The 64,492-nt window shown below is 39.5% G+C and overlaps 4 protein-coding genes across 4 annotated transcripts; 2 read left to right on the forward strand and 2 right to left on the reverse strand.

Moving 5' to 3' along the window:
- Positions 1–8,667: 8,667 nt before the first annotated feature.
- Positions 8,668–17,328, forward strand: thbs1a (thrombospondin 1a). The gene is made up of 22 exons (XM_079262170.1): positions 8,668–8,842; positions 8,924–9,006; positions 9,316–9,875; positions 10,001–10,079; positions 10,170–10,259; positions 10,346–10,455; positions 10,797–10,922; positions 11,356–11,452; positions 11,547–11,720; positions 11,807–11,983; positions 12,067–12,240; positions 12,331–12,611; positions 12,707–12,925; positions 13,031–13,138; positions 13,563–13,722; positions 13,834–13,952; positions 14,339–14,573; positions 14,679–14,906; positions 14,996–15,267; positions 15,356–15,453; positions 15,540–15,679; positions 15,771–17,328. The coding sequence occupies exons 2-22, from the start codon at positions 8,943–8,945 to the stop codon at positions 15,776–15,778; spliced, it is 3,519 nt and encodes a 1,172-aa protein (XP_079118296.1). The 5' UTR covers positions 8,668–8,842; positions 8,924–8,942; the 3' UTR covers positions 15,779–17,328.
- Positions 17,329–19,415: 2,087 nt separating this feature from the next.
- Positions 19,416–51,108, reverse strand: fsip1 (fibrous sheath interacting protein 1; the record flags this gene model as incomplete). The annotated part of the gene is given in 10 exon segments (XM_079261563.1): positions 19,416–19,458; positions 19,460–19,521; positions 28,609–28,761; positions 45,716–45,877; positions 49,252–49,371; positions 49,558–49,697; positions 50,198–50,287; positions 50,396–50,474; positions 50,567–50,725; positions 50,947–51,108. Coding segments are annotated over 10 exon segments (1,170 nt in total).
- Positions 51,109–51,318: 210 nt separating this feature from the next.
- LOC306772298 (sushi domain-containing protein 4-like) lies at positions 51,319–58,160 on the forward strand. Its single transcript, XM_079261720.1, has 11 exons — positions 51,319–51,484; positions 52,035–52,174; positions 53,404–53,595; positions 54,144–54,335; positions 54,588–54,779; positions 55,002–55,196; positions 55,422–55,613; positions 56,114–56,308; positions 56,399–56,531; positions 56,623–57,011; positions 57,118–58,160. Exons 2-11 carry the CDS (start codon positions 52,057–52,059, stop codon positions 57,141–57,143), a joined length of 1,824 nt encoding a protein of 607 aa, XP_079117846.1. The 5' UTR covers positions 51,319–51,484; positions 52,035–52,056; the 3' UTR covers positions 57,144–58,160.
- A 673-nt stretch (positions 58,161–58,833) lies between these two features.
- On the reverse strand, positions 58,834–60,694 carry LOC306772150 (hepatic sodium/bile acid cotransporter-like; the record flags this gene model as incomplete). The annotated part of the gene is made up of 4 exons (XM_079261564.1): positions 58,834–59,071; positions 59,404–59,582; positions 60,022–60,226; positions 60,306–60,694. 4 exons carry the CDS (start codon positions 60,692–60,694, stop codon positions 58,834–58,836), a joined length of 1,011 nt encoding a protein of 336 aa, XP_079117690.1.
- Positions 60,695–64,492: the final 3,798 nt, after the last annotated feature.

Genomic DNA, 64,492 nt, shown 5'->3' on the forward strand with positions numbered 1-64,492 from the left:
TGAACAACAGGTAATAACACCCTAAATCAGTGAAAACTAGATATTTTAATGCATAAACAGAGTGGTGTTTTTATATACATGTTTGGAACTCCCAGGATTGATCTACACATAACACTGCCTCTTATTACACTGCCTTAAAAAACAAGAAAAAAATATACAAAAATTAGGTAAATGTTGCGTAAAATAAGATAAATTATCTGCCAACAGAACAAGAAAATTTGGCTTGTCAAGACTTCCCAAAACAAGTAAAAATACTCTTAAAACAAGAGGAATTCTTTGGCATAAAAACTAAGAATTATCTTACCTTTAAAAAAATAAGCACATGTGTACTCAAGTTAAGATCTTACTTAGATTTCAGATTTTGCAGTGTACAACTTCAGATTTACATTTTCAGTCACTAATGTAGGCATTCATCCAACATCTTTGTTCACATTGAACAGTCAAGGGTCAGTCAGTTCAGTTTTTGCAAGCTCAGTGATCTTGTAAAGAGCCAAATAAAAGGCCCTGGAAGTGTTTAAAGTTGCTGCCTTGCAGCACATAGCAGCGCTTCTCCCTGAGGGTTCATACTGAGCTCAACTGGGTCATTTGGACCGAACTAAAGCCATCATTACATACTTATGATGTCATGGGAAAGATGCAAAGTGGCACACTGTACAGACTGCAAAGCAGAGTATATAAAAGACTTTACAACAATGTCTGAAGCAGTTTAGCGCAGCTTCAGGTTTAGCCTCACCCGGCTGCCAGCAACAAGGTTGTCTTGCTAGAAGTCTAATATCCTTCAGGGTTGACATGCCAAGAATATACTTCCTCAAATTGGTGCGAAGAGAGCCAAGAAAAGCATAGCAAACTGAAATGGAAGTGTGTGTTTGGGGGGGGGATGAAATAATGCTGTTAACATTCGGTTTGTTCTGTAAAGCCCAGTTCGCAAATATCATCAATGAGATTTTTTTTTCTTTTCTAAAGGAAGCTATTCAGCCATTTCCTGCTGAGGATCTGTGGGAGCTCTGGGCTCAGACGGTGCTCTCATTAAAAGGTTAGCCTGGGATCTCCTCTCTTGCTTCCATTCAATTGAAGCTTTATGAAAACTTTTGTAAGTTTGCATAAACTGAACAAACTGGGCAGAGCTTGGGCGAATAAAACTTGTATTTTAGCATCACAAATATTTTACATTTATTCTAATTATCAAAGTGGAAGTCACCTCCCAGTTTGATGAGGGATGCCTGCACCATGGTCCCCAAGACACAACAGCAAGTCATTTCTAAACAGGGGTTTGGACCTAAACTAATCATTTTCAGGACGAATGTCACCAGTCCTTCCATACAGGCACAGTGTCTCTTGTGTTTTCATTGTGGTAAAATTCCATGTTGCTGTAATAAAGAAATGACAATATCAACACATGTAAATGATAGGTTGGTCTGATGATGCTGTTGTGAAATCAGGATTTACTTTAGGCAAAGCAGCAGTATGACTATGTTTTAGAGAGCCTGCAAAGCATGTTGTCGAAATGAGCTTTGATTCAGTCACAGCTTCAGGCTTTTTTTAGTCTGACAGAAACAGAAAAATATGCAAGTTAGAGCAGCTTTATGAAGAATTTGCTGTCGGTGGTGCACAGCACAAAGAGAGAAGGAAAAGAAAACAGATGTTCAGGTCTGGAAAGCCAACAGGAATAAGGACTGAATGAAGGAAGAACAGATATTAGTGCTAAAGAAATAAATAAATATTGCGATATATATGTTTAGATAAAGCACTGCGATGGACCGGTGACATGCCCAGTGATTGCTTTGATAGATTCCAGCTTCCCTGCAACCCTTAGTTGGACCAAAGTGTTTAAGAAACAGAATGTATACATGAATGAATATGAATTTATTTGTTTGCTCATACGCTGTTTAGTTATAAATTTGGGCATTCCTGACCTGATTGTCAGGACTGGTCACTTGGATCCCTCCTATAGGAACAGCTACCTCAGCACCATACTGTAAAGAAATGCATAAATACATAACTGTAGACACAAGTCAGCAAGGAAAAATATAAATATATGCATTCATAAATAAATGTCCATCTCTGAAGTTATATTAAATTAAACTTTGCTACTGTTTGTAAAGAAACGTACTGTACGTTATGGTAGACGACACTGGCAACCGAATGCAAAAGTTTAACAAAGGAAAGTTAGCAGTTAGCAAAGTTATTTATTCCTCTACATCCTTCCCAGTAGTTAATGGAGAGAAAAGAAGATGAAACTATGTTATTCAAGGGAAACTTGGAGTTAGATAAACCTCTTATCTCTGTGTCTGCTGAAGGCGTAAAGCATTTATTATCCATTATCCGAACTGCTTAGTCCGATTAAGGCTCCAGCAGAGGAGCTGGAGCCCAGAGGCAGGGTACACCCTGGACAGGTCACCCGTCCATCGCAGGCATAAAGCACTTAATGCTCTGTAAACAAAATAACAACCAGCTAAACCATATTTGGACCCTTTTTGACATCAGGACTTATTTCATGCAGCGTGTGTTCATAGTGTTATTTTAAGATGGATTTTTTTCCCTGAAAATCAGGCTGAATCGTAGTACTTGTCATAAATGTTTGATTTGACCTGCCAAAACAGTTTTTTATCCACTTGTGTGGCCATCAGAAACTCCAGCCAGTTTCCTTACAAACCAAACACTCACTCTCTCATGCTTCTTTCAAAAGGCCTTTAACATTCCTGGCCATGGTTCTTCCATCTGAGTGGCGTGTGGTCTGTCTGTCAGATCATAAGTCAAAGGTGCATTTACCAGCAGAAAAGTCACACACACACCAGCGAGCATTTACCGCCATCCGTCACTAAACCTAAAGGGCTCTAAGCCTGAACAACAGGCGTGCAAAGATGACCACGGCTGACTTGGTGTCCGTAAACAGTAAAAGATACGTTTTCAGAGCGTCTGTCCAACATAACCAGACTGTGACATCACTTGCCGGAATCGACAGACACACTGCAACTAATTCATCATTTTTCTTCCGTGAATACACAGATGGATTAGTTTAAGTTTGGCACCAAAGAAAGAAATCTAACCGCTTTGGTTCTTAGTAGTGGTGATGTCTAAAAATCAATTAGTTTCTGAAGATGCTGCCAAAGGTTTAGTAGATTAGTACATAAGACTAAACGTGAGAAATATTGAGCAAAAACTTTGTTTTACCACAAGCAACAGGTTCATATGTTACAGAAAACTGCTTTTGCCAAACTATGCAAGCTCCAAAGCCACTGGTAATATCCCAATTCCCCTCTTTCATCCAGTGGTGGCCAAGCCTGGATTATATGTTCAGTGATTTACTATTTTCTGGCATGTGATTAAGACAAAACAGCTGAAAGATTTTCAGAAATATTTCTGCATTCCCTTGCAGCTCACTCAGCATCAGGATTCTTTTTTTTCATACCTGATATTTTCCACTCCAGAAAAATCCTGCTTTCCTTTTTATTAAATAGATTATTTGTTACATAATCGGCTGCATGCAAACTTCAGTTCATTCTTGACCAGAAAAGCTTGAAGGGTCAGCAATCACTTCAGCAGGAAGCAGATTTTCTAACTTTTTTGTGCATCGTGTTTGACTGTTTGGCATATGAGCCTCTTAGTCACACTTTCCACTTCCATTGTCCAGCCTTTAAAACATTTCTTACACAACCTTGCAGCCCTGGGCATGTCTTGTGACAATAAAATGGAGAACGATGCCTTCTATTGAAGCCCGGTTGCCAAAAAAAAAGCTGTTAATACATGCAAGGGCTTCACTCACACCTTCGTTTCAAAGAATAGAATAGAAAAAAAAAAAAGAAAGCTGCAGGGAACATCATAATGGAACCAGTCCAGGTGAAAGGTTGTTGACACAGTGAATGCTGTCAAATTTCAGCGTTTCAGAATGATAGCTGCAGTTTGCTGCGTCATACATTTCCAGATACCAAACTTATAAGCTGTCCGTCATCAGATGTTCAGCATGTTGTTGCCGTGCAATAAACACACACTAACGCCGCTTTTAAGATGGAAAAATTCCACTCTGAGCTTTTTTTTTTTTTAACTGACGTTAACAATCAAATGAGTCAAGATTTTATTGGATAAGAAAAATACACAAACATCTCCATACTTGTGTAAATTACTTCAGACAGCTGTTCTGTATCTTTCCTCTATCTGACTGCCGTCCCAGTTCCTGTCACGGCCCACGAATCGATGTTCCCATCACCACATATGACTGTAAGGATGCTGTTGTTTCATTCATTCATTCATTTTCCGAACCGCTTATTCCAATTCAGGGTCGCGGGGAAGCTGGAGCCTATCCCAGCTGGCTTTGGGCAACAAGCAGGGTACACCCTGGACAGCTTGCCAGTTGCCACACAACCACTCACGGGCAATTTTAGAGTGACCAACAAACCTAACATGCATGTCTTTGGATAGTGGGAGGAAGCCAGAGTACCTGGAGAGAACCCATGCATACACAGGGAGAACATGCAAACTCCACACAGAAAGGCCACTGACTGAACACCTCCCCAGCCAGGGATTGAACCAGTGACCTTCTTGCTGTGAGGCCACAGTGCTGATTTTCCTGCTGTTGTTTCATTTGTTTAGAGAAGTTTGCTTCAAACTTTTCAAACTTCATATAGGACCAATTGTTCAAGCTGATGGCTCCTGTAAACACTCATCTTCAAGAGTCACATCTGAATCTCAGTCATATTCTGGATGAAGGCGATAAAATATGATAAAATATTTCACCAAGTCTCGCTGTCCCGACAAGCCTCCAAACTTTTGCTGAAGCAATTTATTTTTCTTTTAGGCAAGTAAACAAAACACTCCATAACATGAGTTTTTGTTTTCTCTTTTTGAAGTATCATGCATGAAGAGTACACGAACTCAGTACATTTTACAGAAAGTGTGTCCTATAGAAGTTACTAAAGTGTGTTTTATTTTCTTCTGCATAACGTTGTGAGGAAATTACTAAAAGATGGTAAAGAGTGTATGAAGTAAAGTATGAATCAAATGTATTCATGTATTCAGTTTCCTTGCTAAAAACAGGAACACATAACTTTAATGTAGTTTTAAACTAGCTTTACATCCAGTGTGTAGAGCTGTCTTGGTCGTTTTCTGGTTGTTTCTATTAGACACACACATGCATTCAAAAACCGTTCAGATCTGACTGTCACAATGATGGTGACAGGACTTCTCATTTTGATCCCTCAGTTACATTGTCATAAATAATTGCCTTTGATGAATGACACACTTTTGCTGGTTATCCACTATGTAAGAGTGGCACTGACTATAAAGGCTCTTTTCTAGCTGTAGAGACCAATTGACACATGCTTCCAAATACCTCTGAAAGTCCATGGCTTATTCTGTGTTCTTTACTAAATATTTTCAGCGTTACAGGAAAGAGAAAAAAGGATATACAAAAAAAAGTACTCTTTATGAGTAAATACACTTAAACATGGTCAAAGACTAGTGTGCTCTCTGGGCTCCACAGCAAGAATTAACAGAAAAGAGAAACTTAAGCTTCATGGATGGCTTGTTAAACCAGAACCAATCAAAAGTCAGAGCTCAAAACAGCCCTAATTGTCTTCAGTTAAGCTTGTTAAAGCCCAAAACTTTCTCATAATTAAACAATTGAATATTTTACCAACAATATTAACTAAATAGCTCTAACACTAGGTTTGTAGTAATTGTTTTGAAAAATGAACTACGATGCGAATGTTGTGAGAAATACAACAAAACAGCTGAGAAAAGCTGAACAAAGTGAAGCTGTATGTAAGTCTTTAAACACTGCACTGGATGTTTCATTTAGTTTTCTTTTCTTTTTTTTTACACTTTTTTTTAAACTTTTTTATTTACTTTATGTTTACACAGGTGGCTGAATCAAGAGCTTTCAAGAAAATGTGTGAAAATAGAGACACAACTCGTAATACGTCTGCTGGTCTTGTTTATTTACCTGTTTTCAGTGCTGAACGTAGTTTTTCAAGTTATTTAAGTCCTTCTACTTGTTCTTACGGGTTTATGCTTCTGTTTCGGTACAATATAAAGCAGTGCTGAAGCTTCTTCTCCTCAAGTCAGGAAGCGATGTGATCCATTGTTCACTGTGACTCAAAAGAATTTGAAAAACTCTAACATTTATCATATTTGTCCCCTCAGCATGTTGGGGATGGTCCAAACAGAAATAGTCTGGAGTATTGTTGACAGTACTAAGCCATTTTATAGCTCAGCCAGGTGAGCTAGTCATACTACTTGTCTTATAAACAAACCAAACTGGCTCGTTTCAAGTGGGTTTGTCTGCTTAAGCAAAGACAGATCTTGGGATAGACCATTGTTTTAATACGATGGTTAAATCAGAAAATCTTCCTGACCTTTACATAATTTGAAACTTGCAAAATGCAACAAAAAGAAAAAAGCAGTTATTTGACTGCAGTGATGTTAAACATAGTCTGAGACATACAGTAGCTTATCCAGAAAGGTTAGAAAAAGCAGTCAAAACAGTATGAGGTTGTGTTATCTGGACACTCATACAGAAAAGACCAGACATCTCTTGTGATAAAAACACAACAGAACTCCCACCCACTGACACTGTTCCTCAGCTTTCCCAGTTGGAATAAAACCCAGGGAAACACACTCAGGGTAAACAGTTGCTATCTATGGGCTGTTTCCGTTTTGGCTCTGTGGAGTGGGTATTCATTAGTCCTTGGCAGGTCTACTCCCCTCCAACACAGTCTCATCCCACGCTGTAAGCTCACGAGCATGCCCACAGGGATGTGTACAGTCACACCTACATATGATATCTCCAAAATTCTTTTCCATGAAGCCATTCCACCTTGATCCCATTTCACAACCCTGGAGCCTTTTTCCACTTGGATAAGAGTCTGACCTGTAAAGCTTGGTTGCTGCCTCATCACTTCCTGTAGTCTTATATTTCACCAAGGTGAGTAGTACACGCTGTAAATCCCATATGTCAGAGAAAGACCAGCGGTCATAAAACGCACGCGTTCCTGCGAACGCTGGCTGAAGAACAGGTATCTACATGTTGTGTCTCATTACAATCAACCTATTTTTAGGCCCCTCTGTATTTGAGCTCTGGTCAGCCCAGCATGCAGGCGCCTCAGTGTTCCCTCATCTTTGCAGAAGACTTTCATCCCAGTCACACACTCCCATTTTTCTTCTGCATCCATAAGTCTGCACGCTGGTGTGATTCAAACCGTCAGCAAACACGGATTTTCACTGGGAGGAAGAAAAAAAAAAAAAAAAAAAAAAAGCAGAATGTATTTCTGGTGAAGAGTAAACTGAAAAGTCTCTGTCAAGAAGTCTGTCCTCACTCTGAGGTGGGAAAGCAGATGTAGAGAAAGGAGGTTAAAGGTTAAATGCTCAGCCACAAACTTCAACCTTTGGCAGAATGGGGAGGTCATGATTTCTAAGAAATCTGGATAAAGGTGAAAATGGCAATACGTTGATTAAAGCTGAGCTGATTAGTTGCTGTCAAAATGCACACATCACTTAAAACAATATGATTCTAAATTTTTCCTTTTAACCAGATATTTATTCATGAAATATTTTATATTATTCTGCCACATTCTTTAAGTAGACAGTTTACTGTTGTATAACCCCTTTTTTCAGGGAAAATAGTAAATTTGACAGACTGATGAACTTCTAAAAATGAAACAACCAACCAGTTAATTCAATTGTTTATCTCAGTCTTAAACATACAGCAGTGAAATGCAGGATGCATATTTATTACATATTACTAAACATTAAATGTTCCTTTACTTGCTACATAGATAGATAGATAGATAGATAGATAGATAGATAGATAGATAGATAGATAGATAGATAGATAGATGATAGATAGATAGATAGATAGATAGATAGATAGATAGATAGATAGATAGATAGATAGATAGATAGATAGATAGATAGATAGATAGATAGATAGATAGATGATGGTAAAGTTCAAATAAACACTTTAGCTCACAATACAGTTTCCATCTATTTTGTTATATAATTCCTTCCTTTCATTTTGTAAGACAAGCTTAAGATGTTCATGATTTCTATTACTTTTATTCACATTTTTGTAAAAGACACACGGACACATCATCCATCCTTCATTCCCCACGCGGACCAGTACACTCTGTTCTTCACTCGGTGAGCCCCCTAGTGGCAAAATATATTAATGACATGATGTGAAAGAGCTGTAACTTTCAGTCCAATAAATGTATTGAGGGGCGAATACACACGATGTTAAATAAAACTAAATATTAATCATTATTTTTAAATCGAGTTTTTTTTTTTTTTTATTCTTAGAGCTTTTCAGATAAACCGCTCTGGATTACCGTTTTATCAGTAAAATGATCAGAAAATGACTTATAAATTGAATTGAGACTATATAATTGAGACTAATAAAATGATAACTTTTATTTGACCGGAAACGACCAAGTCTCGGTTTCTGTGGGGATGAAATATTTATCCGATGATGGAAATTCTACTCAGGAATGTTTTTTTTCTCTCTCCCCCCTCTTGTGCGTCTCAGATTTGCTCTGACTGGCCGTGAGGTAAGAAAACAAGTCCGTCCCATTCTCCTGCTGACATCCCATTGGTCCAGACAAGAGCTCAGGAATGTCCTCAAATTATATAAATAGCACCTAAAACAGAAGCACAAGTCAGATGAATAAAGTGAGGCATCAGATTAGAGAAGAAACGCAGAGAAACTTTGCTTCCAGTCACTGAACTTCTGCAAGAGCGAAAGGTAGAGAGAGAGAGACACGGGATAAATAATCTGTGAAGCAAGGACTTTTTCTTTTTATTCCCTTTTCAAATCCTTTTTATTTTTTCAAAAGCAGTTTTCATTTAAAAGGTTTGTACACATCTTTCTGCGATATGTGACATTTCTGATACCCGGATTACATGTGCTCAGTAACTTCTTTGCTTGCAACAGGGTCCAGTGACATCTGGAGATGATGCTGTCTGGCATCTTTTTGCTGCTGATGCTTTGGAGCTGTGAGGGCGCAAGACTGGCAGGTAAGAATGGAAAACAACTATTTAGCCTTTAAACCTTTTTTTTAAAAAATCTGTTCAATCTTTCCAGTTTGTTGTATAAAAGACATTAACTGTTCTTGCAGGGGATTGTGTTGATTATAGTTTCTTTCTTCTTTTTTTTTTTTTGATCATTCTGGTTGCCCTTAGAGGAAATATGATTTTTGAAATGTTGCATTCATTTATTTTATTCTGGTATGATTTTATAGCCAGTGGTTTCTTTGTCTTTTTGTGCGCTCTGATACAGAAGTAACCGGCGCTTTTCTTCCCTTTTCCTTTTTTCTTTAACCACAGAGAGTCGAGATGATAACAGTGTGTATGACTTATTTGATCTGGCCCGGGTAAACAAAAGGCACCACGGAGTGAGTCTGGTCAAAGGCGAAGATCCCTACAGCCCAGCTTACAAGGTCCTGAACGCAGACTTGATCCCCGCCGTCCCAGACAGCTCCTTCAGGGACCTCCTGGACTCCATCCAAGCCGAGCGGGGCTTCCTCCTCCTGGTCAACCTGAAGCAGTTCAAAAAAACCAGAGGCAGTTTGCTGACCATTGAGAAAACCGATGGATCCGGACCGGTTTTTGAGATAATTTCCAACGGGAAGGCGAACACCCTGGATATGGTCTACACCACCATCAACCAGCAGCAGGTCGTGTCCATCGAGGATGCGGGTTTGGCCACAGGGCATTGGAAGAACATCACGCTGTTCGTGCAGGAGGACAGGGCGCAGCTTTTTGTGGGCTGTGAGGAAGTCAATGTGGCAGAGATGGATGTGCCAATCCAGACGGTGCTGGCCCGAGAGGTGGCAGACATGGCCAGGCTCAGGATTGGAAAGGGAGCTGTGAAGGACAAGTTCATGGTAAGAAATGGTTTGGTATAGATATCCAACTGGTTTTTGTTTTGTTTTGTTTGTCTTTTTTTTATAAATGAAGATGTAGGAAAAGAAAGTTTTAAAGCTTTAACACGTTCTTTATCTTTTTGAAGGGAGTGCTTCAGAATGTGCGCTTTGTATTTGGTACCACCTTGGATGCCATACTGAGAAACAAGGGGTGTCAAAGTGGAGGTAAGTCTTAAAACCAACTGTTGCAAAAAATAAGAAGTGCCTGATTGTGTTACTGCAAGCAATAATCAATCCACCCTTTCCACCATCCAGCAACCTTAACTGATGTCATGACCCTGGACAACCCAGTGAATGGCTCCAGCCCTGCTATTAGGACCGATTACACCGGCCACAAAGCCAAAGGTGAGACCTTTCCTCCCATTAGAGCTGTACCTCTTTTCCACTTAAATATGTAAGTTGAGCTCATTTATTGAACTCTTCCTGAGCAGATCTGCAGTCTGTCTGCGGCTTCTCCTGTGAGGACATCGCCAGCATGTTTAAAGAACTCAGGGGACTCAATGTCATTGTCAAAAAAGTGCTGAATGATCTCCAAAAAGTGGTAAGTTGAAAGGAACATCCGGGTCTGCTGTTTGTCATCTCTGACTCCCTCTTTTCCCCGTCTGCTAGTCTTTCAATCTGCTTTTAGTTAATTCATTCCTTGGTGCATGGCCACTTGTCACAGTAATGGCTGTCACTAGCCAAGTTCTTAATGAGACCCATGTGAATACACAAATACGTTTGGCCGTCGGTCACATTTGCACTGCTTCACTAGATTTCAGCAATGTCTTAATCATGGTGCCGGACGGTGATTCATTTGTATCGGAACCTTGGCAAAGTTGAAGTTTTCCATCTTTTGCCCTGAGCAGCCCCCTCCTCACTCTCACGTTCTCTTTCCCCCAGTCATCAGACAGCCAGCTCCTGAAAAACCAAATGAACATCCACAGTGGAGTCTGCATCCATAATGGCATTGTGCACAAGGACAAAGATGAGTGGACGGTGGATGGCTGCACCGAGTGCACCTGTCAGGTAAGTGTCATAACACCTACAGGAATGTAACCTTTAAACATGCCAGGGCTCAGCTGAGGAAGGACATAGTGCTACTTCCTCCTAATCTGCTGCGGTAAAGTGATAATAGTGTTTTTTATTAGCACCTTTCTTCGTAATTGCCATGCTCTTGTCCGAAAGGCATCGACACTCTGTCTGAAACGATCAACAAAGCAGCATGAGGCTCTTTTACTTCTGGCCTTTTAGTGGAAGCTGCTCATGTTCAATGTTATTATTTGGGTGTTAGTGGGAGAGTATTAGTGAGGATTACTGCAGGTTTTCTTCCACCACAGCAGGTGTTGGTTGGAAACCTTAGAAGACTGTTACTTTCTGAAATACAGCAATTAGGCTTGGAACAGGATTAGCAAAGTTACTCTTATTGCACTTTTTCTCATTAAACTGTTCCTCTGTGCAGAACTCTGCTACCGTGTGTCGTAAAATCTCTTGCCCTCTGATCCCATGTGCCAACGCCACAGTGCCTGATGGAGAGTGCTGTCCCCGCTGTGGAACACGTAAGCTTCTTCTTCTGTGAATTTCATGAACCGAGTTTTATTTTATCTCTTATCAAGTTAAGATTTATTCCCAAATGTGTTTGTCTCTGTACAGCCAGCGATTATGCAGAAGATGGTTGGTCCGCCTGGTCTGACTGGACCCATTGTTCGGTGACTTGCGGCCGTGGCATCCAACAGCGTGGACGTTCCTGTGACCGCATCAACAGCAAGTGTGAGGGTACATCTGTCCAGACCCGTGACTGCTACCCGCAAGAATGTGACAAGCGCTGTAAGTCTCTCAACATTTGCAACCCTGCTCATTTTTTTTTTCAGACTGAAATATTTGTGAATTAACTGTTCATGTGTTTGTCACAGTCAAACAGGATGGAGGTTGGAGCCACTGGTCACCCTGGTCTTCATGCTCTGTGACCTGTGGTGAGGGGGTCATGACACAAATCCGCCTCTGCAACTCCCCCACACCCCAGATGGGTGGAAGAGACTGCCAAGGAGAGGGACGTCACACCAAAGTCTGCCAGAAGTCACCATGTCCTGGTGAGTTAAACATCAGGAGCTAAATATGGAACAGCATCCATTCATCCATACCAGGATAATAAATGTTGATTTTTGCATTCAAGTCAATGGAGGTTGGGGACCCTGGTCACCATGGGACACCTGCTCTGTTACTTGTGGTGGTGGAATTCAAAGCCGAAAACGTCTTTGCACTGATCCTGCACCCAAATATGGTGGAAAGGATTGCATTGGAGATGCTACTATGATTCAAGTTTGTAACAAGGAAGACTGCCCTATTGGTACGTGTCTAAGCTTAGCAAACCATTAAAACACACTGCATCCTACACAACAGATTGCTTTGTTAAAGCACACATTCTTTCTGTCCTTAGATGGCTGTCTTTCAAACCCATGCTTCCCTGGCACAAAGTGCACCAGCTTCCCCGATGGGTCTTTCACATGTGGCAAGTGTCCACTTGGCTATACTGGTGATGGCATCACGTGCAAGGACATTGATGAATGCAAAGAGGTCCCAGATGCTTGCCATACTCATAATGGAGTCCATCGCTGTGAGAACACTGATCCAGGCTACAACTGTCTCCCCTGCCCCGCACGTTTCTCTGGTCCCCAGCCCTTTGGTAGAGGAGTGGAACAGGCTACAGCTAAAAAACAGGTTTGGATTGGTACTTATTTGCTGTCGTTATGGCTAGTATATCAGCAGCTAGCTTTTTTTTTCTGTTTTGCTCAACACTCTGTAATTTCTTTTAGGTTTGCACTCCCCGTAACCCTTGTCAGGACGGCAGCCACGACTGCCATAAAAATGCAAATTGCATCTACTTGGGCGTCTTCTCCGACTCCATGTTCCGCTGTGAGTGTAAGCCAGGCTATGCTGGGAATGGCCGGATTTGTGGGGAAGACACTGACCTGGACGGGTGGCCCAACACTGACCTGCTGTGTGTGGAAAATGCCACTTATCACTGCAAGAAGGTAGCCAGACCCCACATGGACAGACACCTCAGAAGCCACTATAATCCATCTGCACTCCATTATTGTGATAATTGCCTCCTTACACTGTCTTTTGTTCCTTTATAGGATAATTGCCCCAACCTCCCCAACTCTGGCCAGGAAGATCATGACAAAGATGGCTTGGGTGATGAATGTGACCATGATGATGACAATGATGGGATCCCCGATGATAGGGTGAGTAATCGTGAAGTTTTTTTAGACTCAAACTGTACTTTCCCCAGAGGCCACACATAGCAATCATCTGTAGCCATCCTTCCTTTGGGCAGTAGGAATGCAGATTGCTTAAGCTTGTGTGTTTTCACCAGAGAACTACAGTAGAAGTTGTTAGTTGTGCGGGAAAAGTAGTAAAATTTCCACATAAAGCCAAGAATTGAGGATGAGGTGGCTGGTTGCCCACAATTCTCAGTGTGGGTTTGGAAAGCTGGGCAAGAAAAATGCATGTGTACAGTTGCCAGTGGAATATTACATTCCAGCCAAAGTAAGACAGGAAAAAAATGTCCAAAAACACTGGAAAAACACAACTCTGTTCTTATAAATAAAACCTCCTTCTGCCATGACCCATTTCAGTTCTTTAATTGATATTTCTCTTTAAAATTAGGACAACTGCCCAAGAGTGTACAACCCCGCCCAGTATGATGCAGACAGGGATGATGTTGGTGACCGCTGTGACAACTGTGTGTTTGAAGCCAACACTGACCAAACCGACACCGACAACAACGGCGAGGGTGATGCATGCGCAATCGACATTGATGGCGATGGTAAGTAACCTCTCCAAAATTCTGATTTGAGCTTTGTCTGTGTTCATTCCTGAAGAGCGTGAGCACGTGCAGAGCTGTGAGGGCAAATGTAAAAATGTTTTTGTTGAACAGGCATTCTGAATGAGAACGACAACTGCCCATACGTTTACAACGTGGACCAGAGAGACACCGACAGGGATGGAGTGGGAGATCACTGTGACAACTGCCCTCTGGAACACAACCCAGATCAGGTAATGTTACATTTCACCTTTGCATTACAGCAACATGGTTGGAGCTTAACCTGACTGCTTCTGTTTCAATTAAAGCGAGCAACCTGACTAATTCATGGCAGGAGAATAATGCTCTTTCTCTTTTCGGCTCTTCTGACTTAAAAAAGAAAAATAATACAAATGAGTGATTTGCTGAGGTGCATGAACACTGAACACTTGTCTCGAGGGACATTGCTAGCATACCTGAAAACAAGGGGCTGCATTTACATCCAGGGTAGCACCTCTCATATTGAGGCTACTGAAAAGCAGCAGAAGGAGCAAATTGAAGAGAGGACAAGTGTCTCATAGTGTGCGGAGCCGTTCTTTGGGAAATCTCATCCTGAAGGAATTTTTCTGTTCCTCCTCAGATTGACTCAGACTCAGATCGCGTCGGAGACAAATGCGACAACAACCAGGACATTGACGAGGACGGTCACCAGAACAACATCGACAACTGCCCCTACATCCCCAACGCCAACCAGGCAGACCACGACAAGGACGGCAAAGGTGACGCCTGCGACCATGACGATGACAATGATGGCATCCCTGATGACAAAGACAACTGCCGATTGGCCTTTAACCCTGATCAAGTAGATTCTGATGGTGAGTCCTACAAAAGATTGGCGCAATTCCTCTAGATGTCCCTTTACAGCCTCTCATTTTAAGCATTTGCTCTTTTTTTACTCCATATCCATATGTTCCTTCCAGGTGATGGCCGTGGTGATGTGTGTAAAGACGATTTTGACCAAGATAATGTACTGGACATCTATGATGTGTGCCCCGAGAACTTTGCCATCAGTGAAACAGACTTCCGCAGGTTCCAGATGGTTCCTTTGGACCCTAAGGGTACCTCTCAGATTGACCCCAACTGGGTAGTGAGACATCAGGGCAAGGAGTTGGTGCAAACTGTTAACTGTGACCCTGGCATTGCTGTTGGTAAGCAGAATACAGGAAGAAAACCTTACTTTAAGAAAGCCATACTCCAAATAGTGGTGATTCTAAAACATCCCTCACTATTCTTTAAGGTTATGATGAGTTCAGCGCTGTGGACTTCAGTGGAACGTTCTTCATCAACACGGACAGAGATGACGATTATGCCGGGTTCGTGTTTGGCTACCAGTCCAGCTCCCGCTTCTACACTGTGATGTGGAAACAGATTACACAGACCTACTGGTCCCAGACACCTACAAGAGCTCAGGGCTACTCTGGCTTGTCAATCAAAGTAGTCAACTCCACCACGGGGCCTGGAGAGCACCTGAGGAATGCTCTGTGGCACACTGGAGACACCCCAGGACAGGTGAGCGCACAATAGTGGACTCAGCTTGGGACATAATGGGAGTTGCGCCACTTACCTCTTGTTAACCATTGCAATTCTTCATTTATAGGTGCGTACTCTGTGGCACGACCCCAAGAACATTGGCTGGAAGGACTTCACCGCCTACAGATGGCATCTGACCCACAGACCCAAGACTGGACTTATTAGGTGAGTCTGAAACTCTATTCAACTGCAAATGTCCTTAATTGTTATTGAAACAGCACAGAGCTCATGAGACTGCGTTAACTTTTCAGAGTGGTCATGTATGAAGGGAAGAGAATCATGGCTGATTCTGGAAACATCTATGACAAGACATATGCTGGTGGGCGACTAGGCTTGTATGTCTTCTCTCAGGAGATGGTTTACTTCTCAGACCTCAAATATGAATGTAGAGGTAAGCGCATATGTCCTAGTTTTAACACTTCCAAAATACACAACCACCACTTCAAACATGATTCGTAACTGGTTTATTTCTTTCCTTTCAGATACATAATTGCACCCCAGGAGACTTCCAGAAGAATGTATCACCCTAAATCTAATTTCCAAGGCATGGATCGATTTCTTTTTTTAACATTTTCCTGTTGAGAAATGCACATCAGAGGTATGTCGAGCAAGTGGACCAACATGTGGAGTGACCTCAGGAGTTAAAGCCAAATGAAAGTTGAATGATAATTCCGCGTCAGACTCAAACTGTGAGCGCAGCTTTGCTCAGAAGAAATAGACCCTCTCACTTTGTCTGCGCTAAACAATGGCCACATTTTATTGCTTTGCACACCAGAACTGTTGTTCCTCTGTGGATGAGGGAGCAAAGGGAAGAGTGTTTTTGCATTTTTGTATGTGTGTGTGTGTGTTATTTTTGAGCATTAACTTACATCTGCTGTGGACTCGAAAGATCATTTTTTTCAGTAAGAAGAAAGCAGTACCAGAACTTTCTTTGGCTGGGGTGGAAAAAAAAAAAGAAAATCCCCCATGAAGGAACCATTGAGGGACCGTGGACAGTATGGACTGACTGTAACTATCAAAGAGAGTGAATGTTTTTTTGTGTGTTTGTGCAAGTATGCCACCCAACAAGCATAAATATGAAGACAACCAAGACAAAACTGAGATCAAATTTCTCTGATGACTCCTCACACCAGTTGTTACAGACACATGAAGCCTGGTCTGTAGCAGAGACGTAGGGCTGGCCCGAATCATTAGTCTTCTCAGGAAAGAGCGTTAGCAGGACAGCACAGGGCCCCGATGCAGACACACAACAACTACTGCTTTGGAACAGAAACTGTACGCAAATATTATGTTAATATCAGGGGACAGTGAGGGCCAGTCTGTTTCCTTTGAGTCTTTACGAGTGTGAAATTGTATTTGTACTTATCCACAGAGGCTATAATTCTAACTCACCTCTGCATCATTAAATGTTATCAGCGACCTATTAAAACGTACTTAAAGCAGCAATGTTTGAATAATCAGTTCTAATTAGGACAGCGAACTATAAAAGCAGTCTGCTTCTGCACAGTGTGCATGATTGGTGTGTTTGAGATTGAGTGCTCATTTTTGACAAAGAGGGCGAAAAGGAAACCCTTTATGTACAAATATTACCTCATTAAGTATAAATTGGTTGGCTTCATATTTTCAGCAAGACTTTGGTATCATTTATATTCTGTATATAAGATATTTTTGTAGCAAAAGAAGCCCAAACAAGATTAAATGATTAAAGAAATGTTTTCTTGACCATGTTTTGCAATATGTATTTTCCTGTGCTGTTTTGATAAATTATTATGTTTGTTTATTATGTTATTTGTGTAGATATATGCTATTTAAATAATTTATCTAGAAGCGTAGCCTCTTATGGAAGCGCTTCTATTTGTATAAACTTTTTGCACACTGACATGAGGATGTCTTTGTTTTTTGTTGTTTTTTTTTTGTTTGTTTTTTGTATGTCCTTTTTTTTTTTTTATTATTAGTGAAGCTTTTTCTATAAACATTTGTACCATGGTTTCTACTCAAATTGCTGTTTATATTCCTACTTTTTTTTTTTTTTTTTGTAATGTCAACTGAACAATAAAATTTTCAGGAAAAAAAAGTTAAGATTCTGAGATTCTTGGTGTCTTTGTGGGCAAACAAACAGTTAAATAGTTGTTGGGTCTTTCTTCTCTCCCAGTGGTCTTTGAACTTCATATCCACCATGATTAAGGTGTTCTCCCTTGAAATATAAAGGGAGCCGAGCCATGCTGATCCAGGCGACTGGAATCCATTAGTTGAGTGTAGTGAAGCCTCTGAGAAAGGGAGTATCCTTGGGAGTCAACGGCAGAAACACTCAACATGAAGTATAACCCACTTAAGCAGCGCATCCATACACATCTGATCACACACTGCATGGGCGTCTTGCCTTCAAATGACGGCACTCTCATGACAAGCAGACAGAAGGGATTATGGGCTGCAGAGCGATAAACTCACAAATTTTTGTGGGGGTGAAGTTTAACTGCAGTTATGGTCTCCTTCGCGCAGCCTGAATGTGCTTCGAAATACCACAATTTTTATATATATATATATATAACTAAACAAATGATTGGTTATCCACACCGTACAACCCTTCACCAGTAAATCATCTGCACACAAAATCCAAACAGCTAATCTAAGTCTTTCACAGAGTCAAAAAGAGCTGTTATCTAAAACCCAGACAGTCTTAGTTTGCTGCAGGTCTCTTTACTTTTGAGGTGACCTCATTCTTACCACAATGATCTCACTGGGTTTCCATTACCCTACATGAGCAGTAAACAGCATAGTCCATTCTAAGAACACATTGTAGTGCTGACATACATGATATCTGTGGAACAGACGTATATCCAACACATGTAATGATTATATTACAACTGTTACTTCCATGTGCTTCAGTAAGTCTGAACAGTGACTACATGTCCTCTCAGATCGCGCAAGACTGGTAGTAGGGCCCCTGAGGGGAATTGTCTAGTGCATTTGGTTGATATGGTTTTAGTGAGGAGGAATGTGGGGTCAGAATGTGTGTGTGAGGTGAGTAGTGAGATGAGCACGCCCCAGTGTGTCCAGTGCCAGGAGAATATAAAGGCGAGGCCTCTGGGCAGAGGTCGGCCAGGTGCAGGCTGCATGAGCAGGAGCAAATTGGAATCCTGTCAACAGCTTCCACAAATCTCTCAAACAAACCAAAGAGCATCAGTCTCATAGCTGGTCATCTTTTCTTGGTGGAATCCACTCATCTGAATTCAAATTAAATTCACACGGGGTCCAGTTTCACAAGATCCAACTAATCTGAGCCACTCTGAACAGAACACCTTTCGAGGCAGGAATGACTGGAATGCTAGCTGAACTGGAACTGACTACCGCTGTCATTTTAGCAAGAATGAGTTGTCATCTGTGTCCTTGTATTTTATTTTTAACTGTTCTTATTCATGTATCTCTTATTTTACCATTTTATTGTTATTTTATTTTCTTAAGCTGTTTTTATTCACTTGCTGTTTCTGTACAACACTTTGGTCAGCTGTATGTTGTTTTTAAAGTGCTTTATATATAAATATGGTATGGTATGGTATGGTATGGTATGGTATGGTATGGTATGGTATGGTATGGTATGGTACCACTATTGCAAAGAAGAGATGCCCCCTCTGACATGTTTAATGTCTTACCACACAATACTAACACAAGCATACACAACCCCCAGAGACCTGCTGCATTAGCTGTTTATGTGTGCAGCAGAACATTCTGCGGCCACCTAACCCCCTTATTAGACTTAATGATGGCAATTTTCTGTTCTCATTGATGCTACTTGGGTTGATACAAAGGGACTCCCTGCTGCTCTGTTTCCTCATTCCTGGACACAAACACAAATAAAAGCAATGGGTTGCAATCCAGCTGCAAATTAAGAAAATATAGACCAATTAGACCAGAAGTTACAGCTCTAATCAACAGCTGACAATATTTTTGGATAATTTTTCGACCGCTGCTACATTTGGAAAACTCTTCATCATGCTGCTCTTTCTATCACAATATCACATCGTCTTTAAACATGTCGAAGTTTTTCTGTGTCAATCCATTGTTGTAATCCAGCGAGGGTGTTCTGGCAGCAGGAGTTCAAAGGAACTAGTGAAATATTTTATAGGATCTCATGGTGTTGCTTTATTCGTCTCATGGTCCTGGTTCCAGCACTGTCAGGTCACATTCATCCAGCAGGCTGATTAACTGCTCCTCAGTAAGATGTGGTGCCTCATTCTGCAAAAAAAACCAAAAACAAAAATACATGCATTATTTCAATGGTGTGCATTTTTTTTTATTACTTTAAAATGTGTTTCATGCAGAAACACACTGCATCTGGCTGTCAATATTTCAGGCCTCATGTGAGCCCTCTACCACCCCACAATTTGTTCCCAGCTCATTTACTGGAGTTAAAACAAAGATTTTGACAAATCCAGATGATGTGTTGCATTAACTTTAGAGCTGACACATTATTGGAACTTCCTACTAACATGCCGCTCTGCTGATGCTGTCCCTCGAGCTTTTAGTTGGAAGCTCTCAGGGAAAAAAAAAAAAAACACTTCCAGTTCGATGAAAGTATTGTTTTTCTACAGATAAGTCAGGCTCCTCACATGCCGTTTGTGTTTAACTGCATGTGAGCTCAAGGATGAAAGCCAACTTTCTTAAACTTGGCTATGATGGGAAGTTGATTGAATGTTTCTAAAAGGAAAGAAAGGGGGTAAAAGGATTTGTACCTGGCGATGAAATAGCCCTTCAAATCTATAATTTCTTGACAGTGAGGATGAAGTGAGGTTAATTTACCTGCATGAGTTCTCACAGGCAGTTGCCATGTCCTCCTGTGAGGAAGTTGTACTTTATTTAGACAGCTGCAATGCAATGGTTCATTTATTTCAATAGTATCAACTCATTACCTTTCATAACACAGAACGTGTGCGTAGACCAAGTGCAGAAGAGCAAATGTCTGAGTGTGAGTAGCCATGACTGTCATCATTCTCTCAGCATGTGTGCTTGTGTTTCTAGCTGTCATACTACACTGAACAGAATGTCCCTGGCCTTACAATACGGCTGTCATGACCCAGTTCTTCTGTCTGCTGGAATAACTGAATTTTTTTTTACCTTTTGTGGTTGACAGGAGAAGCGATAAATACAACACTGACATTTTCATCTAAGTTTCATCAAGGTAATGTAATGTTGGCGAACATATTATAGCCGCAGACTGATTATAATATTCCTAAATAATTCAACAGCAAGGGAAAAAACCTGTTTGGAAACTAGGTCTTCAGGAAGATACAGGAGATATCTCAGCGTGACCCATCACAGACACTCTGTCCTGAGAAAATATCGTACCCATTGCAGCTGTTTTTACATCTTCCCCACATCCTGCTGTGTAACTCAAGGTTAAAATCACATTCCTGTGTCTCATCTATCCTCTTTAGTTGAAGCTAATACTCCACATCGATCATCTGCCGACCAGACCACCCTCTGAAACCCACCAGTAATTTACCAAAAACCAGTTGCTGATAGATATCTTCACCATACAATTCCATCCACATTCAAATTATCATGGCCTAATTTGTGCTACTTTAGGGGAAAAAAAAGCATTTATACTCTAAATTCCCCACAGTGTCGTTTTCTGTCAAACATTCAAGACATCAGTGTGTTTGTCCTTTGATCCATGTAAAGCAAAACATGACATTTTTCTATGGATTGCCTTGAAAAATTATCCTATAAGTCCAGTAATGATTTGAGTGTACACTACTCATCAAAACTGTGTGTGTTAAAAAAGCCAAAAATCACAGAAAGGATTATTTCCCCATTTATTCAGATGTCCATCAGTCTGGTTTTCCAGCAATGACCTCTCAGGTGTGTCCCTGCTGAGGGGTAAGAAGGTTTGCCTTGGAAGAGGCAACTCCATCTGTTTTAATAAATCCTACTGGGTTCAACTGACAAACTAAGAGTATAATAATTCACTTGAAATGGTAAATGTAAAGTATATTTCATGTGCATAATTGACGCGTAAGCTCACATGAATGGGATAAAATGATTGAATAATAAGTAATCGGCTGGCTGGAGTTCTAATGGAAATAAGTTTTGAGAAAAAGCCCACAGATCTCCACTGACTCCTCACACCCACTGAGCCCTTACTACACCCTGCTGCCTTCAGGACACAGGTAAAGATCCGTTGAGGATAAAAAGAGCATCCTCTAGTTTCATCCCAGCCTCTGTTTGCTTGCTAAACAGCTGATCTGGAAACCATGGTTCTTAATTTAAATTTTTCTTAATGAATTTCATGTTTTATTTTGATGAACGGCATGAATGAATGTGTGATGTAAACACATGTTTTAACGTTGTTATGTCTGTAGCACCGTCTCCTCTGCAAATGAAGTTCCTAACAGATGAATAAAGAAAATTTGAATTTGAATTTGAATTTGAATAAATACCAGACATCTTGACGATGGGAGTCAGTCAGATTTACCAAAGGAGAGGACCAAAGAAGAAATAGAAGAAAAAGAACTTGATTAAATTCAATTCAACTTTATTTGTATAGCACTTCTTCACAATAATGTTGTCACAGGGCACTTTAAATACACAAATCAACATACACATCATTTCAAGCCAAATGGTACAACTCAGTAAGAGCTGTTGATCTCAGGTCTTCTCAGTGATACGCAGACCAATCTGGTGGCTGTGGTGACTAAGATGTGTTTTTCTGTCTGAATAAATGGCACACAGCCAGTTAAGAGTTAGGAGTCTGTCAGTTCTTCATGTGTAACTGCTGCCGATGTTCAGTGGGGCCAAAGTAATTTTAATAAGAGAAACTCTTGCTATAACAGAAAGGCTGCCCAAAGTAAATACACGATAAACAGTTGATAAACGTACTTCCACAAAGTATCTTCCTTCCACTGAGTTATCAGCAAGGCAAGAACAATGATTTTTAGCTCACAAACAGAGTTGTTCCTAACGGAAATTAATGAAAGACCCTTTTAAGCACACAAACACATCACTAAAGGTCCTGGAGAAATGGCCAAGTCATCATCAAAACAGCAAGCTCAACATGTCACTGGGATGTTACTGGCCAGTTTCAGATATGACAGTTTTTACATTTTAACTACCTCATTTAAGAAAAACTTCTGTCTCTCTCATGTTTGGCAACTCCTAACATTGTTTTCAATCTGACTCCCTAAACTATAATTTGTCTTCCCTCTGTGTTTGAATAGGCCCAACATTATATCCAGTTGAGTGTGGTGTTACCCTCCAGACAGGGGATTCCAAACAAAGACAGCATGGGTGAACTTCAGACCTTTTGTTAAACGGTTCTCAGTCATTCTTTAGGATCAGTTTCCCACCAGAGAAGGAACCTTACAAAGACTGGGCTGTTCAGCCCTCCAGCTATCTACTATATAGTGGACCACCATCTCTGCACAGCTCACTATTGGCTCTTGAACACACATACAATGCAAGACCAGCTTAAAACAAGCGTGGGCTACTCAACTTTCAAGGTCTCCAACTTCAGTCACATACCTGAGCTTTATCAGCTACAGACCCACAGACGCAGAGGCCGGCTACAAGGAGGAATTTTATTCATTACACGCCCATTCAGATAACTCATGAGGAAAGTCTGCCTTACTGTCTGCAATCATATACTTTTGTCTACATTGTGATGTTATGTCATTTCAATGCTGGACAATGTGGATAATGATGGGTCTGACACAACTTATAGACTGACTAAAGTCAGTTTGTTGTAGCATTTACTCATAATATATTTGCATTGCCCCCAAAAACAGAGAATGTTGGGTATGTTTTAGTGTAAGCATTTGATTTTACACCAGGTATTAGTAATGCTCTCTTAGTTTATCTGAGGATGTTTTCTCTGCAATAACAGTGCTTAATCTTCCTCATTAAATAGTCATATCCATCATTCACCACCTATGATTATCTATTAGATTATCTATTATCTATTTCCACCTATTATAATATCTACAGAGCCAAGTCATAACCTGTATATATAAAATGGACACAGCATTTTACTGAAATCTCAATTTTAGTGTTTAGGCATTGTTGACTTGGAATTTTGCGACAAAAAGTGCTATAAAAGTGATAAGTATAACAATAGTACATACATATAATATTTTATATAAATGATGGATGTGAAACATGAAAAAACATTGCATCTTTTCCCCAGTGTAGCTGTTATGAGAAGACAAGTTACTTGTAGATTCCAAAAGTTGATTATTGGCAGATTTTGCACTTCATCATTGGGTTATTATTTAACCCTGCATGGGTAATGTCTTTTATTTATTGTAGCCATCCTAACACTCCCTGCATGGTTGTGAAAGAGAGAAAAAAAAAAAAAAAAAGAGAAAAACTGGAAAAATAAAGTTTAGTCAGAAAACATCAGAAATAAAAGCTGTGAGTTTGGTAACTTCACAGTCAGTCATGTCTTTTCTCTGGTATCTGTATGAAATGGATGCTGAAACATGCCTCTGGCTTTTCTTGACACAAAAAACTGAAATTTTGAGTCTGTAAAGTTTAGTTCTATACTTGCTTGGAGTGCTGTTGCTTGCCTTTTGAATGTAACTTTGAGCCTGCTTACAACACTGGAAGTATATGTGCAAAATGTTTGGTATTTTAGTGGTAGGTGGTACTGCACTGGATCAGCTCTACTGTTAAGCCCAACCTGCTTAAACCTTAACACCCAATCAGTGCAGAGGAAGCCTCCCTGAAGAAGACACATCACAGCGCATGGGCTCAAAGCTTTATGGAAATTTTCAACTTACTCTTGTAAATTATTTAATGTGACAATCTAAAGGCACTTAAATTCATATATTATTTATTTAATGCTGTAGTAGATTAAATCCCTAGTTAGTGAGGATACGTGAAAATAAAGGAATAATGAAGTTGAATATATTTGAAGTTTATGTAAGGGTGTGTAACCCAGCTACAGCCGCCCAGGAGTGTCATGTGACGGTTCCCTCCTGCTTCTCAGGCCTTCCTGCTCTTCATGCTCAGTCTCTCCTGCCTCTCCACCTGCAGCTGGCCATAATGAGAAGCACACCTGCCCCTTATCATCACCATTATAAAAGCAAATAACTCCTCCATGGCAGTTAACAGATCGTCGTCAATCTCTCCCTCTGGATTCCTTCCTGAAGAAACTTTGTGAATCATCCTTGTTTCTCATTGAACTTTCTGCAGCTTGAGTCCTCCTTTCTAAGAAACATGACAAGGAGTGCCAAACAATTACCAGCTACAAGTGCACTCACCCAATAGTCTGATAGACTCTGTAAGACTAAAAGTCTCATATGATTGGGGGTTTTAAAAGTATTTTGTATGAGTTTGGATTCATACTGCATTCACTCAAGCCAACTGGACCTTTTAAATAATAATAACCAAAGGCGACGCCACATAGAGAATTACTGAAGGAGAGTACAAGACAGAAGGACATGAACACTGACTCACCTACTGATAAAAACGGGGCAACTTCTGTCTCCGCCACATCAGAGTGAACCATGAAGCTGCATCAAATCCCGGCTATTATCTATATGCAGAGGTGTATAAAGTAAAAGTAGAAGTCCTGTTTGGCAGCTCTTTCCAACCAGTCACTAAACCAGGAAAATTTAATAAGCCCAGCTCCCCTGCAAGGTAAATGAGCCTGTCAGTGAAAACACCTAAATGCACAGGTAGATCCAAAAACATGGCAGGACTTCTACTTTATTTTTACTTCTATATCTTCACATCTCTGTCTATATGTGCATATTTTTGGGTCATTTTACTTTTAGTTCCCTGCATTGTAGTCCAGTTACTGTATTTGGTTCACTAGACCTACATTTGCCAGTGGACCACATTCACTTCTTTTATCCGCTTTAGAGTTTGTTAGTGTATTCACACCTTCCCCAAACCAAACCAATGAATCCGTCCTAAAGGAGAAAAATGATTTCACAAAATCCGTTTAGGTACTTTTCATTTTGATTTAAGACCAATACATTTCAAAAAGTATTTACAGCTTCCAGTTCAGTTGTGGTTCACACTATTTTCCCTCTATAGAAAAAAGTGGGAGCGCCTCCTATTCTATGCCATGGTCACAAAAGAACAAGAGTCCATTGTTGATGAAAACTATTTCTTAATTGTTTCTGTTTCAGGAGTTCATATAGAGGCAAGCCCAAGCAGGCTGCATGACAAGCTGGTGGCAAACAGCCAGGGAAGTGGATGGATGGAAACAGAGAAGGTGATGAAAGCCTCTTTTTTTCAAAGCTTCTCTTTTCTGATGGATCTGACCTCAATTCTATGTAAATTAGAAAAAACGTTATAAAAAAAACAGCTGAGCTGGCAGAATGATAAAGTAGGACAGTGCTTGAACAACAAACTTGACAGACTTGTGCCAGTTGTGGCTTGCCATGGGGGCTGGGTATTCACCTTTGCCTTGAGAGAACTGTTGATGTCTATACATGTAATACGCTGCTCGGCTATCAACACTCTAAAGGTGATTTCTGTTTGCGTGCTGGGTTTTATTGAGAAGCAATGAGCAATGAGAAATGCCGTGGTGGATAATGTGAAAGGAAGTATGACGCCTGATGTTAACCTGATTAAAACAAGACTGCCCTGTCGGCGCTATCCTGCTTTTCAGTAAAAGCAAAGGTTGTCCTTCCCTTTGCCGTTGATGTAGGAAAACAGCCAAATGAAGTTGAAGGAAAAATGGAATCAAATCAGCTGTTTAGTGTGATATAATTTGCCAAGGTTCAAAATAGCCCTATTGAACTTGTCTTATCTCCTCCTTCTCGGAATATTTATTTTACTCCCAATCATTAACAAGAAAGAAAGGCAGTCACACAAATAATACTTTCCTAGCAGATAAACCGAGGCCTTGATGCACAGGACGATTAAGAGAACAATGAAAATCAAAGGTGAGAGTCAAGATCAGAATTTTTGGCTCAGAGGTAAATTTCACTGGAAAAGGGATTGTTTGGATTGAAAGCTAGGCAAAGTAGGGATGACGCAAAGTCTTAAATCAAGATCCAAGTCTATTAAGTCATCCAGGATCATTAGGAAAAAAAAAATAACAAACAGTTTTGTTATCATCAGACTGTAACAAACTCACAAGAAAAAATGTGTAATCACTGGAAGCTGTGGACGCTAACCACTGCAGCTTATACCAGTATATTGACCACCCAATGAAGCTCTTGATGGCTTTCTATAACAGTGCTGGTATCCTTAGCAGATCTTAACATAAGTAAATAGGTACATTAACTTCAGAAGTCACTGCCCTCATACTTTCAGGCAAGAAGTTGAGTCAATTTACTGATTGATCTTCTTTCCTACCCTCACTTCTGGCCACAAGTTATGGGTAGTGTCCAAAAGTACAAAACTGTGAATACAAAAGGCCTAAATGAGTTTCCTTTGCAGGGTGGATGGGTTCCCCTTTAGAGACAGGCCGACAAGCTCAGCAATGCGGGAAAGCTTCCAGTAGATCCCAGTTCCTCTGCATCAAAAGGAGCCAGATCAGGTGACTCAGGTATGGTTAGGATTAGGATGCGTCATGGTCAGGATGTCTCCGAGACCCCACCCTGGTGCGGTATTCTGGGCAGGCCCCACTAGGAAGAGACTCCAGACAAGACCCAAGACACCCTGGAGGGACTACATCTCTCGACTGGGAACTGGGATCTCCTCTGAATCATCCCAGATAAGCTAGAAGAGGTGGCTGGAGAGAGGGTCTTCCTTGCTTAGGCAGCTGCCTCTGTGACCCGACCCAGGAACAGCTGAGAACAAAGGATGCGTGGCACTGTGTCATAATTTATTTGTATTTTGTGTTTCATATATAATGACACAGTGTTGTTTATCTGAGGTCCGGCATTACCTCGTTTTAAGAACAGATTTTTTTTGCTATAATTTCCACATAAAACCACTGAACAAAACCATGGGTGTACTAAGAGTTAGGGTTAGGGTTACTACTATACTTTCTTTATCACAAGCCTGTGAGTGTAGCTCACAAAGCAATGTGACAAACACAGACCAATGAACCCATCTTAGTAATCTCCCTCTTCTTATTTCATCAGGGGACTATTCATAGCACTTGCATAACAGGTAAACTCTTCAGGTGTAAAAGCACTGTGTGAAAGACTGTGAGTTATGGATGTTATACAAATCAACTTTATGAGAACACTGCAGCTGTGTGAGACTGGGTAAGAATGTCCTCCCAGACAAATTCTGTGCCAATAAATCTTTTCAAACCACAAAACAAGCCCGCTGGCACTAAGAATATACACTGTGAGTATGCAGTTCATGCTGGATTCAGTCATTATGTGACAACATGCAAAACGCTATAACTTGCAACCAAATGCAAAGCGTGTATTGCAGCAACAGTAGCTAAGAGACCGGTGGGTTTGATGTTTTGTAATTACCATGAAAGAACAGATTCCTGAAATGGAGTGACTTAATTAGCCAAAAATTCCACTTCTCGCTCCTTAATTAGGCCAAGAATAGGTCCTGGCTGCATGGCACGATGCTTTTTGATCTTGTGTGGCTTCCACTTATATTTTTTTATTACCTAACTGTGTGAGCGAAAAGGCCATCTTTAATGTTTATATTAGGCATGTATATGTTATGTGGTGGTTTATCAGCGTGAGAGGCACAGTATAATAAAATCACTGCTCCAAAGAAAGAGAAAAAAACAGCTAGATTGACATGCAACACCAGAAGATGTTCCCCAACGACAAAATTAATCCACAAAATTTATCTTTACTGCTTTGCTTTCCTTGCACACAAAATTTCAAGTCATAAATGTCAAAGAAGCAGAAATCAGGTGTATTATTCACCTTTGTTCTTGGAATATTCACCTTTTGTGCCTTTAGCTACAGTGTTTGGAGAAGGTTTTCTCTGGCTGTAACTCTGGTGAAGCTCCTAAAACCAGACAAAGCTCAAAGGTTTCTAGGGAACATTGTAGACAGACGGCCATGAATCTCCGCAAAGAATGCTAAAAAGAAATGAAACACGTTGAAGGAAATAAACCTATCAGGATAGAACACGACCATGTTGTAAACTGTGAAGTGAGCATGTTAGTCTGCATACATGAGAAGCAAGATAGGGAGAAAAAGGAAACGATATGGGTCTGCAGAGACGGGAATATTGCAAGTGATTTCATCGTTCCCCCTGTGAGAAGGACTGAGTTGAGCCGAGTGCTTGTACTCATTTGTCACACACGTGTCTTCAGACACTGAGGAGTGTTACAACATAGACGTTGTTCAGATGCACTGGTGTAAATGTGAGCATGTGTTTCATTGTATGTGTGTGTGTGTGTGTGTGTGTAAATGAACATAGCTGCTTTGAACTTACAGTCATCTCCTGGCGGTGACCCAGACTCTCCAGCTGCTGTTGGATCTCTTGGAGCCGCTTCTCCTGCTCTCGCCTCTCCTTTATATCCTGCAGGACCTTCTCTCCTGGCTGCCGGACATCATCACACTTCCAACCAACCTTGGAACCAAGGCCCTGAAACACAACATACATGATTGGTTCTTACAGGGAAGAAACACCTCATCTCACATGGGTGCACTTCCAGTGCAGCACTTAGCTTGTGGTGGGTACCTGGAAAAGTTTGAATAAGAATCTAACTATATAACAGTTCAACGCAATTAATTCATGTGAAGTTTTCCATTTCTCTAAGAGTCCTATAGATGCTGTGGTCAATATAATTCAGACATTTATGCTTCGTTTTGACAGAGAAGTGAGAGTAGAACCAGTAATTCTTTATAAAGAAGAAAAGTCAGCTGAAGTCTACAAGGGGTGCAACATAAATCACACATCTATGACATCCTTGTGAATAGGGTAAAAAGAGAGAACAACAAACTGCATCCAAAGCAAACTTTGAAAATGGGTCAGGGGGAAAAAGAATAGTTCCAAACTAAGGAAAGTCATGAAACAGCTGATAAATGAAAGCTTTGTCTCTTTCTGTGGGTTTTTTTTTTTTTTTTTGTGCGGATTGAGTGTGAATGCTGTGCTTTCTTCCTGAATGCTTTTTCTTTTTGGGAAAATAGAAACATGATTACAGAAACAGGCACCAATTTTACATGTCTAATAAAATAATGTGAAAGAACTGTAACTATATAACTATAGATGGGTTAAGAGGCCACATTTCCCAACTAGCAGTAGTATAGTATATTTTGAATAAAATATTTATTCCATTATTATACCAATATTTAAATTTAATTCAATATTTTATTCCACTTTTTCCAAAGTACTTTACTGGTATCCAAGCTGCCAGGGAAATTTTATTTTTTACAGTGCTGAGTGAAAGTGACAAAATGGCTCTGTTGAACGTACTCCTCTTCATTGTCTTCAGAAGTCTCATAAATGCTAAGGGCGTGGGATTAAATCAAAGGATTAGAATGAGATTATAATGAATTAAACTAAATTGGGTATACTGGGCTTTAAAAGTTCCTCTCATGAGTTTTATTGTAAGTTGATGCTAGGCAAAGAAAACTAAACAGAGTTCAACAGAATACCAATGGCTCCCAAATGGTCCTGTGTATAAGGTCAAAATATAAAACATAAATATATGATTGTTTGTAATTTGTTTTTTAATTAGATTCAAAATGCTGAAAAAACAGATGGGACAGTAAGCACCAAATTCACAGTTTTCCTTATTTACAGATACACCATGCTAGCCAGGCAAACACTAGCATTCGACAATAATTTAGCCTTCATTTTTCTTTTACAAAATGATAATTTTGGCTTGGAAAACCCAAAGAAGAGCAACAGAAGTCACAGTTTTAAACCTTGAGCGAATGAACAAGAAAACAACATGGTTCCTTATTTAGTTCATTTTTGAGGGTTTAAGCAGTCGCCACAAAGAAAAATCACAAAGAAGGAATGCTTCTTCAGCTAAAGCATCATGGGCAGAAGGTGCTAAAATGTGCCCTTCTCACTCTGTTTAGCTGTAATTTCTTCCGGAGTTGTGATGAATAAAAACTCATGAACGACGTCAAGCATTTTAACCTACAAATAAAGAAGAAAAATACTCTTAGGAGACGCTAAGCCAAAATATCGCTGGCTCTGAGAGGATGCTGCCACCACAAGACCGTTCTGCAGTGTCAGTTCAGCGCCATGTGGTTGAAACCTCCATCTGTCTTGGTTAGTCTGGATGGCAGGAAGGCGTGCATGTGATCTAATAATGTTGAAACAGATGGATATTTCAATGATTGTCGACATCTCCAGTGGGACTGGAATATGACAAAATAGTAGGTTACTGATAGCAGTAGGATCCAGCAGACATTATCAGCTGAAACACAGCATTTCTAAATCTGTTATGACACATTTATGATGGGATGTAATCCTAGTTAAACCCAGGGTGGGAGGGAGTTCAGAAAGGTATGTAGAGAAGATTGAATGCTTCTGCTCTTGTTAATGAGGTAAGTAGACATTCCAACTCAGATAATGTCAGGACTTGCATTTACACAACTTTTCGGTAACTGAATAGCATCAATACAATCTAAATTTACGTTGAACCCTTGGCAAAAACAAAATCTTCAAAAAACGTTTTGTGTGTGGCCTCACCTAACAGTGGCTTCTGCCTCCCAACATGAAAATAATGACAGCTTCTATCTGAAGCCTCTTTAAAGTGGTCGTTACAAGACCCTTTTTGGTTAAGACTCACTCATCTTTGACTACAAAAGCCAGGGCCACAACAAGATCAGACTCCTGTCGTGCACCAAAGTGAGAAACACAGTTTTCCAACCAGGAAAAATAAAAATTAAAGTCTAGCTTTACCACCGTCCTCACACCACTAAATGCACGTTGCTAAAAAAGTCCAAATCTCTGGGAGAAACAGTTTATTTCATTTGGAAAAGACAGCTGCCCTACTTTTCATAAACTGTAGGGTGAAAACTTCAAAAGTGTCTGCAAGGTTTAACAATGATAAAATGTCCACTGACCAGTCTGGATGACTTCTGCATGTCTATAGTTTTTTTTTTGTTGTTGTTGTTGTTTTATAGTCTTAATTAACACGTAATAAATTGTACTGAACGTCAGTGGAAAACTCCATAATCTGACCCTGATTATAGCAAAGACATAATTTTTCTCAGCTTTTAGTTCTTTGTTATATCTGTATTGTCCTGGACTTCTGTCATGGTAGCAACATTGTAGGAGCTCCACTGCAGGAATAATTAAAACTGCAAACAGACCATTCTCCATCAAACAGCAGCAATAACTGCTTCTTGGTCTTTTGCTTTCAATACAAATATGTGCTTTGTTATTTAGTTGAAAGGTTCAGTTATCTTCCATTAGACACTATAAAAACCTACACATCTACAATTCCTACAGCTAACTCAACAACAGAGCATTGTTTAGTATTACTGCTGCTTTTGTTTGAATTCACGCACAAGAAGGAGACCCCTATTGTCACAGGATCCCACTTTATCTGTCAGTAGATGTGACTGCTGAGATCTGCATCCATACATAGATTTATAAGACATGCAGTGCTAAAAAATGTGTTTACCATTTACTGTACAACATTTTAATGGCTGTCCAGAGAAACTGTAACGTTCACAGTTCATCTGGACTTTAAAGATATTTAAAATAGTTTGAAATCTTATGATGAGACACCAAAAGTTATAAACATTTAGCTGAGAGAGGGTTTGTGTCTTTCAAAAGAAATATTTAATAGCCTGCAACTTATTATTTGTATTGCTTTGTCAACAATGTTCCTAAAATATAAGTGATTAAACACTTCGATCCACTTCCAAGACACTGGCGAGGACACACAGTGAAGTCGACTTTGTTCTTAAGCTTAAGTGATGATTCACCTCTTGGAGAAGACAGAAGGAACAACAGTTCTTGATGTTAATAGACTCCAGCAACTGTTTTATTTTATTTCAGTGTTAGTGCTTCTTTTCCCAGAATGTGGGACAGCTTCAGCTCAGAATGAGGTTAGACTGAGTGACTTCCAAAAAGAGCAGGGAGAGAAGCAATATGCTTCCTGCTTATCTGAACATCAGCAAAGAACTTGTAATTGACTCCCCATGCTGAAACACATCACCAATCTGGGTCACGGGATCATCTTGGGGTCACAAAGACCTGGACTTTGTTTTATTGAAGTATGAAAAACATGTCAAACACAATTATGATTTTTTTCAAGTCAACCTGTTTTAGTATGAAAGGAACGTGGCTGCACTTTGCTGTTATGATACATATGAGCCTGAACATTGCTTTATTTTGTTGAAGGAAAAAATCAAATATTAGTGTCAATATACAGTCCAAAGCTGGCTTCTGAAAGCAGTTCTGGTGAACTCTGAAAATAAAAATAAATGATGGAAGACGACGTTATATGACAAGACATGTTAAACTTACTACGTGCAGACTTATTAACAAATGTCACCTAACAGAAACAGATAAGGTCGAGCAGAGGTCTGGAAGATGAATACAGTTTCCTTAGAACTGCTTGGAAGACTCCCGGTGAGGAAAATCAAAGACATTGTTTAACTGCAAAAATATTTTAGGGCTAATACTGAACAGATCCTTGAGTAGGGATTCACTGATTTGCTGTGCAGCCACACCAGCAAAAAATAGGTCACAGTGGAAGAATCATTTTAAAAAAAACCTTTCCTGCACCCCAAAATTTCAAATCAAAAGTTTGGAAAAGAAAATTCAAACAAGTTAAATGCATTTAGAAAACAAGACCAATGTACTGATGAAATTACGATGAATGTTTGGCAGCATAGGGCAAAGCCACAGTATGTCTGGACAACCGAGGAGTAAAGATGTCAGTGGCTTCTAAAGCAAGATGGCAATCATAAACAAATCCTAAATTCCACATTTAAATCTAATGAGAAGCCAAATCTTCTGACCTAAATGTCCCTGAAGATCTGTGGGCAAAATTGCATGCAAGATGACCCAGAAAGATGAATTAGTGTAGTTTAATGCTTTATTGATCAATGCTTTATCATATTTCAGAATGAAACTGGAAAAAATCACTTGACAGACTGTTTAAATGTTGGAAATGTAGCATCAAGAAACATGTGGATGTAAGACAATCTCAATCGATTACTGTGAATGTGAATTGTTGCCTTTGTGAACAGGAATGTCACTCACACATAATCCACTGACAATTAGTCATGAAATAAGCAAACTCTAAGACTGAAAATGTTCATTTTTCAATGGTTCTTATCAGGTCTTAAAATAACTAACTTCCAGGGGTGGATGTCACCCCAGGATCACCACAATGACTTTTCAATGTTCAGAGCAAATTAAATCAAGATCAAGAGCTTCATCGCAAATTCTGCCGGTCTGTGGATGTTAATTGTTAAAGGGGTTGCTATTATGGTATTATGGTATAGTTTTCTGAGCTTTCTACAGCGTTACAGTGTTGAATCCTCATCAGACATGTGAACGGCACTGTTTTTTTTATCACCTAAACGCATGTTTGAGTTTGACTTTGAGTTCCAGCACTCTCTCCGTTCGGTTTCCATGGCGACGAAAAACGCGTTGTTTTAGAGAGTTTTTTCTACTTGGAAATCCTTGTGACGTCCCGGGGGATAAGGTTTGGTGATTGGTTACCTTCTACTGGTTAACAAGGGCATGTACAAACACATCAGGCGGGTGGAAAACGTGGGATAAAGTTATTTCCAACGATGGCTGGTGAGTTTACCAAAGAGAGACATCCTGCTGCATTCGTTGCTGTGGGTTGCTGTTTTCCACTTCGTTTTCAGGGTCTGATTCAGGTTCCAGCATGTAGGGCTGTATGCTATGTGTTGACATTGTATTTTGTTTTTTTATTGAGTTCATATTAGCCTAATCCTTCTGTTTATGAGATGTTACAATGACGGCGAAAGCAGCTGCGGTGCGCGCTCCCGATGTAGTGCAGTGGCGGGAGGCGGGGCTTAATGCGGAAGAGTCTCAATCCACTCGTTTTGCCCACAGGCTGATCTGACAGCCTACGGAGAGGGTCGGTCTGAAGTAAATAAAGCGATTTGTGACAATAACTTGACCAATCCCAATTCTTCTGGTCTCATAAAAATGAATTAGCCTGAAATGCACATAATAGTTCCACTTTAAAGTTCATAATGGCAGAGTTATAAAAATGACTGAATAAGCATGACTTGTTTGGACAGATTGTGAGAGGGAAGTATTATCTTGTCAAAAAAAGATGTGAGACAGGTCAGCTTTGCACCATCCATCCATCCATCCATCCATTTTCTTAACCACTTCAGTCCAATTCAGGGTTGCGGGGAAGCTGGAGTCTATCCCAGCAATCATTGGGCGAGAGGCAAGGTACACCATGGGCCGGTCGCCAGTCTATCACAGGGCCAACGCAGAGAGACAAACAATCATTCATGCTCACACCCACTATAGGACAACTTGAAGTAGCCAATTAACCTAACATGCATGTCTTTTGGATGGTGGGAGGAAGCCAGAGTACCCACACATACACAGGGAGAACATGCAAACTCCACACAGAAAGCGCAGCTTTGCTGCATGTGAACAATCAACATGTGTCCTTTTAGATAGGCCTGATCAAAGGGAAGATGTTTGATCAGAATGCACCAAATCTGATAAAAGCAAAATATATCAAATAATCTAAAAAACCTCATACTAATTTTGTACCCAAGCAGTGGAGAACTCATGATTTGGATTTATTTTGCAGCCACAGCCATAAAATTATCTGTATACATAGGCCCTGTTTACACCACAATACTGTGAAACGAAAAGGTTTGGTTGCCTTCTGGCCTCTCGTTTACACAGTTACAGTTTTGGGTGGATAAAACTGCAAAGATTTGACAACAACCTCCAGAGTAAAAAGTTCTTGCACACTCAGACGCTGCTTAGCCGGCAAACAGCTCAACAAAAATGGCAGATGTCCCTGTCATGTCTGAACTGCTGCATAGTTTTACTTTATTTGGTCTGCTGAAGCAAACTCTGTTTCGGATAAAACATGTATGTCTCAGCAAAGACACAAAGGTTGCATGTGATAATTAACTTCTTTTGTATTGTGTTTCCTGGAGTAGGGCTGGGGGGGTGGCTCCAAAAAATCGATAGTATTAATACCAAGGCTAGATGAAATCGATATTGTTCTTGCAGTGGGTTTTGGGGATAAAAAAGAAATAATGTAAATGAGGATAGGTTTTCTTTTTGGTTAGCTAATTTTCCCTCTTGGCTTTATTTTTCTCAAACATCTGCATGTGACAAAGGGAATAACAGTTATTTTATTGTTTTGTTACATTATCAATGATATTTTATATTGTTTAAGAGCAAAAAAACTTGAATTTAAATTTTCTCAGTTCTGTGACAGTCATATGTCATTGTTCATTGTCTGTATGTATCATGTATGACATGTATGAGGAAGATAAATATTTTTCTTATTATGTCCTAATACAAGAATTTATTTTTTTTTATGACTGTAGATGATGTCAGTATAACTGTGATGGACCAGTATCAGACAAGAATACTGACTTGTTGATGTTTCAGTTGGGCTCCAGTCATGAGCTGATGTAAGTGCACCAATGTGGCTATAATGTGACTGTAACATTACTGCAATGTGAATCCAGCTTGACATCAAAACAAATGGTTTAAGTGCAAATAAACCATTTGGGCATTTTAATGACTCAGTTTTATGGTTGATTACTTTACAAAATAGCTCATATTTGTCTTTTGCATTGATTAAAACAGGGAATCTATATCATTTTACAATCTTATAAGGACAATTAAGTGTTAAACAGCTGCTGCAGTTGATGCATGAACCCGGTGATGTCCAACATGATGAAACAGAAAAAATGATGTGGGTAGTTTCATGCCAAACATTACACTTTATAAAAGCCCAAACAAATCTTGGCCATTTAACACTCAGCAGAGTTAACAAGACTGCGTGTTAGTGGAATATATGACATCACATCAATAGTATTGTTTGTTAGTGAAAGGAGCCATTGAAGATTTTTCCAGCACAAAATTTATCTTCTGGTGCTTCTTCGCTTCAATGTGGGCTGCATGTGTGGTGTGTCTCGCCAAATACAACAGCTGGATCCCCGAATGCAGATCCTTTCCCAGATACATCTAATATGTAGCAAGAACACAAGACAAATGTTTATGTCAACATCCAGTATCCATGTACAGCCCTACAGGAATATGTCCATTTCAACACTGCATCAGCACATGACAGCTCACTGGTTATGTTTTGCATTACAAGGACAGCACGAAGTCTGACAAAAAAACATGGTGATATGATTGGTCAAAAACTGTAAGCAAGCCACACATGGACAGCTTCCTTTGTGGCAGCTATCTTGCAACAACAATGAAATCAGTTGTGTTATAGCTTCACACAAGCTAACTTGTACAATGTGTGATCTTTCTGCTTCATAGGAGAGGAGACTACATGTGACAATGTCTGGGTATTTTGTAAATGACAAACATAAATGACAGAATGAGAAACGCTCTTTGGATTTTTCCCTGGAAAAGACTTTTGCGAAGGGGATCCTCGCCAACATTTCAAACCACATGTTTTTTTTTTAGCATGCTGTGGCCACAAAATGGCTCGCTGACCTTGTCTCCGGGGGCCTTCGTTGGTCATGTTAAGTCACTTGGTCATTAAAAGCACAGGCAGAGAAAATGACATGTTTTTGTTTTACTCTGAGTTGCAAGCTTGTTAGGCTACAAAATGCAGTATAAAAGCTCCAACAAAAGCAAAAGCAACTGGAGATACACACTATGCTGTTTAACAGTGAAATCATATTGTATCCAAGCAAATGCAGCACACATTCAATGCAGTAAAAATAACACACACTTCAACGCTGTCAACATAGACTGAATTGAGGTTTTGTTTTGACATAATTTAGGCAGGTTGTTATTAATTATTTGTGACAAAACACTTTAGAAATTGATTGGTTGTTGATCAGAATATAACACTGTCCTGTGCTTGCAGGATGCTAAACAATACAAAAGGTCAGGAATGTTAAGAAGAAAGAAAGTTAGTTCTGCGTAAACGCTTAATGTCATTCAGGACAGCACACTCCTCTCTGTGTCTCAGTCTGTTTTTCTCTCCCTCTGCATTTATTCAAAAGTGAAGTGTAGTAGTAGCTCTGGCTGTGCCACGTGGACCCAGGCTACCTGCCAAGGCCTGTCCACATGCCTTGCCACGAGCACTACTTGTGAGCAAGTTGTTCGGAAGCTTGATAGTCTCTTGACTTTGTCTCTGTCTACAATTTATTTCTATGTCTCTTGGTCAAACATTTTGCCCAGCTGTGACCTGTTCATCTGTTTTGAGGCAGATGTGCTGCAGCACAGCTGCATGCCTTATACTGTATATACTGCTGATCTACAGCTGACACTGGTAAGTCAAGATAATGCAAACAGAGGCATCAAAACTCTTAACATGTCAATTCCTCCTCTATAAAGTTGCACCACACATTAATTTACTGCAGCTCCATAAGAGACAATGACAGGTTTGTATATCCATCAATCTTGAAATGTCTCAGATATTAAATGTGTTTGTATCTAAGCTGTCTTTTCCTCCTCCAAAGGTCATGTTTTTGCAACAGTATCTTGGATCCCTGTTGACTCTGTGACTAGTGAACATTCCTGAAGTATTAGAAGATTCACATGCAGGTCATCTGGACTTTATACATGCTTTCTTTTTCAAAAACTGAGGGTGGTCTGGAGCAATCACTGTTGCATAGATCAAACCCTCCTAGTGTGCTCAACAACCAAAAAAACATGCTGAACGTGATACCATGTTACAATATCTGCACCACCTGTGTGTTCTCAGAAACTGACCCAAAGAGCATCAAATGTCTTAAGTGTCTAGTCTTTTTGAAGTTTTCACTTTGTAGATCGCAGAGGCAAAAACTGCAGTTGTAATCCTTCCAAACCACTGTAAATACTTCACTGTGTTGCTTTTACTGTAAGAGACACTCTTAGGATCATCTCCACCCAGTGCTTTGCTAACATAAAAAAAAAAAGAAATGACAGTCTTTGCCAAAGAATGACACAAATGAAGAGAAATGCCTGATAGAATATTTATCAAAAGCATGTGGATGGCAAAACAATCCCAGCATCTTCTTGCACATCTTTCACTGCAGTGGCAAATGTGGGTACTTGTAAGACTGTAAGAATTGCTACATTCAACAAAGAACATTTGTCCTTTATTTGACCCATCCAAATAAATAGATGTCACACAATATAAAGGTTTGTTTATTGTTAACATATGACAGTGTGAATAAACGATGTATCATGGGCTGGCCTAATGAGTAGAACAGTCCGAAGTCTGATCTTAACCATGAGAAGGGGAAAAAAAAACTGCCCAAACCACTTAACACAACTGGGACTGTGGGTAACACCAGTGGAAGAGGCGTTTATAAGAAGACAATAAACCGAGTCTCACGGCAATTATAGGGTGTGGCACCACTTTAAACTGAGTGAAAACAGCACACATGACAACTCCAGCACCTCATCTCTCACCATGCCAATGTCCAGCCATCTGAAGAATATACAGCCATGTGAAAGAGACAGTACAACCTCTCTCATTTTGAACTTTTTTGTTTTCAGGACATTAAGGAATTTTTAAAAAGTCTTCGATTTAGGTAGAATACATGTCACGTATAACACATAGTACAATAAGACCATGTAATTTGTGGCTAAACAATACACTGTATTAATTGAACATATGTAAGTGTGAGCATGTCTATGAAAGCAGACTTTTTGGAGTCAAGCATTCAAGTGTGTTTACATGGTGTCCATTAATCTGAGATATGCTACTGTATAAGACCATTTCTAAGCCATTAGAGTCTTTCTACATTGGGAAAGATTATTTACAAATGAAAAAACATTGCAGACAGCTGCTAATCTTGTCAGAAGTAGACATCCTAGCCAGCTCATGCTTCACAGGCTTCAGGTAATATGAAGTTTACATAGACTGTTTATAGAAAGATGAACGTAGCCTCCGTGACGTCACCCATAGGTTTCTGAAGAGCTGAATTGAAGCTCGTTGGGTGGTTCCTGCCATCGCCATCTTGTCAGACGCATGTGTGTCGTCTCGACCGGAAAATACATATATGGGTAAAGAGGTAGAGCTGAGAGGGGGGCTGTGAGCGTTATGGTGGATGACTGACATCGAGCGAACTCTAAGCTTTCTGTAGCTAAGAGCTAACTGAGCTGACTTGGAGATAACAGGAGCTAACCAGCTAACGGAGGGAAGAGGGCTAAAGCTAAGTCACGTTGTTAATCGGATAAATACCACGGTTATTCTGCGTTCTTCTTATTTGAAGCAGGAGGTTGGGTACCCATCAATCAAAAGGACACGCCCCTAAATATGCCAAACTTCAAGATTAGATTACTTTTAAACGGGTGAGTCAGAAAAAAATTCACTTCCCCCACTGTTGTCATGAATGTAAACCTGACATATAAACCGAAAGTGGATTTTTGAACCAGACTGTAAATATGTAGCCCTGAGATGGACTGGCGAGCTGTCCAGGGTATACCCTGCCTTTCGCCTAAAGCCAGCTGGGATAGGCTCCAGCTCCCCGCAACCCTGAATTGGATTAAGCAGTTTGGAAAATGAATGAATGTAAATATGTTTATTTCTGCTGTGAAGTTGGCCTTTTTAACATTGGAGCATGGGGATTTGCTCTGTTTTGCAGCCAGCCCCTAGCGGTGTGCAGTTTTATTCACTTCCGCATCGGCTTCACTTTTAACCGCCGGAGGCTCCGTCCATCTTTCATATACAGTCTATGGAAGTTTCAAAATGCATGGCAACATAGTCAAAAAAATGACTTGAATAGTGTGTTTGGAAGCATTGCCAAGGAAAAAAAACACTTTTCTCTATGTCTAAAGAGCACTGTAGCAAAATTAAAATAATTAATAAAATTGCATGTGAAAGAACAGCATGACTTCTGGAACACTGACTTTTAGACAGAAGAGATCGAGGTGAGACAAACACCCCGTGCCAGCCGTCAAGCACAGCAATGAGGAGGTGATGATGCGGACTTATTTTGCAGGCATGGGACCTGGACGTCTTTCTGTGACCGAGTTATTTATGCACTCCTCTACATATAAAAGCATTTGTATTGCTAAATCTGAGGCCATCTGTCTGACAGCTACAGTTCCTAAACGGTCTTGCAACAGCAAAATGATCCTATACGCACAGCAGCACATCCATAAGAAAACTGCAAAATTACAAGATGTTGTAATCATCAATCTAAAGATAAAAACTTGACTGAAACATAAAGAGACCTGCGCTTGAATTAATGTCTGCAAACATCAGTGAACTTAATAATGCTGGAAAGAAGAGTGAGCCAACATTCTTTCACAATGATGAGATCAACTGATAACATCATAAGGAAAACCAGCTACTGAATCAGTGAGTGTACTTAATTTTTCATATTCTGCTTTGCATTTCAGTTCAGTTGTAGTCAAATAAATAATGTCAGGAGTTGTTCATCTGGGGACGTATTTACTTTATTCAAAGATCTAGAAAGAACTAGTTTTTAATTATATCCTGAATGAAAAGCTTAGACCTTAAAGTATTTCCTTTTGCACACGGCTGTGTATGTAAGGATAGGAAATATTTCATACTAAGACACACTGAATTAAAATAATTTCAAAGTATCAGAGAGTTGGCTGAAATATTAAAACTGTGCTAATTGAAGACAGAGAAAGAAGTTGACTGATTTAAATCTCATCTAAAGCTAAAGCTTGTGATAAATGCTGATGCTAAATTATCCCAAGCTTCAGCTTTAGATGAGATTTGAAACATTCACCTCCTTTATCTGTCTTCAATTAGAACAGTTTTAATATTTCAGCAGGAACATGAACATTGTATTCTGGAGAAGATAGTTTACTTGTTCTTTTATGTATCCCTGCTGCCATCTATTAAACAGAAACATGGTTATGTTGGAAAGAAAAAAAAACTTTGGTATTTGGGCGTTAAGATTAAAGCACGTGTGGGACCAGTGCCCTCGTGGGATGTTGCTGTCAGGGGATGTGCTAACCCGGTAACAATATTCAGGTTTGGAATATCTTTGTTAAAGGTATGCACTGTGCATGCATCTAACTGTCCATATGATGCAAAAGTTAGCATGATACATCACAGAATGGCGTCTTCTTCCATTCTCCATTGTGCAGGCTTAACAGTAATGTGCTCATTGTAGGCACATCAGAAAGAAGCATTACTTATGCCAAGATTTTCCTGATGGCATGGTACAAAGTATCCCAAGAAGCAGTAAATTGTGTAAAATATGCTTAGAAAACCCAGGGAATTATTTTCAAACTTTTATGTAGTTTATTAACCATGAAATCATTTGAATAAGTGCAATCAGACTGCACAGGGCAATATTCGTTCATTCATCATCCTAACCGCTTAGTCCGATGAACGATTGCAGGGAAGCTGGAGCCCATCCCAGCAGGCTTTGGGTGAAAGGCAGGATACACCCTGGACGGCTCACCAGTCCATTGCAGGGCAACACGGAGTAAAACAACCACTCACGCTCACTCCTATGGGCATTTTTGGAGTAACCAATTAACCTAACATGCATGTCTTTGGACAGTGTGAGGAAGCCGGAGCACCCGGAGAGAACCCACGAGAACATGCAAACTCCACACAGAAAAGCCACTGTCCAAGTCTCCCCCCAGCCGAGGATCCAGCAACATTCTTGCTGTGAGGCCACAGTGCTAACCACTATGCCACCATGCACCCACAAGGCAATATTTCAGGTGTCAATATTTCTAAACTGATCGAGCAACTCAAACAGATGACAGTATGGTGTGTTGTGCATTCTAGCACTACGCTAGAACTGCCATTAATGCTGCCATCAAGGTTTTGAGTCCTGTGTACTTCAAAACCTCTTCAATGGGATCAGACTACAAGTCTTTCCATTGACCACTTCTAGTGGTATACTTGAGGGTAATTTAATCACCACTATTTAAGTATTAGTCGTTTTAGCATTGGTGTTAAGTCTGTATCAAACACTATAAGAGATCAACTGGTCTCCTGGGTGTCTTTCGTGCATTTTAAAACAGTGTGCAAAGTAAAGGCTGAATTACTGGATAGTATGGTGTTATTCCCATCACACTTTCCCATAGCTTTAATTACATGACTGGACTGGGTTAGATAAATTTGCAAACAATCCACTGACCACATCATATTGGTCACAAGGGCGTTTTCAACATTAAGCTCTGTTCCCTCACTTAACATTTACTTAAAATTAAAATCATGGGTATTCATCTGCAACCACATACTGAGGCTAAGTGACCTCATAGTCCCAACCAAAAACATACATCTATCCAGTGCATAACAAAAACACAGCTGGAGTTACTATGCAAATGCAGAAGTAGCTAAATCCCACTGATTACAAGAAGGAATCACAACCGCACAATCAAACCGTGACAGTGACTGAAAACCATAACGCCATTCATTAGTTTTTATTGCAGCCACACTTGCAAAAAAAAAAAAAAGCCACATTTAAAAGAACATATGTATTTCTGATCTGTGACACACACTCCAACACATCCACGCCCATGTCACCAACACTAGCAAACTCAGATGACAGAAACCTCTCTGCAGGCTTCAAGCTGTGGGTGGTGCAGGCATTACCACACAGTGGTACAGTAGGAGGGGTATACTGTACATGGATGTCTCATGCCAACACATGGTTTTAATGACAAAAATACTTATTTCAGCTAAAGCCTGTAAAGGAGAGAAGAATGAAGGAGGCAAAAACAGCAATGCTTTTAGAAGCACAATATCAACTAGGCCTGGGAAAATTGAATCGAAAAATCGAATATCAGGATTTTTGCTTCACAATTTTAAAATAGATTTTTTTGTTTAAAAAAATCTATTTTTTTAAATATGTAAAAATAACCCAATATAAAATTTTTGTCATTTTTATTGTTTTTATTGATCTTTTTACTTGTCTTCTGGCTACTGTGTTGTTTCTTCCTGACTGAAATCAACAAAAATGACGAGCAAACTTGAAGTTGTTCTGATTCTATTCAGTCGAGATCATCAACACGGGCCCTGCAGCTACCTTTTTCATCTAATCAGAAATCCTAAAAAAAGAAAAACAAAGGCAAAGATAAACAAAGCTTTTTCCCATCAATACTTTCATGAGTCACTGATTGGCTCTGAGATGAGTGATGCTATCACAATAACTGATCTGTAGTTTTTGGTGCCATAAGATGGATTTCTGGATTAAAATTTTAGTGTAAATTCTCTACACCTTCCAAAAAAGGCAGGAAAAGAAATATCCAAAAAAAAGTAAGCTGATCTTGATTTATTGATTTTGGGTTTCTCACAAAGGATGAAGGATCAAAATGTATATGAGCATTTCTGTTTTGCACAAAGATGGATTTCTGCATTTAACTGGCTCTGGACACTTGGTCTCTTGTCTCAAAAATCTCCAAATAAAAGAAGAAAACAATGGTTTGTTTTCTAGAATTGGCGCCGTTCTGCTTCCAACAGGTCTGTAAATACACTCTCAGGGGGGTTGTCTCTCCTCTGCGGCCTCCTCCTGACTGGTTCCATACCTTTCAAAGTCTATCCACTCTTGCAAGCTCAAACAACAGACTTTAGAATTTGCAAGGGAAGTGGCTGCAAGACTGGAAAAATATCAGTGAAAACTGATAAAAAAAAAAAAAATTAAAAAAAAAGGCAACACCAAGCTCTAAAAATGCAGATTTAAATCTTGGAAGCCCTTTTGTAAGGGAGTGTGCACTGGGGAGGGTTGAATTACTCCCCCTTTCATGTAAAATGTGACATATCGTCGATCTGAGACATCAAGAAAACGAGAGACAGGGGGAAACAGGGAAATCTAGGTCATGATTTAATGTCAGAAGGAAAAAAAAACATTTTTGGTGGTTTTAAAACAGAAATATGTTCCTTTTGTTTTGTGGAGCCTGGAATAAGCAGGCAAGCAAGCAGGTTTCTGAGCTGCTCTCCAAATGGTTCCAGTTAGGAACTCAAACTACTACCAAGAAGGGCAACTGCAAAACAAAGGCATATTTCCTTTCATGACCTCCTTAAGAATTTACAGCTACTGACATGATATGAATGGCTGGATTTGAAAAGATTCACAGTCCAGGCAGTTTATCTTTAATCAGTGCCACAACAGGTGTGGCATTCGGCCTTTCATTTTTAGCTAAAATGTAAACATTCAAAGCAAAAAATAAATTATTTCTTTGTTTTAAGAGTTTGAAAGGGAATCATCTGCAACTACTTTAAAGTGAAGCGTTCTCTGCATTTGCTGTGACGGTGCAAATAAAAAGCAGACGATGGGCAGATGATGAGCAGATCTACCTTTCCAAAAACACCACTGAAGGTGATTAAAAGGTAGGAATGGAACGGAAATTAGACTGCACTACACATGCAGCTGTTTAGCATTATCATAGTTTGTACTATCAGCCAAGAGTCAACTCCACAACAAATTAAAAGAGTCTATTACAAGAGCTGATTCTCATTTTATTAGCTATATTTTAAAGAAATGAGTGCCACAACCAGTAATCCTAAGTACTAGTTAAGCCATTACAAGTAGTTGCCAGTGCAACCACCACATAGATGGCAAAATACACAGGGAAGTACTTTGTTGTCTAATCTTCTAATATGCTAAGCATATTTTTTATTGGTTTAGCTGCCATCTCTAAGTAAAATCAGTTGAGTAAGTGAGAAAATCCACAGTCTGAAATTGAGGTAATCAGGCCAATAACAAATGGTCAGGACAATGTGACATACAATATGTAGAGTATTTGCCCTTCCAGCACTGGGATTCAAGTACTGCAATTAGATAGTAGAAATCAGCATGCTGGCTTCGCATAACTGACTTTGAAAATATAATTTTTCCCCGACTGGTTTTGCAAATAAAGAGCTTGCCATTTGGCAAAAAAAAAACAATGAGATAAAGTCCTAGATGATGCATGGAGTTCAAATGTAGATTCAGGACAAAACCCAGTGACCCTGTAAAACTGGAGCAAACATTACAGTTAGAAATATCTGTGAGGTTGGTTCTTAAATGTTTGTTGACCAGATCACACCTGAAACTCAATGTACCACATTTAATGAGTGTATACTATAATTTAGTATGCCGTCATTGCCTTGTGCTTGTCTGTGTGTTTGCAACTTGGATCAAACAAAAATTACTTGGCTACATTTTTATAAAAGTTGGCATAGCAAAGGACAAGCCGATCAGGCTTGGTACAGGACCTGATCACTCTGGAAACCATTAAAAAGAACATGAACCTTGGCAGTCTTTGTTATATGCATGCAACATCAATTGAAATCCCTTTAGATAAAAACATGCAGTTCAAGAAATGTAGTAAATAGGACAATAAAAAAAACAATAGATACCTGTTTTCAGGGGTGTTGTTTAAGAAGATATTCTACATACCAAATTAAAACAGATTTTCTAGATCTTGCTTAAAAGCAGTTCTGGACGAGTTATCATCACTGATTTAAAAAGTGTGTTGGGATAAATACCTGAGACATGCTTAGATTTGTGTAAGAGCTTTGCAGAGAGTGGAATTCTTCAACAGGAAGGAGAAGGCCAATTTTGGAGTCAATGTCGATCAGTTGCTCCAAATCAGATGGCTCTGGGGTGTAACCTTGGCCTGTCAGGACTGACACGGCCCTCATAACCTCCTGGAAGAAAAGCATCAGTAGAATATGTCATGCTCCACTGGGTACAGGCCTGATTTTCTCTGTAGCAACCTAAACAGAGCTATGATAAACATTATCTAGCTAGTTCTTTGTTAGCAATTTTGTGACAATGATGTCTGAATCAAGGGAGAGATGCGAGTCTGACTTTAGCTCTTACGTTTTTCATTAACTCTTTTAAGTGACTAATTTTGATCGCTTTGTTTTCTTGCATTTTCAGCATGAAACAAATTTATGAAAATGTTACAACAGAATGGAGGTCTTGGTATATGAAGGACAATTTTAGGTTAAAATTTTTAATTTCAAGGTATTTCATTGAGTGCCTTACAAAGGGTTAATTCAATATCAACAGCTTCTTCATTATGATAGCTTCATATAGCAGTTTTACAATGTAATTCTGAGTATAAACCCTATGGAAAACAGTTGGTGGGTTATGTTGAGCGCATCACAGTGTAGTGATAAGACTGGAGTAATAATGCAATGATCTCAAGCAGATAATAACAAAAATAATACAGCTGTAACCTCTGCATGCTGACAGGTGAGAAAACAGCAAACATAGAGGGTTTATAACAAGATGGAGCACAATTCATATCCTAAATAGAAAACTAAGACACACACTTATTACATTGAAGATGGATATATTCTTTTGTTTAACTTTGAAGCAGTTTATATGAATTCTCAAAAATATTTCAGTCCTAGACATGACATTGACGTACTGGTTCACATACATGGTTTTTTTTTTCCAACTGCCGCAGGTTAAAATTTAAGTTTTCTGACAGACATGACATAAAAATATCAAAAACAAGATTTAAACCTGCCGTCACTTGGTATGTGAAACATGCAAGCATGGACAAGACATAAAACACAGCCATGGAAAGACTTTAGTTTTTACTGTTATGTGTACTCGGTCCTCCTCAGAATCTTTCCTCTGGATGATCGAGTTATGTTAGCAATTCATTTACTGGGAGGCTGGAGCCTATCCCAGCAGTTAACAGCTGGAAGGCAGGGTACACCCTGGACAGGTCACCAGTCCATCGCAGGGCCAAAGCAGTGAGACAAACAACCATTCACACTCACATTCACTCCTATGGAGAATTTGGAGTGACTAATTAACCTAACATGTCTTTGGATGGTGAGAGGAAGCCAGAGTACCTGGAAAGAACATGCAAATTCCTCACAGAAAGGCCACTGTTTGATACCTCCACTCCCAACCAAAGCTCAAACCAGCAACCTCCTTGCTGTGAGGCTGCCGTGGTAACCACCACACCAATTTAATCAAAAAAGGAACATTTGGATTTGTTACACAACTTACCAAAAGCTATCTTTATGAAATAACAACCTAATGGAGTAACAATCAAACTCATTCTGCTTCCACGATAATCAGTTTTGTGGTATGGGCTTATTTGCTTCCTTGAAGCTTAGATATTGACATTTTTTTTGTTGACAGTTTATTTCTCATATGGTCATGCAGAAGCAAACAAAACTGTACAGCACAAAACAAACACCACCATGCTTAAAAAGGAGCAGGAAGAACAAAAATTCTCATATTATCCGCCCCATAGTTTCATTCTAGCGTCTTGCTTGGCATCATTCTGCATGAATGCAATAATAATCCAAAATAAAATTATCCAAAAAGATCCACAATCCAAAAATGCACATGCTTTGAAGTTGCTATTAATAAGACTTAAAGAGCCTGATTTGCTTTTCTTTCTTCTTCTTTTTTTTATTTTTTAGTCTTTTGGACACATTGAGCAGATTGTTTTGGCTGCATTTTCATCATTTATTTGATATCTAAATTAATATTTTTATTGGATTCTCTATAAGAATGCAGTAACCCATCAGGCACTTAAGCTAAGTTGGGAAAATGAATGTCTACTTTTACTCTACATAAGGAAAGCATGAAAATAATTTACACAGCTGCAACATAATGTTGTCAAATCAGGATGTCTTTAATCATGAGTTGTTATTCCACATTGAGAACATCTGAGGCCTTAGGTAAGGAATGAATGCTTGTGCTCCTGTGCGGCAGTGTTCTGCGATTACTGACGGCTACTGATTTAGTGCTTCAGGTTACCACAACTACACCAAACTGTAGAGGTTGCTAGGACCAGAGTCAGTAATGTGAAAAGAAAAAGAAAGAAGTGTGTGAGATAAACAGCAGCTTTTGGTTGATGTGTCCCAGGAGATTCGGCCAAGAACTGCGTGAAGTCCTAAGAACTTAGGATGCCTGACTGCCAAAGACCTGGTGACATAAATAATGTGCTCCCGCCATCATGACCATTCATAATAGCATGTCTCGCAATAACAGGAAGTCTTCCTCCTGCCAATAAAAAAAACCCAGAGCATCTGCACTCGCCTCAGTTTAGTATCTGCCACCATAATCGCTGCAGCATTGTTCTAAAAGTCAAAGCAGACATCATAAAAGAGCACTAAGACATTAAAAAAAACTGGCAAGATGTTCTACCCATGCACTACTGCCGGGGTCAGGTTAAATGAAACCGCATGTTTCATTTAACCTATTTTTCTCCACTTTGAAACAGGTTTTATCCCATCTGACTTTAAACTGGCTCATCCGCTGCCAAAAAAGTTATTAAGGCAAATTTAATTGAATATCAGAACATGAAAAGTGAGGAGGGTGTAGGTGGGTTCCCATGGAAACACAGGACTGTTGCAGGTGGCAGGGTCACCGATCAATCCTCAAAAGAAAATGTTTCAGTCGCTTGGTTTTAAGCTCCATCAGCACACCCTCACAGTGAATACAGCTGAGGCTTATTGTATGACAATATGAAAGACCCTTGCTTCTGAATTTTGGTGAAACACAGCGGAGGGAATTGCTGTGAAAACAAGATTATAAAACTAATCATTAACATACAGCATTCCAAGTGAACCGCATATGGCATTTGACATCTGGTTCATAATATGAAGTGCTTTGAGTAGTCTGACTCTTCTGCCCAGGGACGGTTTCTGTTGCCAAGTGCTCATCAAACCATGAACATCTGACCAATAATACTTTACAGGCTGGTCTAAGAGCCAAAGACTGGCTGAGTTGTATAATGAGGTTACAAATAACTTAATTCAAATGCGATCACGAAAGAAACTATTTATAAATACAGAAATTATATTAAAAAATTTTGAATAAATGCTTGAGAATAGAATCATTTTAATTGTAGTACTAAACTACTACATGTAAAATTGGTAGTAAATGTAAATAAAGAGTAAGTAAAGAGTAAGCAGAAGCAGTGAATGTGATTATCTTCATCACCATTTGGCCTCTACACATGAGATGTAAAAATAAGAAAAGAAAAACTAAAACGCATCCTGCAACATATGTTTTGTATTACAGCTCCATGTCAGCCTACCTCGCTGTCGGCACCGCTGGTGCTGTTCTCTTCCTCTTCATCTATTTCTCGAAGGAGATCAGCTAGACGCTGTTTCTCTGCATTTGTCAAAAGCCCGTGGCCCACCTCTCCACTTACGAGCTTTTGTGTTGAACAACATTGGAGAAAAGAGATTGAAAATTACTATCATTGTCACTTAAAGTCTTTTTAATGTGGCCAGCTGGGGAAACAAGGGAATTGTATTTTCTTCTGTGGAAAAACAAATCGTTAAAATGTTTTCTTCAAATGGTGTGACTTGTATGCCACCCAACATAAACTTTGACAGACCTCAATGTTTCTCTTGATAAAGTCCTTCTGTGCACTCTTATGGTTGGAAGCTGGACAGTGGCTACCTTTAAACTGGTCACCTCCAACATCTTCAAAGCTCATTTCAAATGACCCAGTCAAGCTGCCAGGTCCTTGTTCACCTGTCAAGAAAAGCACACACTTTGTCTGTAGGTAAATACCAAAATAGTAAATTATCATAACAACCATCTGACAAAATCAGATCTTAAAAGTGTGCTTCTTGACACAGCAAAATCCATATAAATTTACAGCAACATTAATTACTTTATTAAGAAAATTTGTAAAAACAAAGAGCAATGTAAACATTTCTATGTACCATAGTGTCTCTGAATAAAGTGTGATTTCTAACCACAGTACTTTTAAATTAATTAGATTTTTTTCTTCTTTTAATAATAAATTGCATTTTTAAAAAAAAAAACTGAAAATAGTATAGTAAACTGTTCAAGTACCAAACCTCCACATTTATTGTACCTCAAAAACTACTACAGTATCCAACTTGAGCATTACTATCTACAGCAGTGAAAGCTCAATAATTAGAAGTTCTCTTAGCTTTTGCTGCCACCAAGTGCACAACCTTGGCAGCACATCTCAGAACCAAACAGCATACATCCCCAAAACTCACTTTGCTCCAAGCAGAAGTTGTCTCCATTATGTTCACTGTCAGGAATTTGAGTTTCAAAGACAGGCACAAAATTGTCCTCCTCTTTTGTTCCTTAAACATAAACAAGCGTTAATATGTTTTTGGTTTCACACAGTGATTATATAAACTGTATTTTCAACAATTGTACAATTCCATGTATGGTGCCCACACTGTTCATACCAGTATGTGATTCCAAAGCCAAAAATAGCTTTGTGTTCAAAGCTTCATGAGCACATTCAGATGGACCTTCAGCTTTGTTCTATAATAGAAATAAGCACAACATAATTTCAAACCATAAGAAAATGATCACATATTAATGCAAAGACAATGGGTTTAAAAGAATGTGTTTACCAGGAGCTCTTGCCAGAGTTTTGCTTTAAGTTCCTTTCTTTGACGCCGCGTTTCTTTTTCTTTACTAATTTTTGCATCCAGTATTTCATCAAGTTGTCTCATCTCCTCAAAGGCTCTCAGTAGTTTAGAATCATCATCCTCAGTAACCTCGATGTGAGACTGGTCTGATATTTGCACATTTACTAAATTACACGTTATAATTTAAAGTGAAGCATCATACTGCAATTAATGTAAGAGTTACCTTTGCAAGGTTCTCTGGAGGAAAACTTTGTTGTGGTTTCTCCAAAGCAGCTCCGGGTCTACAGAAATTTGTTTTCTGAAGTTATTCAGTCATATTCAAATGCATGCACCGATGGTGTCAACACGTTATATTCAATTACCTTTATGTTAGCAGCATCGTTGGACAAAACAACAAGCTCAAATGGCGTTGTAAGACTGATCCTGTCGCTACTAGACAAAGATACACTGGAAACACGGCTGCCTGTCTGCTCATTCGATGCAGGTCTGGATATGTCATCTAAATTCCCTCTAATGATTTCCATGTGTTATTTCAAAAAGCGAAAATTATTAATCAGTAACTATTTACGTCCGCAATACCACTTGCAAAGTTTTCTTCGCCTAAGTGTTTGGTAACTACGGACGCAAACACTCCCGGATGTTGTAACTATGGACTTTTTGTTACTATGGGTACCGAAGGAAATCGAGGCAGCTCAGCTGATGCCTGAATCAATGCAGCTAGCTGGTGTAGCGGGTCCAGCTAGGACGTAGCCAGCGGATAACACAGTACCGCTCGGCAGGTTAAATATATATGTATATTCTCCAATCAATTTTAATTTTATTGGTATCGACAATATATTGTTGCTAAATGTCTGCAGCTTAGGTTGCGGCGGAGGAGGTTCAGAGGCCGTGTTTTTTGTGGTACGTAACGAGGCGTTTCTATGTTCGGTTAGCGCTAGCAAGTTAATCATAATAATATTGATTGCCACAGATACCCAGCTTACCCTTACAAGGCTAATTCATACAGGGAACATCTTTTTGTGATTTAAACTGTCTATAGTTAGTTGCCCAGATGCCAGCGCCTCCGCATCATTATGTGTTGTTTATGTATCGTTTGGGCCTTACTCCCCATTACGTTATCGCGGCAACTGCTAACATGGGTGTGTTACGGAGCCATTGGCAGTTTCACGCTGTACATCTTGGGCTTTTAACTATTGCGTCAAAAGTTAACATTTAAGGGATTGAAATGTGACGAATTCGCTGTTTTATTTACTAAATGCTTGCCGGTCAAACCATTTTTAAGCGCTGTCACTTTTTTGTGTATAGTTCCATCACTGTAATCACACCCATTTCACTGGCAGCAGCCCAAGCTCTGCAGTGTACCTGCATTAGGCAGGTGTCAGCATATGGAGCCTACGGAGGATTGCCTTTTTATGTCTTTTGTAACCGCGCCATTTTCCAATCATATTAGGTTGAGTTGACTGAAGGAGAAGATGTGCAATGGAATGATAGAGTCCATTTCAAATGCATTTTGGACCCACACCTCAGCCACGAAAAGGTACTGGTTGTTGATGCTGGTACTGACGGAAGTGTCCACTGCGAAAGGGTCAGGTAAGACACAAGACAAATACATGCACATCAGTACAATTCAAATCTTGGTGTACCATCCTTTAATTATACATAAATATATCAGTTTTGGCATGAATGAAATCAAATGAGTGACTTAGAGCTCTGCATCTTGTTCTACTACACAGTGAAGATTTTTAATTTGTCAGCTGCTTTTTTCCATGCATGTTTGTTTATTTTTCAAGTAGAGCTAACCCGGACTAAATAAGGGTTTAGCTTTAGGAAAAAATATGTTGGCTACTATCCATGCTGTCAACTTGTTGACACATTATTTAGTTAGACCCAAACAAAAACAGCACTGCCACAAACTATAGGTGTAATCTGGTGCAGGGATTCCCAACTTTGGTCCTTAAGGCCCACTATTCTACCAACTTGATGTTCCCCTGCTGCAACACACCTGACTAGCACCTGAGATTCATTTAATTTAAACCAGGAGCAGCACAGAAACATGTGAAACATATAGGATAGTGGGTCTTGAGGACCTCAGCTGGGGATCACTGATGGAGTGCAAGAATTTTTCTTAACTACTGCTTTTAATCAAAGACTACATGGAGCACTTTTCTCCTGACACAAGAGCACTAGAACAATATGTTCTACTTAATTTTCTTTGTAAATAATTGAAGAATCAAGGCAAGTTTTAGTTAATTACGATTACATAACAACCAGTGCAAGAATAAAAACTTACTTTTATGTGCAGTAAAATATATTAAACAGAAAGCAGATTGGAAAAAATATAAGTATATTATCTATTGACACTGTGATGCTATAATGTTAAAATAGCATATAGTTATAAGGTTGAAAATCATTGTGATGACCGTTCCACATGAATCTGTCATGCACCAAAAATCCTCATCACTTACAATGTTGTGCTCTTTATATAAAAGCAAGACACCTGTGGCACTACAGATTTTGTCCATACAAAGAAATAAAATTAGCTGCTGCTTACTTTTTATAAGATGCTAAACAGAATGAATTTTGCAGGACAGAACTGGTGAAAAGCATTATGTTCCAACCTCAGAGGACTTTAACAGGCCAATGTAAAAAAGAGAGTGTGGACAACAAACATTAAAATGTAAAAATGGTATTGTTGACAGACTGTTTTAATTCAGAGTTGAATTGAAGTGAAGGGCAGTGTATCATACAGGTGCTATGCTCACAGCTTCTGTATATTGCAGCCTTTCAGAAATTCTCCTTCTTGGTCCTCTTTACCTCAGGATGTGTGCGACCATACATGGTCCAGAACAGCTGGGTAAACCTCACAGAGACCAACAGGGGCTCATTCCCTGTGGGCACAGTCCTTCAGTACAGCTGTGACCCTGGTTACCTTCCAGATGGACCCAGCATCCTCACCTGCACAACACTGGGGCGGTGGTCCTCTGAACCTCCTCAGTGTATCCGCAGTGGTGGTAAGTCACAAAGTCTGATGTCGAAGTTTGTAAAGGCCGGTTTATACTTGCACGGTATCTGCATCAGGTCAGGTCAGGCCAGCGTAGCTGACACAGATGCATGCTTATACTCAAGCACAGGATCTGCAGATGGCAGTAGGGCTGGTATCGGCCGTTAGACTCCACAGGACAGTTTTTGTGATCATTTGCCTCGGGTCTGTTCTAGTATTTCGTGTTTCAGAACAACAATGGCAGCCAATAGCAATCATTCAACCATAGACATATAAACAAACATATATATCTAGACATATGCATACATATGTCTATGCATTCAGCGACAAGACCCAAACACTGGGAAACATGTAATCACTCTTTGACCTATTCCAAGGGAGTAGCCAGGCAGCACATCAGGTCTGAAGAGGTGTGTGTTGAGTTTCTGGGGACCTATACAGAGCCTACAGCGGTTCCTGACCCGATGTAGAAGCTGCACAAGTTTATACCGGCCTGAGTGTTAAAATTAGCGACTTTTATAGGTGGGCTGGTAAATTGTGTTTTTTTCCCCTCATCAGCATGTCTACCCCTCTCCAAACCTGAGAATGGGGGCTACACCTGTCACCCGTCCCCCTGTCGACTGTTTTCACATGGTACTATTATTGAGTTCCTCTGCAATGAAGGCTTTGCTCTCAGTGGAGACTATCCCTATCTGACATGTCAAGATGGAGAGTGGGATGGCCCCATGGAGATCAGTTGTGTAAGCAAAGGTTGGTGAACCCTTCGTTTATCTGTTGTAAAAGCGCACCTGTCAACCAAAGGATTGCAGTAAATATTTAATTTAGTGGATGGATTGGTCAGTAAAAAGAGAAACTTAACATCTTCTGTAATTTTATGTGCTGAATAGTGTGAATTTAATTATGTAACACTCAGTCACTGCAAAAACATTTTCTCGAGGCACTCTACATGGAGAGAAATCCAAACATATGACAACTGTTTTCTACTTTTCTCTCCATTTTAAGGTTGTATAAGACCCTCTATGGTGCAGCACGGTTCAACTAATCTGACGGACACCAACAAGAGCTTGTTTCCAGTGGGTACAGTACTACAGTACAGCTGTGACCCTGGTTACTTCTTGGCTGGACGCAGCATTCTCACCTGCACCACAGTGGGAGACTGGTCCTCTTCACCTCCTCGCTGCATACGGAGTGATGGTAAACGAGGACCTTTTTTTTTACTGAATTCTTTAAGAACTGCATGCCATATGTAAAATTTTAATGATAAGATTATTTTATTTGTTTTTTTTTTGTTTTCATTTTTTACAAAACAAGTATTAATTTCAAGGAGATATGTAAATATGAGACATTATAAAACCTTAGAGGAACTTCATGTATCTCTGATGCACATATACACTGACTGCTTCTTTCTTTGGACAGTATGCCAGCCTCCTTATCAGCCAGAAAATGGTGGTTACACCTGCCATCCCTCCCCGTGCAGACGTTTTTCTCATGGCACTATGATACAGTACTTCTGTGATGAAGGTTACATTTTGAAAGGAGACTATAAGTTCCGCACCTGTCGCTTCGGGAAATGGGACAACCAAATGCCAATAAACTGCCTCATAGAACAAGGTAAATGTCCATTAACTGGTAATTGTTTGAAGCATTTTATAGCTATTATAAAAGTTTTTATAGGCAATTTAACAGACTATAACTTTTAACTCACTTTTATCTGTTAAAACATGTTTAACTCTGTAATCATATATCAAACTATCAAAACAAAATGGAGCTTATGTTTTGTTTTTGTTTTTTGTGGCTATGCTAAGTATTTCTCTTTATTTTTCTCTCCATTTTAAGGCTGTGTAAGACCCTCCATGGTGCAGTATGGCACAACTAATCTGACAGACAGTAACAGGAGCTTATTCCCAGTGGGCACTGCACTACAATACAATTGTGACTATGGTTACCTGTTAGAGGGGTCCAGCATCCTCACCTGTACTGCATTGGGAGACTGGTCTTCTGAGCCTCCTCGCTGTTTACGCAGTGATGGTAAATACTTACTTCCAGTGTGTTAGCTGAAGCATGTGCATTGATATGATATTGTTAAGATTTTTTTTATTGTACTTTTAAGAACTCATCTAGAAAAATATTGGGGGATTTACCACAAACCACAGAACAGCAGACAATGCAAGTTTTCACGATTGATAAACTGAAAGAATATAAGACGACTCACAAGAGGCATGTTAATGTCAAATCCAATTAAGGACACAGTGATTGTCAAGCTTCGCTGTAACCAAATTTGAATGAAGGTATTTTAATTAAGTAGAATACATGGGCAAGTTTTATCAGCCCTACGGTGACTTTAAGTCCTTCAGAAGTTATCAAGTTTTATTAATTATCTTACCACTGATAAATTGGTCTATTTATTTAGGCCCCCCAAATCAGTCTTTTGATTTTTGTTTTGATTAATATTTTATTTGGAAAACTGATTGCTGATAATTTCAGTGAGTCATTTTTGTTTGTTTGTTTTTGCAACTTTCACTGGGCAGTATGCCAGTCTCCATATCAGCCAGAGAATGGAGGCTTCACATGCCACCCTTCCCCATGCCGAAGACTCTCTCACGGCACTGTGATTGAATATTTTTGCAATGAAGGCTATGTTCTGAAGGGAGACTATAAATACCTAACGTGTCAGTATGGGGTATGGGACAGCCAGGTGAAGCTGAGCTGCGTCATGGAACAAGGTAAAGAGCAGATGACACTTTTTAAGTGTTAAAGATAACTGTTTTAAATGTTGTGCAGATAGTTACGTTCGTTCTTTATCTGACTCACAGATCAGAATCCATCATTGCCTCTGGGGATGCCTGCATTGTCAATAGTTGCTTCCACAGCCAGCTCAGTGGCTCTCATTCTGCTCCTGGTTGTGCTGTTTGTACTTGTGCAGCCGAAACTCAAGAGCCTCCATCGGTGAGTCCTCCCTCCAAATCTTACTCAGAAAGTCAATTAATGAAGAGTTGTCAGCAAGATTCTTAATCTGTCCTTGCTCCACCGCACATAGACGTGATCAGGGGGTGTCTGGGCAGCCTGTGTCGCTCATGGTGGAAGGAGTCCAGGTGATGCTGCCTTCCTATGAGGAAGCTGTGAGCAACAGTGGAGCTTTAACACTCAGCTCTGAGTCCCGAGTCCAGATTGTGCTGTCTGAGGGTCAGCATGCTACAGTCCCAGAAGCTGGCCCCCCTAGGCCCTCTTCCCTCAAACAGCAGCAGTCGGAGATGGCTGTAGTCCACCCTTTGCCACCATCCTCATCTTCCTCATCACCCTCTTCGTCCGCCTGGGTTCTGGAGCATGCAGTTGCTGGTGAAGTTACTTCCTCCTCACATAGAAGGCCATCTGCAGGCAGTGACCAGCAAAGTCTGTCTCTAGACTCTGAAATGGACTACTCTGACGGTAATTTTTTTTTCTTTTGTCTTTTTATTACATTATTTTAACACACATCCTCATTGATTTGATTCTTTGCTTGGAAATAATGCAGGATTTTGTGTGTTGCCTGCAGATATGCCACTACTGAAGGAGGCCTGAAACAAGCTGCAGCATCAGGATTAACCTGAGACAAACCAGCTTGCTACTGACCTGTACTGGTGAGCAGGAGATCGTCAGCTTAGATGAGGCCAGTAAAGCTCGGGCTCACTCTCCCACAGGAGAACAGAGAAAAGATTCACATGTACATACATGCTTACATTTTTATAGGCATTCCCACGGTATGTATGTTTGTGTAATATCCGAAACAGTTGAAAATGTGGAACAAATCAGAGAAACACAGTTCGACAGGATGTGTCTTAAAAAAAAAGGGACTGATGCTTTTAAGGTTCATTCATTTTGGGAACTAACACTGTCATCTGTGTACCTTTCTTTCCCCACGCGCCTCATCACTTAAAACCCACTCCTGCAAATGTGCATGAACACCATGAAACCATATAGTTTTTCAAGTTATGAACTTTACCGTCTTAAAAGATTTTTGTGATTTCAAATCAGTTAACCATGATTTCTGTCACTCTCCATCGCTGTGTATTATAAGTCTGCTTTTCTACCCAGGATGGCCAGCATTCAACATGTTTCGTACCTCCAAATATGTTTTCCTGTTCATGTTCAAACCCTTCCCCTCCCCAATGGCCTTAGCTTTCCACTTCTATGCACCTGTATCTATAATATGTGAAATAAGGACTTTTAAAAATGAATGTCAGTTAAATGCCTCCACCGCTTAGTGGTATTATGTGTGGCTTTGTCAAACACATCACTTGTACACCGGAAAATATTATCCTGCTAATTTATTGAGGCTGCTGGGAAATTGTTGTTTGAACTCTAAATGTGTATGTAATTTATTTGTGCCCAAAATGCTGTTGATCAGCCATGGCTTCTTTTAATGCCTCCATCACTCATGGAAATGGTTAAAAGTAGCTCTTTTCACATTGCCGTTTTGATTTGAATTCTGCTGCAGGCACGTTACATGTGACACTGTTTAAGTGGTTGGGAAGACCCATCACCAAAAAAAGACCTAAGTGTACAGATGAGTGTAATGTCAGTGTTCACTTTATGCGACTGTCCATTAAGTTTACTTTTGGACTGAGGTTTAAATTCTTGTTTTTGTTTGTTTGTTTGTTAAGATGGTATTTTATTGTATGTAAAAAGTTTGAAGTTAAGTTTATTCTGTATATATCAGGATCATTTTGATTAAATATTATCTGATGTGGTTAAGCGGCTCTTATCATTTTCCTCTTTTTCACATCAAAGTTTCAACTTTCATGGAAAAATTATAGCTCTACAACTTTTGATTGTGATTTTATTTTTTAAAGCTTAACCAAGAAAATTTGCAAGTATCATTCTTGAAGTGGCCAAAAAAACAAATACTAACTGTTTTACTTCACCTTTTATTTCAATATTGATCACATGGTAGGCTTGATCAAATAGAAAATGAAAGTTGTGATGGTTTTTAAAAAAAAAAAAAAAAAAAAGCTTAATCAGGCTTTAAATTGGTATCACGATGAATGCCAACACATTAGCATGAAGTGGCTGCATCCAGAACTCATCTCATCAGCAGCCCTCTCTGGTCATCTTTGAAACTATCACATCCTCTTTTTGAGCATCAACGATCTTCTGTATTCTTGCATCTGCTTGAGAGAACGTTGATATTAAAACTCCTCATCTGTTTCAGCTAGATTCAGAAGACTGAAAGCTGCAGGTGTTTTGCATGACTGCATGTACTCGTTTCATCTCACTTCACAAAAACATGCAGGCAGCTGTTCCACTTACCCACAGCTTGAGGCTTGACTGTTTGGTAACATCTGAAACACAGGGCTAATAGAAGCGCCTCAGCACACTGGAACGCGATGTATAACAGAGGGAAGAGAAACATGGGTCCAATGACCTGTGGAGAAAAGGCCACCTTAAGGATGGCGGTGCACAGCTGGATGTTTTGACATCCTGTTTCCATGGAGATGGTCCTGCTGCATCTAAAAGAGGTGAGAAATATTTCTTGTATGATTTACATTTGCCACTCAGATGTGCCTGTTTTTCTAAGTAAGTATGTAGCAAGAACCGAAGCATCATGTAACAGGAAATTTCCTGAACTCAGTGCATTTCACTCATGGATGGCACTGAATCTATCCCAACAACAACCTTAATAATTTTAATCTCTTACCTTTCTTCATATTTTCTTAGTTTTAATCATCTGGTTTGAAATATATATGTGTGTACTGCATACTGTCTAGATCTGGTCAGATTTGGTTCTCTTTCATTAAGCATGTTAAAGACACAGAAGTGTGCACAGAGGGTTTTAACTTACTGTGGACTGAGTCTGCAAATGACAGACATGACATATCCCAGCATGAAGCCAATCAGAGGCATCAGTGCAGCCACAGAGAGGACATCCGACATAAAGATCATCCATATTACGTCCTTGACTGCAAGACCAGAAAGGATAGCAAGTATGATGCTGAAGATAATCAGCATGTTGAGACCAGCCTGCCAATAGAGCAAAGACATAAAAAATAAATAAATGAATCCACTTTACAAATAAGTTTTAACTTGTCTGCAGTGTGTTCCTCTTCTTTTTGTTTTCAGCTGCAGCAAACATCTAAAAGCATCCAGATCTGGTCTTTATTACTAGAGAGGGGCTCATGGCTTTACTTTGTATAAACCTTTTTTATTATTATTATTTTGAGCACAAATTGATTTCATGCTTTGCTGTGCTTTGGTAAACAACTTTCTGACCCACAGGCGTTTTCTACAGAGGACATCATCATGTGTGTGAGTTTGAAAACACAGGTGAACCTTTTATTTCATGTTGAAGAAATTATTTGTGCCGGCATGTTGTCGCTCTTTCCTGATATGGAAAGTCAAATCGCCTGCTGTGGAAAGCATATATCCTTGTGTAGGCTTGTTCTGATTCCATAAGGCTTACTTTTTTGACAGTTGATGAGTAATTTGGTTTGTAGTGATTGATGAAAATGCCAACAGCACAAGGCACCAGGGTGAGCACAAGGGCGGTGATGATGCCGATGTACGGCACTGCATTTTCCAGACCAGTGAAGCCTTGACTGAAGATGTAGAGCAGCAAAGGCATAAGCCCCAAGGCAGAGATGCTGGAGCAGGTTGTCATGACAATACTGAGAAGAACATATATTATTAAAAACTTACTCCAAGTGCTACATGCAAATTAGGGCCAGTGCATTAATAAATGTTTACCTGAGATTCATGTCACCTTTCACTAGTAAGGAAAAGATGTTTGATAAACTCCCCCCTGGACAGCAGCCGCAGATGAGCACAGTCACAGCCTTCATGGGATCCATCTGCAGGAACTTGGCCAGAGAAAACGCAGTCAGAGGCATGATGCAGAACTGGGCCAGCAGTGCAATGGCTACTCCTTTTGGCTTGAGGAGATGGGCCTTAATTTTAGAGATTTCCATTGTGCAGCCGAGGGAAATCATCGTTATGAAGAGGATGGTGATGGTTAAAATATTTATGGCTGCATTCATGGGTCTGGAAATGTTCAGGATGCCCACGCTGCCATTGCTAGACACGTTTCCGTCATGATGGATGTTTCCCGTTTCCAAGAAGCCTCTTGTCACGTTCATTCCAGAAGTTCCTCTAAGACTGTTTCTACTGACCCGTTGATTTGATCTGTCACACAAATAAAATGCAGAAATGTCATATTTTTGTATTTGATTATAAGACACATGATGCCACCTTGGGGAAGGATAGTTCAACTGCACAACTAGTCACATCAGAGACTTCCTAATATGGTGGAATGAAACACTTAATATTCCTCGCACATTTCCCCACAAGAGCAAAACAAGCTGTCACTTTGGGCCTTGTGTAGACTTTAACGCTTAAGTTAAATCCTTGAATAAAGACAGCCTCATTAAAACATCTCATCTATATACACTAGTGGGTAAAAGATCATGTTTTACTATGTGGTATTCTTTCAAATACATTTTTTCTTACTTTGATCAGAAATAAAATTCTTCCTTTAACAACTAAAGCAGCTGGAACTGAGAACAAAATTGATGTTTTGTTTTTTTCCAGTTCAGGAAAAATGGTTGACAGTACTTCTGAGGAGCCACGGTGTAAATCAGTGTGTACTGTCGGGGGATGTTAATTATGTCACGTTACAATTCCAGCTTTACATGAAACCCTGATTGCAGGACTTAGTGGGATTTTATGGATTACAGTCTGTTTCTTATGCTTCTGAAAATCCCTTTGAAACACAAAATTCAAGCAGAAATGCACATAATTCACATTATGTTGCAGATCAAAACTAAAAGCCATCAGAGACTTTTCAGAAGAGAGTAACCATCGAAGCTTATGTTTGTGCCAACATCTCTTATTCAGATATAAATCTCATTATAAAAATTCCCATGCAAAAAAATATATTCTTAAATAGGCTTGTCCATGATTTATATGTATGGGCCAGAAGTTTCCATGATGTGATATTTTGCTGTCATTTTCCCCAAACAACATAAAAAACATCAACAACTTTTTACCATTTATACAAAAAACTCTAACAAATAACTGTCTTAAGATTGGTGTCAGCTTTGAAATCATCACTTAACTTGGAGAGTGATTTGTTGTATGTATGTAACAACAATGTAACAAATTCTGCCTGCAAAAATAATGCACATTTTGTTCTGTAAATAATAAAAATATTGACAGAGAAATTTCAGTTAAAACAGGTACAAATTAGCTGGATCTGTATGGACTGTACAAAGAAGATGAACATAGTCATTTACTGGTTCCAGAAAAACCCATTCAACACACTGCAGGTTCTTTTATCAAGCACTAATGTTATGAATGTTTCAAACAAATCATTGCAGTGTTATGAAGTGGATTTACTTCTTCTCATCACTTTGCTATGATAATAACCTCATAATCAAAGCACAAAGTTCCTGTGTATAAATATTGAGCCTTGAGGGTTTTGTCCCGTCAGACATGACCATGTGATTCTACCCTTCTGTTCAAATAATGATCACCTCTGGTGGCACCCAGATGTACAAATGGACACTTCAAAGTAAGTAGTTATTTCTCATTGACGGTCAACATTTCCTACTGTCTTAAGCAGTTTTTTACTTTATTTATCCAAAAATGACTTATTATAACATATAATATTGTAATAATTCAACATCTATGGAATAAAGAATCCTGCACTTGAATTTAAGTCCCATTGTTTGCTGTGTTAGGTCAAACTGAGAGCAGTCATATCTTCTACAGTTCAAATGATCACAATCTGCTCCAACCATCAACACCTTTTTTTTGTCAGATTTAGGAATATATCTTTAAATTACAAAACCTACATAAGTAATATGTTCAGAAATACAACATATCGTTCAGAAATCTCACTGATTTATCATCCAGCAAACACAATGCAAATACGATACAGCAGATCGTATTTGCCTACACTTTGCTGCCTACACGAATCAGTACTTAACATTGAACCATTTTGCTGCACTAAATAAATCCAGATAAACTTACACAGCTCCACAAACACATTGTAGATTAAATATAGATTTAAAAACAAGATAAAATAACCTAATAAGTAGCATAAGACACTTTTTTACCGTCATTTCAGGTCACCAGCTGCAGCTTCAAACAGCGTTTATCCACACACTCGTCTCAATGTTGGCTTGCATTCCTGTGTCTTTCTCTTTATTTGAGCCTTTTTGTCATGTGGTCTCCTAACAACAGGCTGAGTGTAAAAACCTTCCATCTACTTCACAAGAAATCAACAAAATAACACATGCTGAACCTTGACATAGTCCACGTAGTCCAGCCTTTATTTCCTGTCATTTACTGGATTCATCTGGCACCAACTGTGAGTTGCTCCCCACTATTTCTCTGTTTCAAGTCACTGTGGGAAAGTTTGGAAGCAGTGAGGTTGATTATGTGGAAAGAATGTTGTTGCCTCTAAATCGCCACTCCATTCATTTAACCTCATTAAGATTTTAATTAATGTTATGTAACCAGCCAGAAGATTGAGTTTGCTTTGAAGCCTTATCAGTAATTTCCTATGGAAGGTTTTAATATCTGGTTGAGATGATTAGGAAATACAGCTGATCAGATGTGTTCAATACTACTTTGATCTTATTCTTGTAATTTGTGGCGAACTTTCTATATGAGTTCAAAGCTTGAGAGTAAATATTGGGATATGCACATCTGTTGTTTTTGACCAAGTAAACCAGAATATAAAGAAAGAAACAGGTGTTTCGGAGCTTTGGTTTTCTAAATAAATAGATTTTAAATAAATATTAATCATTTTCTCCTCACAGTGAAAGGATGCAAACTCCTGAACAGAACAAACTGAGATTTCCAGACTGAAAATGCTTAGCTCTTTTCATTAAATTGATTAAAAAAAACAAACTTCTTTCCAGCACCACTCCCCACACTCCCTTCTATCTGAAGATTGTGAAGTTGAGTTTTATTCACTTATATGGTTATTTCTTATTTACTCTTGAAAGCATGTATCGGAACATTGTGTTAGAAGAGTGCAGGTAGTTAAGAGTGCGGGCCGCAGTGACACTTATCTGCTGCTGATGGATACAAGGTGAATTGGGAGTAACTAGGGGAGGATGTCTTTGTGTGTGTCTGATAGATAAGAGAGGAATGAGTGTGGATAGCAACAAATAATGAGCTGTCCTGAGGGGCATAAATAAGTGGGCAATAGAAAATAGTTTCAGACTCTCCCTGGCTTGGTTTTGCTAACGGTGAGGTTTTCCAGATATATCTGCAGAGAATTGCTCATTGTAATCTTTTGTTTCTAATCAAAGTTTGTGTTTTAAAACTTTCTTCTGTGTTTCTGATCTCATTCCAATCAATGGATCAATGGATCAATGGATCTTCCAATCAGAGGGGATCCCAGCAGTTTTCAGCAGAAAGTCATCTGCTAATGAATATCACCATCTAGAGGTGGAAATAAGATTATTTTTCTGGCCTGTGACATACTGTATATAATGTGAAGCTGGGTTCATCTTAGAATGAATGTTTTAATTGCTGGTTAAAGCAGCACTACACAAAACTGAGTTTTATCGGCCTCCATTTACGTATCAAGTATCAAGATTGTATTTATGTATTTCTAGTTAAATTAACTGTATTTTCCTTATTAATACATGCTCTTCTACTTGCAGCTAAGATAAAAACAAACAAACAAAAACAAAATGAGTCTGTTAAACGGTATTATCCAAAAATTCACAAATGCAGTGGAGCATTGGTTGGTAACCACTTGTTAATGACTTGTGTTTCAGCAAAGGGTCACTAAACCAATCTGTGAAAAACGGTTTTACTTCAGTTTTTACTTTGCTCTTCAAATTGGTACAACAAGTCATTAATCTGAAATGTCCCCAACTTGCTTGAATGCTGCTGCTGCCCAGTCTCACTCTCTA

Source organism: Telmatherina bonti, assembly GCF_933228915.1.
Source record: "Telmatherina bonti genome assembly, chromosome: 22".
NCBI classification, from domain to species: Eukaryota; Metazoa; Chordata; class Actinopteri; order Atheriniformes; family Telmatherinidae; genus Telmatherina; species Telmatherina bonti.

Bases quoted from the DNA above. Each gene is read 5' to 3' on its own strand.
- thbs1a (XM_079262170.1), top strand. From the start codon at position 8,943: ATGATGCTGTCTGGCATCTTTTTGCTGCTGATGCTTTGGAGCTGTGAG. The intron at 14,574-14,678 runs GTGAGTCCTACA...TGTTCCTTCCAG, and splicing joins TGATCAAGTAGATTCTGATG to GTGATGGCCGTGGTGATGTG. The intron at 15,454-15,539 runs GTGAGTCTGAAA...TTAACTTTTCAG, and splicing joins CCCAAGACTGGACTTATTAG to AGTGGTCATGTATGAAGGGA.
- LOC306772298 (XM_079261720.1), top strand. From the start codon at position 52,057: ATGTGCAATGGAATGATAGAGTCCATTTCAAATGCATTTTGGACCCAC. The intron at 52,175-53,403 runs GTAAGACACAAG...TCTTTACCTCAG, and splicing joins GTCCACTGCGAAAGGGTCAG to GATGTGTGCGACCATACATG. The intron at 55,614-56,113 runs GTAAATACTTAC...TTCACTGGGCAG, and splicing joins TCGCTGTTTACGCAGTGATG to TATGCCAGTCTCCATATCAG.